Genomic DNA, 72,089 nt, shown 5'->3' on the forward strand with positions numbered 1-72,089 from the left:
CTATAGTTACAAAGAATTCTTGACAGAGCCGTTGACAGTTCTACTCCGGGCATTCTCTTCAACCCATCCTTAAGGGTTCGCACGGCGCGTTCTGCGAGCCCATTGCTTTGAGGGTGGTAAGGAGGGGTACGAATGTGCTCGATTCCATTTTTCTGCACAAATTGAGCAAATTCTGCCCCTGTAAAAGGCGTACCGTTGTCGGTAACTATGGTGCGCGGTAATCCAAAACGGCTGAACAAGGTTCGCATAGAATCCACCGTTGCATTAGCGGTTGCTCGCGATACTGGAATGGCTTCTATCCAATTGCTGTGTGCATCCACGATTACCAACAGCATTTTGTTGGAAATAGGTCCTGCGTAATCTGCGTGCAACCGCGACCACCTCTCACGCGAAATTGGCCAACTGACGCGGTTCCGTTCCGGGGGCATAGGCAAAGCTTGCACACAATTTTTGCAGTCTGAAGCGGCCCTCTGGATGTCTTGATCCAGACCGGGCCACCAAAAGCTAACCCTTGCCCTTGTCTTCATGGTGGACGCTCCCTGATGCGATTCGTGCAACAATTTCAATAGCTTCTCACGCGCCGTTCTTGGTATCACTACCCGATGGCCCCAGAATAACATGCCCTTCTCGACAGACAACTCATGTCGCCTTTTCCAGTATTCGACCATTTCTCTGCTGTCACCCGCGACGGAAGGCCATCCTTCAGTCACGTACCTACATACTTCTTGTAAAACGGCGTCCGCTTCTGTGAGTGCTTGAAGTTCTTTGTGCGAAACCGCGGGCTCGTCCAGCTGGTCAATGAGAAGCACCATTTCCGTGAGGTTTTCCGTTTCTGCTTCCGGCTCCTGCAAGGATTGTGGTAAGCGGCTTAGGGCATCAGAGATTAACATCTGACTGAAGTTCACACTTGCTTTGTTTGTTATTTAGAATAAAGTATGATCACACTGATATCACTGAGAACGGGATTAACAGCAACATACCAATGAAATAAATATCCGAAAACTCAAATATAGGCTTTATATTTACCTTTTCCTTCAGCGTACTCCTACCAGCATTTAAACAAACCTGCTTTGTTAGACTTCAAGTTCAGACTCTAAAAGAAAGAAAGCATGGCGTACTTATCTTTTTCTTTATCAAGTTCAACTTGTCGATAACGATTATTAGGCATGAATGACAGCATGAAAAAAAGCAAATAAAAAAACTGCAAGGTCAGCGCCATAATGTTATTAAAGCACTTGGGCCGACAGGTAAACGCTGACAGAGTAAGTCATCAAAGAAACGCATGGTGGTAGCAACCAACATCATTCTTATCATTCATATTCGCACAAATTCTACAACGCACTATGCCAACCTAACATTTATCCCTGTGTTATTCCTATATGTTATTACCAACTATACCAACTTTTTAGTTAAAAGTGTACATATTAGGTAATAAAATAAATACATTTGTATTGTTTGTTAGCGGAACTGATGTTCTTTTCATTATTTAGGTAGGTAAAGTCCTCTCAACCAATTATTTTCTTACGCCCAATGCGTTCTTTATACCTTGCATCAAACATCGCTGTTACCATTTTGCATTCTTTGAAACTGTGATTTTGAAAGCTTTCTATTCATTTGGCTGCCCCGATGAAGGCGGAAATGTTGTAAGCCCGAGTGCTCAGATTTGGGTGCACGTTAAAGATCCCCAGGTGGTCGAAATTTCCGGAGCCCTCCACTACGGCGTCTCTCATAATCATATGGTGGTTTTGGGACCCTAGACCCCACATATCAATCATTGCAGTAAGTTATTACTTCTAGACAATTTATCAATCAGATAGAAAGACAATATAAGGAAAATGGTAGTGAGGTTAACCTCTGGATGATGTATAGCTCAAGTTTGAATTTTGCTCAAGCGGCTGAGGCTGGCTGCTTCGAAGCCCAAGTGTTAGACAAATGGTTTTTAAATTACACCCTTCGTACTACCCGCCAAGAAGATTTATCTTTCATCTTATGACGGTGAGACAACAAGTTAACGACTTACATCTCTTTAGTTGCATCAAAATAGGTATCGCAGACAAAATCCCTGCGTAAAATAGTTCAAATGAGAATCAGCAGCGGAAATACACGGAATGCTAATGCCGAAGCTGCATCGCAAAACAGCTTGGCTAATATTTATTTCTCGGGAAGAGCAACACTAAATTATTAATATACTGTAGGTGAGTAAGTTACTGTAAGCTTATTGCACTTATACTTTGAATGATTGGTTTGTGAATATTGGTCCAAATAACAACTAATCTCAAAGGTCAGCTGCTTGTAAACTCAAGTGAGGAGTGTAAATACTGGTGTCTCAACACTAGCGTGACACCTAGCGACCGCAAAGAAAACATGGCGTAGGAAGTTCAGAGGAAAAGCCACAGGTGTCGCGTAAAGTCATCTTTTTTCATTCGAACAGATGTTTTAGCATTCGCTCAGGGATAATTTGATGTGAGTTACTTCCATACAGCAAAAAAAGCACAAAAGCTGTATATGGAGGTCCCGCTTGTGGTTCGTAACCAAGAGACCTCCTCCTGCATATGTACCTGCAATGTATTCCATGTTTAAAGGCCTTGATAAAGATTGATTGATTGAGATATCAGGTAATGTTTTTTTTTTCTCGCATAGTTCAGTCAGATTAACGCACCGAATGAAATGCATATTTTTTTTTTGTCTAGTTCCAAAACGCGAGCTTTTTGCAGCAATATGTCCTCACGAAAAAACTTATTGTTGCGGGGTTGCGCCTTCCTGCAGCTATTTCTACGCAGGGTGGTGCGAAGAAGAGGACGACGACGTGTTTGGTGTTTGAAAAATACACAACGGCCGCCATTTTGACTGCTGGTCTATTTTTCTACTCTAAAGTAGTAAATACATTCGCAACAGAATTAACCATAGAAAGGGGTAATGATTAGTGTCTTGAAAATAGACAAGGTAATAAACTTTCAAAAATTAGATTGACCACTATGCACTATGACGTTGCGCTTGCAGTTCGAATACAGTGTAAAATTTCAGACTTGGGCAAGTCGGTCGGGTTACTAAAAAGTCACAGAGAGAGAGAGAGAGAGAGAGAGAGAGAGAGAGAGAGAGAGATAAAGATGCAAGGAAAGGCAGGGAGGTTAACCAGACGCACATCCGGTTTGCTACACTGCACTGGGGAAGGGATGAACAGAAGAAAAGAGGTTGCAGAGAGATAAGAAGGTACACACAATCGCGAGCACACTCGGGGGAGCACACACAGTCTACAGGCGGTCACTCAGGTTTGTTGACTTTAAGTAAAGTAGGAGTGCTTTAGTCGCTTTCTGCGCAACTAAGGCAGATGCCCAAGGTCCCAGAATCTTCTGCACACAGAATGGTCTAGAGTCAAGTTGATTAAAAACCACACGGAGCTGGCATCGCTGTGTGTCGTAGCAAGCGAAGCTGCACAGGACGTGTTCAAAGGTCAATTCAGCTCCGCAGTAGTCGCATGTAGAGGTGTCTGCCATAGCAATGCGAAAGGAGTACACCTTTGTGAATGCAACACCCAACCAAAGGCGGCATAACAGTGTCGCATCGGAGCGGGAAGTTGTGATGGTAGCTGTATCTTGAGCGAAGGATCCAGTTCATATAAGTGACACCTTTGGAAGCTTGTAGACGACCGGAACGTGCGTGCAAGATCTCGAGCCAGCAGGTGAAGTCGTCTTGCTGCATCATTCCTTGATAGAGGAATTGGGACCACACGGGTTCCTTCATAGGCTGAGCGGGCTGCTTCATCGGCTAATTGATTTCCGGTAATACCGATATGTCCAGGCAGCCATTGATATATAATATCATGCCCTCGTGCTAGAGCTTCATGATGGCGATGTCTTATTTCATGTACCAATTGTTCATGATTCCTCCTACGCATGGCAAACTGCAAACTATGAAGTGCTGCCTTCGAATCACAGAATATGACGCATTTTCCTGGATGCTCTTGAACTAGATATTGTAAAGCAGCCCTTATAACAGCAAGTTCTGATGCCGTAGATGTAGTCATATGCGACAACTTAAATTTGATTGTCATTGCTGCAGGCGGAATAACAGTGGCACATGATGAGCTGCTGGACGAGACGGACCCATCATTGTATATCTGAGTTCAGTCCAAGTACAACTCATGTATTAATAGCAGTGTTGCTTGCTTCAATGCTACTGTGGAGTGATTGCTTTTCTTTTTGATACCCGGAATTTCTAGACGTACTTGCGGCTGGTCGAGGCACCACAAAGGACTTGCGATCCTCGTAGCTGGCGTATATCCTGATGGAATGCTGTTTAGGTGCTTGGCTATGACGTCTGAAAACGTAGCACGTGGTCTTTCGGAGGGTAGAAGGGCCAAGTGGTGGTCGGGGACACGGCTAGCATGTCGAATGTGCGCTCTGAGGCAATCGACAACTATATGTCCTGACCGGATGGTCTTTGGCAAGCACAATTGTGGTATAAGTAGAACCGCATTGGGGCAGTCCTAGGCAGATATGCAGCGCCTGACCCTGCAAACTCCCCAATGAATGAGTATTGGATTTGCAAGTGTTAGTCAGTACCGGCAAGCTGTAGTGCAATAGACCCAGAAAGAGGGCCGTGTACAGCTGTAGCATGGAGGCCACAAAAGTTTCCCGTGCTTTCCCGCACATGAATTTCATTATATGCACAATAGATAGCAGTCTCTTCTTCAAGTACGCCCAATGCGGGCTCCATGAAAGACTTCTGTCGATTATTATGCCCAGTAAACGATGCGTCCGTGCATATTTGACACTTTTCCCATTTATGTAAACAGGGTATGGCGTCATTGGCTTGCGTGTAAACGCCATCAACGCGCACTTCACAGTTGATATAGTCAGGCCGCGTTTTTGAAGGTAGGCTTATGTGAGGGTTGCTGCCCGCTGTATTCGTACACGCACCTGAGGGCAAGTAGCTGCAGCACTCCAGAGGCAAATATCATCAGCGTATATGGATAGGCTCACCGACTTTGGCAGAAACTCCGCCAGACCAATGAGGGTAACATTGAACAAGGTGGGGCTTAAAACACCTCCCTGAGGTACTGCGCAGTAGGTGCAATGTTCAGTAGTTTTACCCTCATCTGTTTGCACGAAAAAACCCCTGCCAGTTATATAATCTTTTATCCATTGAAACATTCGTCAACAATGCCCATTGTTGCGAGAAAAGTGAGGATGGCATCGTGAGCTACATTATCATATGCACCCTTCACGTCAAGAAAGAGTGCCGCCGATATAAGCTTGCGACTTTTTTCTTGCTGAACAAATGTCGGTAAGTCAAGGACACAGTCGATGGAGGAGAAGCCCCAACGGAAGCGTGCCATGCAGGAAGGGTAGTTGGTTTTTCGTTACAAGTAACACTCGAGACGAAATAGAACCATTCTTTCCATCACTTTTCCGAGGCAGCTTGCGAGGGCAATAGGGCGATACGCTGTCAAGTCAAATGGTGATTTTCCCGATTTCAGAAGTGGTACTAATTGACTTATTTTCCATTCTCGGGGAAGACTGCCGCTGAGCCAGGAGTTGTTGAAGCATGTTATTAGTTCTCTTCTGGCTTTTTGTTCAAGGTTTCCCAAGGCACTATAAGTAATACCATCAGGACCGGGCGATGACGTACGCTTAGACGCGACTAACGCACCTTCCAGTTCTTTCATGGTGAATGGAATGTCCATTTCTGTTAATCGCGTCTCAGAAACGATCACGGTTTCGAATCTCTCGTTCATAATATTCCCGGCAACACTCGTGCAAAATTCATCAGCCACCTTGAGTTCTGTTTTTCCATGATGGAGTGTCGAAGATTTAAAAAGGTGCCGTTGTTGCGGAAAGGAGCAAAGACCACGAACTGTTCTCCAGATATACGACAGCGGTTTATGAAGGTCTAGAGATTCACAGAATGCTTTTCAGCGTTCACTCTCCAGCTTGTGAATGCGTCGTTGAATCTTTTTCTGGAGCCGTCTTGCTTCCCTCAGGTCGTAAATTGATCTTGTGCGTCTGATTCGTCGTTCAGCACGCCTTCGTATAGCTCGTAATCTTTCCAGTTCGATGTCGAACTGTGTTATTTTAGACGAGAATAATAATTTACATTTGGACGCTTGTATAGCTTCCGCCATGGTATTTTCCAGGCTGCAGGCAAGGCCTTCTTGGCAAGCGTCCTCAACACGCGATGTAAACATCGACCAGTCAGTGTCAATTACATACCGGAAGAGAAATTTTTTATGATACCATCGATCTTCACGTAGGTGGGTATGTGATCGCTCCCATGAGTCTCAATATCACAAAACCATTTAATTTTGTGAGAGAAGCACCGCGACACCAATGTCAGGTCAAGGCAACTGCCATACGTGAGACCCCGCAGATTTGTTGGGGTACCATCGTTCATAATAAAAAGGTCGTAATCGGAAGCGAATGTAACAATGTTCTGGCCCCGGGAATTCATCCAGGTGCTCCCCCAAAGCATGTGATGGGCGTTGAAGTCACCGGTGATGATCCAAGGCCTATCGGTCCCCATTAGGATGTCTTTTAATCTGTCGCAGTAAAATCGCGATGACGGAGATATATATCCACCAATAAGTGTGAACGAAACAGCATTATTCTTTACACGAAGACACGCGTACTGATTGTCGTCATTTGAACTTATTGGGTGCGAAAGGTAAGTCAAGTCCGTGCGGATGTAAACAATTACTTTGCTTCGTTCTTCGCAAGCGGCTGAACAAAAAGCTTCACAACCGGACAATCTATAAGGCGTTGATACGTTTGGTTCACATATGACAAGTATAAAGAATTGATTGGCCCGAACAAATTGACAAAAGTCCGAGATACGGGACTTCATGCCTCTAGCATTCCATTGAAAAATTGACGCACTTTTAACTTCAGTGCGGAAGATGAGATTTTGTTGAGCCATTGTGCTTATACGAAGTTAGCAAGAACTGGATTCAGTGCATCCAGTATTTGCAGTGCACTCTTAGCAGACGGAGATTGTATGCTGCTCAGTAGCGTGCGAATCGTAGCAATTAATGATTGCACGATTGCAGTCACTTGCCTGTCTTGGTTGGAAAGATTTCGAACCGGGATCGCGGGCTGGCCGTCATGAAACTCCTTCGGTTCGCTTGGTGCTGCTTCCCTTTGAAGTGCAGGCCACACTGTCGCAGTTGGGGTATGCTCATTGGCTTTGTACTTTACAGCCTTTCCCACAGCATGTTTTCTTGGAGGTAAAGGAGGTGGTAATGATGAGGGATCTGGCAAACGCATCGAGGAGGTAGCGGGCGTCCTTGAAGACCGACGTCGACGTGAACGACGCCTTCTGACTTTAGCTGCGGCTTCTCGATGAGATGAGTGATCGCGCACCATCTCCTTCAAGATGGCAATTTCCTTCTGAATACGCGGGCAGTCCTTCGATGTGGCTTCATTGGATCCATTGCAATTAGAGCATTTCTTGACAGTAGCGACGCACTTATCCGCTGCATGGGGCTCGGCGCAGCGGTGGCATACCACCGAATTCTCGCAGACGCTGCTCACATGTCCAAGTTTCATGCATTTACGGCACTGGAAAGGCTTTGAAATGAAAGGCCACACAGCATGTTTGAAGTACCCCACCTTCACATAAGAGGGGAGGGATGTGCTCTTAAACGCAATCTTCACACAGCGAGACTTGCCTAGCCGGGTGACATCAACAATTGGAGTATCAGTTGTTGACTTGACAAGAAATTGTAAGTCATTATTAGAAATAGCCACATCTTTGTCGTAGATCACGCCGGTTACTACATAACATCCCAAGGGAACATGAGAGCGCACCTGATTGCCGTCCAAGTCAGTTACACTGCGCAGAACGCCCAACGCACTTGCGTGCAAAACGTCAACAGCCAGTATATTCTTTTTGGCGTTCACTTTTATGTCCGTGATCTCATTTGGCACGAGCGCTTCCAGAGACCTCGACACAGACTGTCTGTTAGAGCGTTTCATGCTGACGGTAGGAAGTGCAGGCAGAAAAAGGATGGAACAAGTGTTCGACTTTGGCGCTTCACATACAGTTTGAATACTTGAGGATGAGGATGTCCTCATATTCCTCCACTTCGCTTTGCGGCTCAGCACAGGTTGGAAACCATCATCTGAAAAGTCATCACTGCTGAGATAGTAGGCATGGGTATCTTCATTGTCACTGTCACTCGCTTGTCCAATCCGCTTCTTGGAGGCGGCCGCCGCTGACGCCGCTGGTGCCGGCAGGCGCCCGGGGTGGTCTTCATCCATCCCCTCCAAGGGAGCAGCGAAATCCGATCAATAGACTTAAATTGCCACTGAAATACGCCGGAGTTAGCAGGAGTAGCTCCTATTCAACGCCCCCCCCCCACCCCCCCCTTGGTGTTAGCTCACGAGACAACCGCACGTGCAGACGACCGCGGCCGGAAAGGCGATGTTCGCTCTGCAGAAAGAGAATGCTAGCGCTTTCTTCCCCGTAAATCTATGCATACCTAAACGTGAATGGCGGTGGTGGCGGCGACAGCAAAAAACCAGCTGAGACTGTCGATATAATTGCTATCGCAATACAATTTGTGGCGACTGAAAAACCAAACATTACCCCGCCGCGGTCGTCTCGTGGCTAAGGTACTCGGCTGCTGACCCGCAGGTCACGGAATCGAATCCCGGCTTCGGCGGCTGCATTTCCGATGGAGGCGGAAATGTTGTAGGCCCGTGTTCTCATATTTGGGTGCACGTTAAAGAACACCAGGTGGTCGAAGTTTCCAGAGTCCTATACTGCGGCTTCTCTCATAATCATATGGTGGTTTTGGGAAGTTAAACCCCACAAATCAATAAAAACCAAACATGTTTCTAAGCTTGACAAGAAACAGCCACTAAATATGCATCGTCTATAAGCCATCACGCAGTGATAGTAAAGCAAGAACAGTAACAAGAGATATATGAGCTGTGGCCTTCGATTGCAACGTTGTTGTCTATCGCAGAGGTCAGCAACATATTTAAGGTGGAGGACCAAGTTTCATGACGCCGACTAAGCGGAGGGGCCGGAGCGCAAATCTTCAGGCAGGAGGCTTTGTGCACAAAATTGAAATTTGGTCCAATTGACAATATTTCAGAAAAGTGGATTATAAATTACGTTTATTTTCAACGTGCATGTTCCAAAGCTGTGATCAAATTAAGGTTTTCAGTGAAAATACCTTTTGTTGTTGAAAGCTGCCTTGTAGGCTTTCGCACAGGAAGTGATCAGCAAGGGGGGCAGAGATTTGACTCGTGCTAGGGGCCGCGTAATACTGCAAGTTTGCCGATGCCTGCAAGTCTAAGCACTGTAATTAATACTGAGGCTTACCTCGTACACACGACATTGTTACGTGAAATGAAACGAGCAGTATGATTATGAAATGTCATGGTGGAGGGCTCCGAAAATTTTGACGTCCTGGGCATGTTGAACGCGCACATAAGTCTAAGCACGTGGGCCTCCAACATTCTGTCTTCGTGACCTCCAGATTGGCAGTTGAGCACCATAACCACTAAACAACAGCAGCGGGAGATGATTGATTGATTGATTGATTGAGTGATTGATATGAGGGGGTTTAACGTGCCAAAACCGCCATATGATTATGAGAGACGCCGTAGTGGAGGGCTCCGGAAATTTCGACCACCTGAGGTTCTTTAACGTGCAATCAAATCTGAGCGCACGGACCTACAGCATTTTCGCCTCTGTCGAAAATGCAGCCACACCAGCCTGGATTCGATCCCGCAACTTGAGGGTCAGCAGCCGAGTGCCTTAGCCACTAGACCAGCTCGGTGAGGCAGCAGCGGGTGAAACGACCACACATTTCGTTGACGACAGAAGACGTGTTTGCAGTTTAATGCGTGAGCTTGAAAAATGTGTTTTCGTGTGGGTGACCTGCGAGTAACAGCAGCCAGAATTTGCAGGCTGTGACGTAACTACGGCGAGGGCTTTCATCGTATTGTTCGACGGGTTCAATTTGTTGCTTTGGCACCGAAGCATGTCAGCAGTATTTAATAACGGTGACTCAGCGCAGTAGCTGTCTGACGCTAGCGCATATTTGCTGGGGAGAGCTGATTGGATATGGAAAGCTTGATGAGCCACCGAGATGGCTGCAGTTCCGGCTTCAGACAACTTGACGCCAGGGTTTCTCCGATTTCGTTTCTTTCTTCCGTAAGCGATCAACAAATGGTGTAAAACTTCTGGCAATATGGTACACATTTCTGGAAAAGAAAAACCACGACCAACACCAACACAACGTACATCATTATTTGCCTTAATCAGAGAGAAGTTCAACGTTAGAAAAGTTTCGTTTTCTAAAGCAATCTGCATAATGTCTTGGCCCCGTTTGTGATTTTTCCTTCCTCAGGGTGCCCAGCCAATGTTTTTGTACATAAGCTAATATCGGATACAAGAACACACTCCATATAAAGACCTTCTCATTTAACTAGGCCAAGCTCGGCCTCATTTCCTTCCCCTGAGCAGTGACCACAGTAGCGCCATCTGCGAGGTGCCGTTACAAAACGCTATCGATTTGTTTTTTACTAGACGCCGCATTGTAAAAGAGATGGCGCAACTACCCCGAATGGCTAGCATAGAGTTTCCTAAAATTAACTAGAGGGGACTATGGCGCTGCGATCGTTCAGCGATCATGGGAATGATTGGTAGTACACACATTTGCCTAGTCTTCGTACTTGCGGGCGGCGAATCGTACTTGCGGCTTCGTTTACTGCTGTGTTTCGGTTTTATTTTGAAATAAATATTGAACTCTTTTGAGCTTCGTGACCCAATTTGGAAAGGTAAGTCTAGAAGAATAAGATGGTGAAGCGCAACTGCTGAACATTTGCTGATATTTGTTTCGTGAGGAAACAGCTCTAAGCCACACGAATACACATGGAGCCAAAAGGGGGCCAGAAGTACGAAGAAATGTGTGTACTACCCATCATTCCCATGCTCGCTGAAGCGCCGTGCGTTGCAGCTCCCATAGACAGTAGCGCCAGAGTTCCTTCTGGTGTATATTAGGAAACTATGTTGGCTAGGGCTTGGTTGCCACGCCTACTCGGTAAAGCCTGCCCATGTTTTAGACATGGTACTGCATTGTAATCTCCGTATTTAGTCTCGATTGTCGTTTTCTAGAAGTAACAGAGATTGCATATTTAAGAATGATTTTAAGTGCAGTGCGCCTTCCTGCCGAAATTCCAAAATCACTGAACTTGAAACATGTGGTAAGAAAATGAGATTCCGAGATATCGTACTCCGCAGCGCATCCAAATGTTGAAGGCAAGCCAGTCGTTCTATTGATTCAAGAATCGGGCATGAGCTGGAGTCACTCCCAACGCAGTCCTGCGTTTACTCCGTAGCCCTGTGCCAAACGTACGCTGCCTTGTCACATGATTGAACATCGATATATAGCTCATTAAAACAAATTGTTCATCTAATCAGTTGCGTCATGCTGCTTCGCCTACAACTCTACACGTAGTTTTATGTACGATCTTTTCACTTTTGATTTTTTTCTAATAACTCATTTACTCGTACAATATTCTACTGTGACGAGTCATCGATATTCAGGTGGAGCTCCACAAATGAGTTACAGCACTGAATGGTCACGTGATTTCAGATTACATACCCTGCTTTTCTATACGTACACGAAAAAGGAAACTCATAGTTCTCATAGGTGGTTCGATAAGCGTTCACAAAAATATGCGTGACATTGAGAGTGATTGAACCGTGACGTGGGAATAAAACACCCAGAAAGTGTTGCAGAGATTTTTTGCGGTATTAGCCATTTTGTGCTTGAGAGCTTTGTAAGAACGCTCGTGCTGTGCGTTTGCGAATCTAACTACGACTTCGCGCTAATTTTCCGAAACAGATTAAGAAATAAAGAGAGAGAAGAGAAAGGCAAGAGAGGTTAACTAGATGGTTATATGCAGTATGACATCTTGCATTGGTGCTGGTAAATGGGGTATTGGAAAGAGAAGGATAAAAATAAAATTGGCCGATCCCACGTAACGTACAGTGGGAATCGATGATGTGTGAAGCACGAATGGGGAAGGTTGATATGTCATTTTATCATCAGCACATAAGGTTACGAGGCGTTGGTAAATTATGACGTACATGACACCCATTACATGATTACCAAGTTTGCACGTGTCATTCACCTTCATCGTTCATTCACGTCCCGTAATACCAAATTTGGTATATGTGAAGCTAGCGAAGCAGTGGCGAGCGCACCGTGAAGGGCCCAATATACTCCGACGTAACGTTGACGCGCGCGTACCCTGGGCGCAGCGACGCTTCGCTAGCAATACGCGAGCACTCTTTAGTGTCGCCAGGCACGACCGGCGCGACCAGCTTCCGTTGGTGTGGCCCGGCGGCAACCGGTGCGAAATCCGTCATGCTACATTTAGCGCCGACGACGTTACCCGCACAGCACTACGTTTGCCTCTTTTCGTGACGGAGGGACGCCGGCCGCGCTCAAACGCGCATTCGTCAAAGCAATGCAGCGCGGCGCGTGCCTGGCGTGGCAGCACTGGCGTGACGCGACAAAACGAACGCCGGTACGCCTGGTCACGTCGAAGTGTAATGGCTCTTTGACTGGGACATGTATTCATGTTTTTACATGACGAGCATCTCATGGTTATCATGTTCGAAGCAGTCACACACCTTCGTCGGCCATTCACGTGACGTAACACCAAATTAAGCATATGTGAAGCTAGCGAAACGGCCGCGAGCACATCATTCGCGTCGCATGTAGTCGTGTTACATGACACGCATGTCTTGATTGTCATGTTAGGGTCTGTCGCTTGTGTTCACCATGCAGTCGTGTGACCTTACCTTACCAGTTTTGCAACATGTCATGTGAATAAAACCACCGCGAGAGAAGCAAAACCATAAAATGTAAATCATGACATTCATGACATACATGTCATGATTATCATGTGATGCCTAGTCAGTTATGCTTGCCATACAGTCATGTTATACCATACCAATTTTGGTATCGATACCATTATGGAAACGACCAGGGTAGCTAAAAGTCGTAAGCGGCTAGATAGATAGATAGCTAACTAGCTAAGCTAGCTAGATAGATAGCTAGCTAAGCTAGCTAACTAGCTAAGCTAGCTAGATAGATAGCTAGCTAGCTAAGCTAGCTAGGCTAGCTAGCTAGGCTAGCTAGCTAAGCTAGCTAACTAGCTAGATAGATAGCTAGCTAAGCTAGCTAGCTAAGCTAGCTAAGCTAGCTAGCTAAGCTAGCTAAGCTAGCTAAGCTAGCTAGCTAGCTAAGCTAGCTAAGCTAGCTAGGCTAGCTAGCTAAGCTAGCTAACTAGCTAGGCTAGCTAGATAGATAGATAGAGGGATAGCTAACCAGACAGACAGACAGATACATACATAGATACATACATAGATACACAGACAGACAGACAGACAGACAGACAGACAGACAGACAGACAGACAGACAGACAGACAGACAGACAGATAGACAGATAGACAGATAGATAGATAGATAGATAGATAGATAGATAGATAGATAGATAGATAGATAGATAGATAGATAGATAGATAGATAGATAGATAGATAGATAGATAGATAGATAGATAGATAGATGGATAGATGGACGGACGGACGGACGGACGGACGGACATGCGAACGGGTGAATGAACAGACGGACACACGGACAGACGGACGCATGGACGGACTGGCGGCCGCTTCGCCCCACTCATCATTCACTCCGTGGATATGCTGGGACAACGTTATTGTTGACATGCAATGCCAATTTTTGACCTTGAAAACTGGCTACTACGACGATGACACGGGACGTGCGACCCACGGTGTAAGGAGCATCGTGCCTAAAAAACATATAGCCTGCGGAAACAATTTAAAATAACATGGTAATTTAGAATTCGCTAGCTGGAGTTCACATGACCATAAAGCGTCCACGCACACACTTTTCCATCTCGCCGTGGTGCATAGACTGAAATATCATTTTTTAAACTTCTTAGCGCAAAAATTTCAGACAATGAATATAGAAGACGAGGACGAGCGCTGCTAGTCTCTTGTGTTCGTTGTCTGAAATTTTGGCACTGAGAAGTTTAATGATAGATTACCGACTAGCCCGATCCCACAATTCACTGAAATATCATTCCGTGCCTAACAAAACACTGCTGTTCATCACCAGTGCTTTTGTAGTTGAGTGTCCAGCAAAAAGTATTCCAGGAAGACGTTCGCCTTTTCCCGAAGATGTGTTTCAGGCCGCAGTCAGTCAGTCAAGAACTTTGTTGGAGGTGCTGAGGATTTCAGGTCACAATCTAAGTAATTTCTGTATTGTGAGGGGGTGCCTGTTTGAATTTGCAAGTTTTTTCACGAATTTTTTCCGTGCATTTTACACAATCTAATAAAATACACCCCACGTGCTCATCCTCGTTGCCACAGGAACGCTACGGGGAGCGTCATATGTTTGTCTTTTGCAGGAAGCTGTTTTAGATGCGGAGCATCTAATACTCGAGGCTTGTAGTGCGGCGCCGTCCGCAAGCTTCCTCCTCCTTCTTCCACCATCTGTGCATCCCTTCCTCCTCTACACACCGCGCACGCTTCACTCCTCCACCATCTGTGCACCCTTCCTCCTCTACACACCGCGTGCGCTTCTCCTCTTCACGAACATTCGCTAGCTGTATAATGTAGCGCGCATGCGCCGTCACGCTTCGAGAACATCGGCAGCTGGCGCGAGCGCATGCGCCGTTGCGCTTCTCCCCCTTCTCGAACATTCGACAGCTGACAGTGCATGCGCCGTCGCTCTGTATATATACTCAAGGTCGGCGCTCGCTCGCTCAGTTGCCGCTCGTCGGTTGGTTTGTACGGCGCGTCGACGTCCAAGGTCGCGGTGAAATGAATTCCAACGAATCCACAAACACAATGATCAACGTCCCTTCGACCAGCGCCGCCCTTTCGCATACGTGTGTACGTGTTCACTCATTTAACACCCCCTCCTACAACCACGTTAACCAATTTAGCCATCGACCCAAGTAAGTCGCAATTTAACACCCCATTTCACAACGACGTTAACCAATTTAGCCATCGACCCAAGTAAGTCGCACTTTAACACCCCGTTAACCAATTATATGCTCCGCATCCTCCTGAGTGTTCCCCCGAGGGAAGCTGCGGGCAATTTTTTGCACACTACTTCCAGTCAAATCTCTCAAGTAACGTCTTTGTGTTTTATGAGAGATCTGCCGCTACTAAATATTTTTTTGTGTGTGTGGATCCCGATATCTCTTTCTGGAGTTGAAACGCTCCGGGTTATTAGTTCAAGTAGAATCAACATGATACTTCTAATCTTTGGTACAGCTTTACTGGATCCGTAGACTTTTCAGAGCAAGCCCTTGAAGAAGCCTGGTTTGCCTCAAAGTATTCATTCGGTGCCGCAGCTCTGAAACTCCTTAAAGCAAGCCTATGTCTAAACACTATTACAAAAAAAGAGAAACCACGAGGCAACGCGCAGCACACTCACAGCGAAAGCTGACAGAGCAGCCTTTCAGAGCCTTTCCTATCACTCTTTGGGTAAACGCTACAAGCACACTTGCTGGGTAGCCACTATGCCTTAAATAATCATGATTTTTGTGTAGGAAGCCGGAGTTAACCATGCTATCCTTCGTCATTCTTCGGAGAAGCGTGGTATTCACTGCACACTTGCAATAATGCTGTGCAAATTTTTTAGGCAGTGCTGACGACGATGAAGAAATACGCCTGAAGTGGGTATGCGCCACAGTTAATTAGTGAACAAGAACAAGCTTTTGTAATGAGCGGGAGTATTGGACGGCCCACTCGTTACACAATTCGCATTGTGTGGCGCCTGGTTCTTTTTTTTTGCTTTTCTAAAACACTTTAATAATCCTACTAACATGATTCATTTCCCGACATCAAACCTACCTAAGGCAAAATTGTAACAGCGTTTTACAGACCGGCGTGGTACAGCGGTAGAATACTGGGCTGGCACGCCGGGGACCCAGGTTCTAATGTCGCTGTGTTCATGGTGTTCCTACTTACGAAGCTGCGATATTAGTTACGGACACAGGTGCCGGCGGACAACTACGGCACCGCAGGCGACCCTTTTTGCGATCTAATAGCGGCTTTCGCTGTAATTCGCTGTAAATATTTCTACGTAGAGAAGACATGAATCGGGGTTTCTATGTTAAATTGCTAATACAACGAAGTTTGAAGCTAAGAATTGTTGAAAGATATATGTCTACTTCGTCAAGAAAAAACGTCGGCAATACATTGACGCCAAAAAGCGAATGCTGCGTATGCGAACGGGACAAAACATTAAAAAAAACTTTCTTTGGCTTCAAAATACAAAGATGGTGATCATGTTTAAGCTGTAACGAAAGAAAAACATATCGCTTCAGTCAAAGCAGCCTAATTTCCCGGCGCCGGATTTTGTGGCAATGTCATTTCCCGGCACCTGACGCAAATATAGGCTAATAAGTAGCGTCGTATTTGCAGCTAAATAGCATTTCACGCAGTTCGATTGGCAACGTAAAAGGACACATCGTGAAAAACAAGAAAGAGTCGACAAAGCAAAAAACTGTCGGTAATTGGTAGGTGAGCGTAACGCAAACACACCACGACAATCTTATTCGGAAGACTGGCGAATGTCCTCTTGTTCTCCAGTTTGTCTGCCAGGAATGTTCGTTTCGTTTATGGCACGACTATATCACGCATTCCGGAAGCGCTGATGAAACTTTCCCATATAGAGAATTGAGTTGGCCGTGGTGAATGTCTTCATGCTTTGCAGCTGCCATGTACGGTTGACAATAATACTGACAAATTTGTGACAAAATAAGCTACGTATAGGCGCAGACATGTACTCCTGCAGAAAACCATAGGACAATTACGATATATCTTCTGGGACGTTTTTTTCTGTCTTTTTTAATTTAGCACTCAGAACAACTTGCTGTTATTTCTGAATGATGTTTGGTTTGTGTTTTATTGCAAAGAAAAAGGTTAACCCATAATTCAGTTCATGTCGCATGTTCAGTTTTCACTAGTAATGGAGGGACATTAACCGGGGCTAGTTGAGATAACTTTTCCTTGCTGCTGTGAATTATGCGTGAAACAACTAGTACGCCTGCTGTAAATGTAGTTTTTTTCACTCCTTTCGAATAAATCATGAACTTTCGAAGCAAGTGCACTATTAAACAATGTTTTCAATCCCCATCGTCATTTACGGCGCACTCACGCACAACTTTGTGAATAGTTTGGCCCATTGTACTAAAAGGTTTTACTGCAGTTTGACAAATCGCGAACAGCTTTCGACTTCGCACATTAGGAATTTTTTTAACAGACTTGCACTGCACACGCCAGCGCACGTGTAGCAATGTGTACGTGCTGTATCCATCAAATCGTTCTTGCAGAAGCTTTTGGAGAGTTTTTTGCATTGCCAAGTAGCATTCAGTGAATCCTACACTCTTTTTAAAACCTCAAATTACGCGGGATATACCTCCAAATATAGTCGATGCTATTTAAATTTTTCGTAACATTTTTCGCAAGGCAACTGATAGACAAGAAAGATGGTATATACCTCCCTAAAACATTCAAAATAAAATCTGGACACACCAAATTCAATGTTATGAGTGTAGTTTATGGTGCCACAGCTTCCGAGGCTTCCGAAGTCATAAATCAGCACCTGCACAGAGGCCCTCGCACTAAGCGTACATGTGGCATGCGGACGACAAAGTAACTGTCGTTAGCATACAACCAGCTTAAAATAAAATTTTAACAAGCTCCAACCACTGCACGTCTGAGCTGAACACACTGTATCAACATGAAGCAAAATATTCATCAAGAGAGCAGATTGTTTGCTAAAATGGTTCAACAATCATCCAGGCAGTGACCACAGAACAAGAGCACGAAGAAAATGAATGACTGGAGAGAACGACGAAAGTGGCGTTGAAAGGCGGCAGTGAAAAATAGCCATCTTTGGTTTGGATATCCCGCGTACACAAACTGAGAAAACGAGCACGTCATCCAGTGGACCAAAACAGAAAGGCTTCAATAATATGTGCGGAGTGTTTTGTGAAAAAATATCAAGTGTTAAAAAAAGGCTGGCTTCAGCAACTCCACGAAACGAGAGACTCACCGTTTCCTATCATGTCGCACTCATTAGACGATTTTATATATTGATTTTAATTTTTTAACTGAGATCACCTGTGTTAAATTTGAAGTACTTAGGGTCAATTTTTTTCCCGCGTTGAATTTAGCCTTCCAAAACGAGAGATCCCATATTTTGCGGCAACGTACTATCGGCGCAAAATGAAACGCGAACAGCGGCAAACCTCCATAATGGTAATTTCTTGCCATTCAGTCATCGTCGTTGAAAATCGAGCACATCCAGTTGACACATTGCGCGAATTTGCGCCATCTATGGTGATGACGAGACGGCATGGACTAGACAATCGTGAATGCTTATCGCTGTTTGGGTTTTATTTGACATCAATAGCACATGCTGCCTGATGACATTTTCCTTCGTCAAAAAAAAAAACAATGGAAATACGATGTAAAACCACCCGACAGCGCTCCTGCGCAACGATATCGCAGCGGTTTAAACCCTGCTTCCGGCGAAACGAGACATCCGAGCACGTGGACTGGCGGTGCTTTTTTGGCGCGTGTCATCGTCAAAGATGTGTGAAACCGATGTTATAACTGCGGCCGCCTCGTCCACCATGGTCATTCCACACGAAAAGTAGCGTAGTCAACACTTCCGTCTAGAACGAAGGACCATCACCGTCACACTTCGAACAGCACGAACGACATCTACACATCAGAGAGGGCCACACTTCAGCTTTCATCGTGCCATCAATGTGCCTGCCTCGCAGTTTGTCTTTGTTTATTGCCGCATCAATGGTGACAATTTTGGCTGTCAGAACTGCTGTCAACTGTGCATCGCCAAAACCACAGAAAACACCTGCTATGGATTGGGGAAAATCTGCTGTTGGGATAATGAGACCGCGAACAGGGCATACGGCCATATGTCACAGCTCGCATCAGGTGCCAAAAACAGTTTCATTGGTTGATTTTTGCTTGTTTAATATCTATTTTGTTTTGCTTATGTGCTAAATCATTAGAAGAGCTTTTGATAGCCATAGCGGTTGTGGCATCTCCAGTGACAAACGAGGATGAAAAAAATGCCACCAAAGCACTCTGTACAGAAGGTTAACCTGGGATGCTCAAAGTTGCTGCCACAGGTTGTTGCAGACGTCCCAGCCGAGCCGCCGAGGAATTCCTGCCGAAAGCGGGCTGTGTCCCCAATGAACGCGTTTCCGTCTTTGCCTCGTTAACACTGTTCAGCCTATAACGCCACCCCTCGGCCCGCCGTTTTCCCTTATAATAAGGCCGGAATCCTCTGGTTTCCTGAGTGCACTGTTGCTGCTTGCGCTTCGTCACTCAGGCCTGTTCGTGTGCCTAGATAGTCGCATCGACTTCGTGAACGTGAATTTCTCACGGACCAGCTGTCACTGCCCTTCACGGAAAGTTGCCTGCTGTTAGGACGGTCGTACGGTTCATGTCCTTCCCATGTGGAAGTTTTAAGTTTACACTTTCCTGATTTATATTGGGGGGGGGGGGGGTTTAACGTCCCAAATTCACCATATGTTTATGAGAGACGCCGTAGTGGATGGCTCCAGATATTTGGACGACCTCCATGTAATTCTTTAACGTGCACCTAAATCTGCGCACAAGGCCTACAGCTTTTTCGCCTCCATCGAAAATGCTGCCCCCGCAGCCGGGATTAGACCACGCGAGCTGCGGCTCAGCAGCCGAGTACCTTAGCCCACCGCGGCGCAACACTTCCTGCGACGACGAACTGTTTTTGCGCCCGTGAACGGGAGTTTTCTTTACATTTCTCCTTTGCCTTTCAATCTGCTCAACGGCTTTTCTAGGCTGAGAGTTGGCGCATGTGTTAGCAACAGCTGAGCCATCAATAGTGTTGCTTAGTAATGTGGGTAGTCTAAAAGGGAGAATGTTCCATTAAGCGCATTAAATGCAAAATGCAGATTTTGTGTCGTACTCGGAAACTTATTCATGTAACCTGTGAAGAAATTCATTGTTCATAAACACTTTGGTGTCCACGTACCACTGTGTTAGCTGCTCATTACATAGAGAACCATTTCTTATGCAAAACGGGTGCTTAATTTTTGCTCAACAAGGTTACTGTGAGTCGAGATGCTGGATTCGGGAGAAAAGTGCCACCACTGTTAAACCCACTTGTAGAATGTAAATGAGATCGCTCAACGACACAATCTTGTTAACCCTGTCCGTGTTCACCACTCCTCGTGTAGGTGCAGTTGGCGAGTAAGAAAACTGATCCCTCGGACAGGCACGTTACAGCAATGCGATTGGGAGACTGAGCTGAAAACGAGATTATCCTGCACACGTGATTTCCTCGCACAGGCGGCGTTTAAGCTTAAGCTGTGATTGTGTGTCGATATGTCAACTACCGGAGATGGGAGATAAATTTTGGTGATTCGGCGTCGACTTCTCGTTGTTCATCTGAAAGGAAGAGTAACGCAAACTATTTCGGCGCTGATGCATCCACTCCTATAACCACTCTGTGTGCCTTTTGTAGCGGCTGACTGGTTTCAAGCTATGAAGTCATTATGATAATGTCATGTTCTGATGCAAGATGGCAATGCACGTTTGTACACCGCAATATTACGGCAATAATTCATATTGTATTGTGAAGCATGTATACAGGACGCGTGTGTTTCTGAAGTATGAAAGTTACATCTCGCTGTATTTCAAAGCAAATGAAGTTATTTTCACTGCATTCACAAGCAGAGACACGGCTGTGTGGTAGAACATCCGCTTTCCAAGTAAACAATACGGGCTTGATCCCCACTCATGCACAGATTTTTAAAATTTTATTTGCACTGCCGCCTGTGGTTAGGAGTATCTTTTATAAAGGCGTAATCCTTTCGCATAGGAATGGCGGATGGCTCCCGATGTGAATCGTGCGACACTGACGAGACAATAGAACATCTACTGTGTTCATGTGAACGTTTTGCGAGCGAACGCAACTTGCCACGCGAAACGTTAGAGACACTAGAGAGTAGACCTTTCTCCGAAGAGAAGATCCTTGGCTCATGGCTGTACGCGTCGCAGGCCAGCAAAGCGACCCGAGCACTGCTAAGTTTTCTAAAGACGACCGGACTACGCGACCGCTTATAAGCGTGCAATGGACAAGGTCACATCTACACACACGTTGCCATCCACTTCTCTCTCTCTTCTCCTTTAATCCCCTCACCCCTTCCCCCAGTGCAGGGTAGCAAACCGGACGTGCGTCTGGTTGACCTCCCTGCCTTTCATTTCTTCCCTTCCTCCTCCTCCTCCTCCTTATTTGCACTCTTCACGGCTGTGTGGTAGAACGTCCGCTTTCCAAGTAAACGATACGGGCTCGATCCCCATTCATGCATAGATTTTTTTAATTTTATTTGCACTCTTCTCAATTTTTCGGTCATGCAAAAATGATGATCCTTCACCCACGATCAACAATGCAAATGTTGACACCAACGCCAGAATTTCTGCGAAACGAGCTCTTTAACTCTATCGCGTAAACATAGGCGGGACCTTTTACAGCGATTCAATACAGAGAACTGACGTGTTTATTGTGCTCGTATCACGGCCCAAACACGAACACAAAGCAGAAACGAAATTGTATTAATAAAACGAATGCACCAAATAGCGGCCTATTCAAATCCACTACACCGGAACGGCGGTAAGGATAACACCTAACTTATGAAAGGAACATTCCGCCATATTTTTCATTTGCTAGTGACCCTCCCGATGAAGTGGTATGTTCTGGAAATCAATGACTCTCCGTTTTTCTGCAGCATGCACGCAGGCCAGAGGAGCGCAGCATAGCCTTGTATGGGATAGTATAGAGTTGTGACGAGATGGGGAAGTGGGGATGAGGATGATGCAATGTTGTAAGGGAGAACGAGTGCAGAAAAACGGAGAGAAAACAAAAAAGCTGCATGAAGAAAGAGAAATAATTCACTACGGTGTCTCTCATAGTCATGTAGTAGTTTTGGGACGTTAAACCTCATATATCAACCAATCATCAACAGAAGTGGATATTTCTATTTGAGTATTTGAAGCACAGCGCAGCGAGTGTGACTTTGAAGTCTTAAGTCCAATGTCGCACATCTGTTAGACGTGAAATAGACGAGCACAAAAGTTGCAGTGTGGTCCGCGTTATTTAAAACAAAAATTGTCTAGGTGTGTTTATTTAGATTTCCTTTACGTAGGGACCGCCTGCGGGCGGCAATATTAAACTTTTCATAATATACGTATCTCATGTGAGCGTCATACTGATCACTTTCTTTCACCTCAGGATTATCCAACACCACATATTTTATAAAGTCAACTGGAACAATAATTCAATGACACGTTACAATTTTCAAAGTGCAATTGTGACAAGTTCCTCTCGCATTTAATAAATTTGTAACGGGAACCCGTTCGAAAATTGGGAAGGAATGAGGAACGAGCTTCCGTTACAGTTTTAGAGGAACTTGTACAACACTGGTTGGCACCGCAGGGGATGCTCCCCTGCACGTGAGAGTAATCTTCAAGAAGAGCAGTTTCTGCGCTGGTTCTCAACCTGGATGCACAGACGTGCTCCAAAATATGTTAAGTTTAGTTTGTATGCCGACAATTCCTCATATCAGACACTTAGGTGTCCTTTAATGGCGCCGAAACTACGCTCAGAGTGATCCTAATGTCTACAGCGTATACAAACTGTTTCTGCGTATATACTCTTCGTGGTTGTTTCGCAATGCGTTCTTTGGAAATACTTGACTTTGAAAATGTATGTTTCAGCTGCCATTGTGAGGTCAATTTCATTTTGTCACAACGTTGCTTATGAGGAGTATAAGAACAAGAAGCAAAGGAAAGGAAAGGTAGGCATGTTAACCAGTCTATAGATGGACTCGTACGCTCGCGCAAGTATTTATAGGCACAAAATCATCCAACGCCTAAAAGCAAGATTCCTAAATAACTGTGATCCATATTAGTGAGATATACATAGTGGGGAGCTTTCAGTTTTATGCTCAAGCACACGAGAGTATTCGATAGTATTTCCGCGAGCTCTTGAATAAAATGGGAGGAATATCACGATGGAAATTTTTTAGTTCTTTGCTGACACATAATGGCTTCGATTCCGTAGGCATTACAATTTACGTTTTCTAACTTCCGTCATCAGGCTAGTTTCAAACCTTCAGCCCGCAGAAAAATACCACGGGTTTACAACAACTAAATCAAGTGTCATCTTTTGTACAGTTAAGTTGTGTTTCTAGTGTACTGCTTTCTGCGTGTTGTGCAATTTTGATCGCCATTACTTGTATAAGCTATCAGCATCAAGTGCGAATACCCCAATAAGAGTCTTTTCTTTTTTACGAATAAACAAGCAGTCACTTTAACTCACTACACTACAATGAAATCATTGCACCCAAACTACCAGAAAATCGTAAATATATATAGGGGAGCAAATATAAATGATTTCATTGAAAATGAACCAGCAGCCGAACATGCCGCCGGGAGCTGCGATGATTGAAAACGATGTAGCCTTTTTTCACGTTCTTTACTTTATACAATGACGAAGCTTCTATTTCAATCGCATATCTGCAACATTAACGCTTTCAAAAACACGCAACAACTAGTCATTCTTTTTTGTTTATCCCATGTCGTCTCCGTTTCCCGTTTTATATTTAGCACATGTCTTCTGGTGCTTTTTATACAATGAAATACACATTAAAACGAGAATGTATAGGATAATTAATATTATCAAACGAGTGCCCAATCTATGTGATAGCGTTAAAGCCAAGTCTCAATGCGTGCAAGCCATGGCGTGCTACCAGTTTTCCAGACATCTCTACCGCCTCTTTGATACAGTGGGGTGCATTAAGGTGATTAAAGCTGTCACGCTGTAGGTTCGTGAAAGGTCATGCTAAAGGGCTGTTATATAGCAAGAAACGAGATACACGCATGTGTGCATACGTTTTCAGACGTGCTCTCACCTCACGCATTGGTCGTCACGATTTACAACATGTTGGTATAATATAAGCGAATTTTTCTTGTAACTTTTTTCATGTAACTTCTAACAGCTCTTTGTGACATGAAGAAACAACCCTGAACATGAGACGTATGCGCGCAAACCCGCTGCGTTACGTTTTGACCAGCTCAGGGTTTGCTATTGCCACATTGAATTATGACGCCTTTACTTAACAGTTCTTAAGATGCGTCATAGAACGCAAAAACTGGTAGTCGGTGGCCTCGGCGTCAATACGAGTGATCATGACGTTACGCATCACCAATACCCATTACGGCATCTGTCTGTCACATTATAACATCATCAATCGACATGGCCACTTGATTAAAGGTTGGCCGATCGAAGAGGCACTCGAAAAGCACGTTTGGTGCAGAAATAGTTTGTACAGGGTGGCGATCGCTGTAGGATTAGTGCCTCCACTGAGTCTTTCACTTTTGACTCATTGATTTATAGGTGGTCTTTAACGTCTCAAAACCACCATGCCAAGGCGATTATGACAGATGCCGTAGTGGAGGGCTCCGGAAATCCTGGCCACCTGGGGTTCTTTAACGTGCACCCAAATCTGAGCACACAGGCCCACAGCATTCTCGCGTCCATCGAAAATGCAGCCGCCACAGCCGGGATTCGAACCCGTGACCTGCGGGTCAGCAGCCGAGAACTTTAGCCATTAGATCACCACAGCGGGGCTCTTTCACTTTCGAGTCGCCCAATAGGCGAATGCATAAGGAACCGTGCCAGTTTCAATGCTTCATCTCATAAAATATAGACTTCATAGGGTAATACAAATCGTTATTCAAAATCACATAAACACGTTTAAATATTTATGACCACTTTTTTCTCATAAGTTATTTCATCGTAAGTTAGTTAGTTCCATTCTTGTCATGCATAGATCAGCCTTTTATTTTTTAAATCGGTATTGTATAACTTAGCACCAAATTTTTGGTAATATCTGACGTATATTTAGCGCCCACATATTTTCACATTTTAGAACAGTTTCTAATCTCACTGCATTAGAGGAAGCAGGCTATTTTTTATTTATTTATGACGAACACCTCTCACAAGAATTGTTCACCGAAGCTGCGTATCTGCCTTCTTAGTCATTCTGAATGCCATTAACTTCAATGTCCCCGCCATCACCGCAGATACGTAAAGGCAAAGGCAAGGTATTCAGCTGTGGACCACCGCGTTAATGCGGTGGCTGTTTAGTCTGGACATCGTGCTTTGTAAATTACTTGCTTCGGGAGAAAATGGCACAAAGAGCCACTCAATCACGTCTGGTATCTGGAGTGAGTCTCCTAGGACGGCCTTTGTGCTCCTGAGCAGCTCGACGAAAGAAAAGGAAAGTTTCTTGAAAAACCGAATGAGGAAAAAATGTAGTGCCGGTGCCGGGCTTTTATTAGCAAGGATGGAGGTAATCAGCTCGTGAGCTAAAAAACAAATGCTCATAAAATCTTGCTCGGAAAGCTTCAGGGTATAACACTTTCGAAGACCGAAGACAAACGCGATGAGATAGGCATCTATCTCGAGTGTAGGAACCGCGGTAAAAAGTGCTTGTGTGGCAGTTTTAGTTTTGTTTTATTTATTTTCTGCGGTAAGTTTGGGGAGGAATTTTAGCCGTTGAACGGAATCGCTCCCGCATGCAGCATTGCTTTGACGGCACTCATTTGAAGTGTTCGACTGGATCAGCCCTGACCGCCCAGACGCTGCGGTGCCCGCACGGTACTCCTTGAAGTGCTGCGGCGCCTGATACTACCGAGCGCTTCTGGTTCTTGTTATTCCAGCACAAAGAAACCACCCCCGCATGGGCAACAAAGTGGTAGGCATTGGAAACGTCGTTGTGATGACCCCCTGACTGCCTCACGGCACTTTCGGCGCGCGCTTGGATGGGCCTTTCCGGCACCCTGCGTCGCAGTGAGACCCCTAGCATCGGCTCGGCTTACGGCCCGACCGCTTGCTGTTCGCGCGCCTACAAGGCGCCGCCAAGACAAGGCGGCATGCGCTGCAGCACCATGGGATCTCAGGCAACTTGCCATCGCTCTCCGGCATGCTACAGCTCTCGGAAGCGGGTGAGCTTGCGAAACGCGAAAGCATGGCCTAAGTCACGGTAAAAGGGCACCTGGTCGGCACCTTTGATAAATGCTGTCGCACTGGCATGCCTTCGGCTATTTCCGTGCTAATTCTCTCAAACGAGCTCGTAAGTGGAAGCACGTGCGGTGAGCGAGTGGCACACGAGACAGGCGGATTACTGTCGCGTCGGCAAGAAGTTGATGTGTTAGCAGGGATGTCTTTCTTGTGAACGTGAATCCCAGAAAGCGTATACCTTCAAGTTTAGATAGCTGTGCGCCCACTGAGCTTCCCCTTGCCACTACAACATTGGTTTAATTGTGTTTCATTTGTATTCTGTTTTGTTACTTTAGGCGAGGAGCATGAGCCCTCACACGCGCACGAAAGTGGAATCCTTAGGATAGGATCTTTATTTGAGAAGTGCACTGTCTTATTGAAGGACAAACAGGCAATGATTCACCGACAGTTATGTAAAGGTGGGCCAACAAGGAAATAAGAAGCGGTCCCGACGTTCTGCCAAGCGATCTGTACTTGACTTAGCCTTTCGGCCCTGGTATCCTCAATTGACAATATCACACAAAATTTGTCCTAGAACCTTGCAAACATAATCAAATGCGCTAATTGTTGGATAAGTATTTCAACTAACCCCACTGCCACAGACAACATTGTTGTTTCATTTTTTCGGAGAATTGAGCCATAGAGAAGAAGAATCTGGACTGAGGACGTTGGTGACGATTACGCGGGCAAGCAGAGGCAGGAAGGCGGCACTTTCGTGTTGAAGTCTTGAAGTTGTTTTAGCAGCTCCGACTCTTTCAAGTACTATGTTTGTTGATATCTTGTTCACTCTAGGGCATCGGAGCAATAAATTTGTAAATTTTGTCAATTCACGAGAACAGCGCCATGATGGTCTAAGTTGATGTCATCTCTGTAAATCCACAACTACTTACACTACTGACTAAATTTTAGGGGCGAAGTTCCTTAAGGTGTGGTCGTGCGTCTCCTGTATGTAGTAGCCACCTTTCATTTTAGTCCTTGAAATGACTGCTGGGTGGTGGTACCTGTATATGTTGAATGAATGATGGAAATCTGCGAGATGGTGGTAATTCGATTGTTCACTGTATGAACGGACGGATGGACAGATATACAGACAGACGACAGACAGGCGGACGAACGAACGTGGCCAGCGGATGATTCACGGTTTGCCGATTGAACCCTTCGAAGCTTCGCCCCACTCATCATCATTCACTCCGTGGTGATTTTTCTTTTAATGCGAAGCATTTCTTACCGAACTTCGGCGACTTTAAGCGTATCTATCTATCTATCTATCTATCTATCTATCTATCTATCTATCTATCTATCTATCTATCTATCTATCTATCTATCTATCTATCTATCTATCTATCTATCTATCTATCTATCTATCTATCTATCTATCTAGCCGCCTACGACTTTTAGCTCTCCTGGCCGTTTCGATAATGATATCGGTACCCAACTTGGTATGGCATAACATGACTGTATGAAGAACATATTTGAGTAGTCATAACATGAAATGCATGACATGTCATGAATGCCATGATTTACATTTCATGGTCTTGCAGCTCTTGTCGGGGTTTCGTTCACATGGGATGCTGCAAAACTAGTATGGTATGATATGATTGCATGGCAAACACAAGTGACAAACCCTAACATGAAAATTAAGACATGTATGTCATGTAACAACATGACTACATGCCACGCTCATCATGTGCTCGCGGCCGTTTCGCTAGCTTCACTTATACCAAATTTGGTATTACGGGACGTGAATGAATGACGAAGGTATGATACTGGTGCAAACATGATAAACATGAGATTCATATCATGTAACAACATGACTACATGCTACGCTCACGATGCGCTCGCGGCTGTTTCTCTAGCTTCACATGTACCAAACTCGGTATTACGTGACGTGAACGGACGACATAGGTGAATGACACATCCAAACATGATAATCACGACATGGGCGTCATGAAACAACATGACTACATGCCACACTCATGATGCGCTCGTGTGCGTTTCGGCAGCTTCACATATGCCAAATTTGGTATTACGTGACGCCAATGAATGACGAAGACATGTGACTGCTGCAAACATGATAATCATGAGATGCGTGTCATATGAGAACATCACTACATGCCACAGTCAAGGCGCCAGTACATTTTGAAGTGACGTGGTGCGCGTGCTCGCCGGCGTTCATTTCGTAGCGTCACGCCGGCGTTTCCACGCTAGGCACCGGTCCTGCAATTTACTGGCAGACGCGTGCTGCGCTGCGTTGCTTTGACGCATGCGCGTTTCAGTGCGTCCGGCGTCCCTCCGTCACGAAAAGAGAGAGACGCAGTGTTGTCTGGGTAAAGCATCGGCACGAAATGCAGCAATTTCCATTTCGCTCCAGTTGTGGTCTGGCCGCGGCGACGGACGCCGGTCGCGCCAGTCGCGCCTGGCGTGAGTTCTCGCGTTTTGCTAACGTAGCGTCGCTGTGCCTAGCGTGCGCGCGCGTCAACGCTACATCGGAGTATATTGGGCCCTTCATTATGCGCTCACGGCCATTTCGCTATACTCGGCGACAGCTTTCCTTCACAGCACTGTGGAAGCTATAGAGCCGAACCGCCTGCACGCGCGCGCGCCAGGAAATAGTACCTATTTTATTTTCTGATTCTAATAGCTACTTGGCCCGAATAAATAAAACTTTCTTCATTATAAGGATAGAACAAGTATGGGACGCTGTTCATGAAAAAGAAGTTATCGTGCGCCCTAGTTTTTTTTCTTTTTTATTTCTTGGACGGCACCACGTTTTCCGCACGCCGGCTGCGTCTGCTGCTTGCTCTTGCAGTAAACATGGCGTCCCCGGTGCCGGCGGTATCGTGTGCGGCCGCGAACGTTGGGACGCGCCGTCTTTTATACATCACGCATCGAACTTTCCAGCCTTATCACTGGTGGCCACGCAAGCTCTGAAATAAGCTTCACTGTTCGCGTCTTGCGCGCAATCTTAACAACGATCTGCAACAATTGTGAGGCTTCTCGAACACTGAGGTGCAGTCTGCGCCGATCATTGCTGACAGCCTTTGAGGGCGTAAACCGAATACAGCAAAACTGAAACAAGACAGGCCCGTGGCCGGATCGTGCCGCAACCGGCCTTCCATTTCGCCTGTACCAGGGCTCAATACCGTAAACGTTAACATTCGATCACGTGTGGGGCGTACCCGTATATACTGGGCTGAACACGGAACCTAAACCTCACTGTTATAAAGGCTGAATAATGCTGGGAAAACGTTCTGAACAACGGAAAATTTTATATGTACCAGTATATAAACAGCACAGTAACTAGCTGCATGTATGCACTCTCATCAAAGTTTAACTCTGACGTTCCCATTTTGCATGCATACATTTTGCTAAACACACTAGCGCAGCGAGCAAGCGAAAACCGAAACTGGAACCGAAATCGGCTGCAAGCTGCCGGACTACTTGCGTAGTAACACAAATGTGCGGAGGCCCCGCCTCCGTAGCCTTCGCTCCAATGTCAAGAAAAGCTGTCGCCGAGTATAGCTCCACGTATACCAAATGTGGTGTTACGTGACGTCAATAGATGACGAACTGTATGACTGGTGCGAACAATAATCCTGACACACGTGTTATGTAAGAACATGACAACATACCACGCTCATTGCGTCCTCGCGAGTGTTTCACTAGCTTCACGTAAAATAAATTTGGTATCACGTGACGTGAATAGATGACGAAGGTGAACGAAACATCTAAACATGATAATCATGACACGGAAGTCATATACGGAATCATTTACCTCCACCTCGTAATGTGCCGATTTTAAAGTGACATATCAACGTTTCTCATTCGTGCTTTGCATATAATTTATTCCCACTGTACGTGGGATCTGCCACTTTTTTTTTCGTTTTGGTCTTCTCTTAACTATTAGTAAAATACGTAGTAAGAGTGTGGCTGATATAAACGAGAATTCTAAGGCTGAAAGGGTTAATTGAGGTGTTGGGCACCATCGGCTCCGCCGAATCCCGTAGGGTCACCCAACAGACGGTTCATTTCCTAAGTGCTGTTTTTTTTTTTAAAGTTTATTGAAAGTTTATTGATTGGTTACAAATGGTGGTTACAATGGGGTTTACTACTGATACAGAGAGAGGTCCCAAAGTCAAGAGACTGTACAGGGGACCTCCCATAAGAGCTGAGTAAACAAAAGTACTTTAACAACTGCAACTTTTATGTCCGTAACTATGATATTCTGTACAGGCAGTAAATATAAGTTTTCCTAATCTTACTAAAACTTGTACCGCGTTTACTTCCTCTTCAGGCGACCAGCCGCTATTTGCATAGCGGTAGTACGTTACTTCCTTCCACTTTGCTATACCACCTCGGCTTGCGCGTTTCAGGTGCGCCGAGTGGGAAGTGTTGTTTTCACAACATCCAAAGAATCTAAATTTTACTGTGACCATAGTGGCAATCTCACAAACGGTGTGGCTCTCTTTTACAAATCCACGGCACTTTAATGATGGTGACTTGGAAAATAAGGGTAGGGGAGAGGTAGTACTTCCTGCTTTGACAATGAAAACTTCGTGAACGTAAGTATGGAGCAGCTGCCTGCGGGGGAATTGAAACTGCTGCCCAGCTAAGTATATTCTTCGTAAGGCGTCGTGACATTGGAGAGGCGTGCTCCGATTCTCACTAGTGTGGTGGAAGACCCCTAGGGGCCAGAGCTATAAAATGCTTTCTCTCTTGGCACTCATCTTCTTTCTCTGGCACTCTGCGCGCTTCGAATATGAACGAAGAAAACAAGGCAGTGCAGTGGAGGGCTCGCAAAGCGACTGCACCGTGCTCACCACCAAAACCTAGTATTTGCAATATTTCTACTAAAACCCATCCATGAACCACTCGTCTTTAATTATTTCGCCCACCATAAAGCCGCTATAATGAACGGGCAACAATAATCACAGCTCACGATCATTTAAAATGTAAAACCACAGCTCCACGACCATTTACAAACAATAAAACATTTCATTCATATAGCCTGCTCTCAGATTCACGTTTTACCAATGTACCTTCAAAGCTTCGCCCACTCTTCATCATTCACGCCATGGATTTGCGGTGATCTTTTTTTCCTCTCTCTCATTGCATTCTGCAATCAACGAAATTTGCTGGAGCGCTAAGTTTTCAAGAGCTCCCGCTCGACAGCAGGGTACGTATACACAAACTATTTATAAATAACACCATTTCTGAACCTTATACGGGCATTGTATTTTACAATCTTTAGTTGAAACTGACTAATAAGATTGCGTGGTTATCATTCAATGCATGCATGATACAACCGGCTATTCCTGCGCTTGTACTGGTCGGTAATTATTACGCAAAAGTTTCCATAGAGAAAACTAGTGAAATATAGTAAAATATAGTGATTATTGTGGCGGTAATAAGTTCTCACAATTCTCTCCAGAAAATTTATTGTGTATGGCTGGTATCATCACAGTAAATGAGGATTGGGCAGCACATATTTTATGCCGACGTTTTATTTGGTTTGAACGGGCCGGACCAGGTACGGGCCATATTTATGGACACCGGGCCATGCTCAGGCGGACCCATGCAGTGCTCTATCACTCATCCTGATTCTATACGGCAGTCATGAAGCTCGTCACAAACTTTCTGTGACATTTATTTCGAAATAAGAATGCACAAGCAAAGCTGCAGTGACGCAGTTGGTTGTTTAAAAGCTATCAATTATGCTAACTACTAATCATAAAATATGACTTATAGTATAATTCTTTAAGGATGAAAGGGGAGACCTCTTGCACGCCTTCGTCACTTCCTGTCACCGGACTGTCAAATAAAGGATTTCGTGTGCACGAACAGACCCCGTGGGCTTTTCACAGGTTGATAACAGCCGACAACAAGCGTGACACTGTTCAAACAGATAGCTAATAGTGTATAACGCTGAGTTTTACTCGATTGCACCTTTCTTGAGTTTATTTGTCTTCCTTGTAGTGCGATTGTTTTGTGTTTATTATAGGAGCCTTGCGAGATACTTTTCAACACTTTTCCCATTTCCCCACAGAGCCACGCCTGTGAGCTGTCATGTTACGCGTTCTTGTTTTCTAGCTTTTTCCGAGGCTGCTATAACACGGTTCTCTTGAACAAATGTGAAACATCCCCACAAACTTGGAACCATTGACGTGTGGAACAAGTAATATAGAGTTAAAAAATATGTCATGCACGAACACCGGAAAACATGCTCATGTGACGTTGTCTCAGAAACACCATGCTGCAAAATGCCACGCTTCCACGACAAACAGACAACGAATCTCGCTGAGGTGGCCAGATTTGCCGCTTGTGCTAAGCATGTTAGTACGAAGCATTGTAGTTACATGTACGTAAACACAAATATAGTGTACGTATATACATATCGCACAGGTTATGTTAAGAAATGATCTCCGTACTGCTTCCTCAGAATCAATTCCTTGGTTAGCACAACATAGATAAGACTAAGCTGCTGAGGATCAACTCTGAACCCGAAAGAAGATGAGAGCTAGCATCCAAAATGAATGGGTTGCACGCCGACTTCGACCGTATATTTCCATTCTGCCGGCTCAATGCACCTCTGGAGTCGTCACCTACTGGTTGTTCGGGATGAAGCAAACAGCTGGAATTGATACTCTATAAATTTATGTAGTTCAACGAGTGTGAAATATCATTGAATATATCGCTGTTGAGTCAAAGAAACGACCGCCGCTGCGATAGGCATAATCGGATAAGTTCTACCAACAGGATTGCGCTCCTGTGTCGTCTCTTGGTTTGTTCAGAGGTTATATTCACATGTTTCTTAGCGCGTATCACAAGTTCAGGACAAAAGTAGAGGGACCTCTTCGCTTCGCCTTTGGTAGTTCAACAACATAGCAATATTCTGTTCCCAGTGGGTACTTCAACTACTTTGTGCATACCTTTTATTGTGCAATGTTATTCCAGAAGTTTAAATTGTGGATCACTACAACGTAACTGTAAATTTGAGATTGACTTTTGCCAGTAAATTTTTCGCATATGGCTGCATTCATAGGCGCACATTTACGAGGAATCGTCCCCATGAAATGTTTTCGAACTTTCTACTCATACACTACGCGTTCTTGAGAAAATACGCACATTAACGTGTGTAACTTTTGCAATGCACGGCCAGATTTAAACCTCGAAATCATAAAAGTAATCATAATTTCCCCTCACCCCTTTCCCCGCAGCTCAGGGTAGCCAGCCGGTCTAAGAACTTAACCTACGTGTTCGTCCGCTTTTTCTCTCCTTCTAATACTGCGCTATATTACTGCAACATTGAATGTTCTGTTGTGAAGCCTGCATACATGACGCGTGTGTTTGTGAAGCATGAAAGTTATTTTCACATTCTTTCGAAGCAGATGAAGGTATCTTTTATAGTATTTACAAGCAGGTGCATGGATGTGTTGTAGAACAGCTGCTTGCAACGCAAATAGGCGAGGTCTGATCGTCACTCCGACCCTCAAATTCCTATAATATATTTTATTATTTTCATCTTATTTTTTCGCCCATGAACTATATGCTTTTCACCTCACAACCAACAACCCTTCCGCTGACACTGACGCTGTAATTTCTGCAAAACGAGGCTTAAAAAGTGCAATAAGATTAAAGCCCTGTAAATAAACGTCACTGCAACATTGTATATCACAGAAGAATGTCTTTACGAAACAGTTTTCACACTCATTACTTGCGAGTGTAACCATGATGAGAGAACTGTGTGTGCAGAAATGAACGGTATGCAGTAAAAGCTCGGCCATCCGCATTCTAAGAGACCGGGAAAAATTATGAAGCTAACCAAATGCCGAACGATCGCTAGTGTCACAAAACCAATAAAAAAATGTATCATACATTATAGATGTACATATTATTTGGTTTTCAACGCCCCAAAACCACGATACTATTAAGAGATACGCCGTATAGGGCTCCAGAAATTTCAACCACTTTAGATTCTTTAACGAGCACCTAAATCAAAGCACACGCGCCTCAAAAAGTTTCGCCTTCAGCTCTTTTACACCATTACATTCATTTTCGTAATTAACACGCGATTCATATAGTTGTTTTGCGTAAAAGCAGTGCAAAAAGTCGCATTTTTCGTCACCTTCTGACTTGGTATTCATAGCTATGACGACGCCAGATTCTTGCTTGGGATTAGCTCGAAACATGCTCTTCGGCCCTTTCTTATCACGTACTGCTACCACCACCACGAGCACGTGACGATAGGTATTTCACAGGTAAAATGGGCCGGAAGTGATAACTCGTACACCGCGATGTAGGTAATGAGTTTTATAGCAGCATACCGAACGCAGGAGAAAGCCCATATTCAAAAGCGTCCCCTATATTTGCGTTTTGGGACATCGCACGCAAATTGCATGAAGTTAAAGCGAACCTCCTCTCTGCTGTATCCCCATGTGGACAAAACCGAGGTCACAAAACTGAAGAAGGTGGTGTTTCCATTGGCACCACATAATTTTTGCTGGCCGCGAATTGCGTAATCGCTTTTTCGCGTCCCATATTTGAGGCACTTCATACGCCGCACGCTTCGATAATTGTGCGGGTTCGAGGTAAATGTGACCGAATGTATGAAACTGATGTTATTAAACAATGTACATGCTGTGAGACGAGATAAATTATCCAACATATTTCTTTTTCTGGATAAAGAAGGAAAATGAAATATGTTGATAAAGAAGGTTCTAATACGAGCTTTTCCTATATGTGCAAATAAACTCGCATGCTGTTGATCTTACGGCGTATTCCAAGAAGTATTCATTTCGGTGACAGGCCATCCCGAAATAGAAATCGCAGATAAACTCAGACTTCCTCTGTCCTGGTGACTTGCTTATACCTGGGAATAATAAGGCATTTAGTTTATGATCTTATTGCGTGACGTCATCATGTAGAAGACACCGGGCCAACTACAAGCTCGCTAGTGTACTGAAAATTCACGAAACCACAGCCCTTGGTTGCTATGCAAGCGGGGACTCAAACGCTACTGACAGCAAAACGGAAACGGGCGCTTTGTGGATACAGAAATGGCTCCGTGCCGAGAAAAAATTTGCTGTTTACTATAGTAGGAACCAGTATTCGTATGGTGCTAAGTGCATTGTTTAACATAAACATACTTGAATAATAACTGTATACGCTAACAGGGGTGTGGAAAGTCCTTGCTTTTTTGTTTACACACGCGCGTCTGTTTCTGTTAAGTGTCTTTCTCGCACTTTTACAATAATTCTGCATGCTTTCATGCTGTTCTTGGTGCCAAAAACACCAAAATGTAATCAACACTTCGTTAATCACCATCACGGACAGTCGACATAGCCTTACTGCTTCTTGCCCTCAATTTCTCCTCATTACGCCCACTGTTCCGTTAAGCCTTCATGAATACTGGGTATTTTCACTGTGCGCTTCCGGGAACCATGCCAGAAACACGGCCCAGCACGCTAATACCTAATCCCGGCTCCGATTTTGTACGCGCCTGCCTTTGATGATCTGGCAGCTTTGGAGTTGTTTGGGTGCAGCGTCGCGCTCCGCGACAACTAAAATGTGACGCGCAGTACAAATATCCGGGCTGTAAACCCTTTAATGCAAATAAAACTGGGTATCTCAGTTCGAAAGCGCCATTACACCTGTAAGTGAGGGCACGATAAGCTAGAAGTTCTTGAGCGAGTTTATATAGACGGGATTGTTTGAGAGTTACGTTAATCTCATTTGATCCAAATGCGCACAGCTTCTTCGGTGGAGTATTCATAACATACAAGACTAGACCTCTGGGAGTTGATAACTTAGTAAGCCACACAGAAGCGTTTCAGGCAAATTCGCCAAGACACTTGAAATACAACCACCGACTACTGCACTTTAAAGGGGAAAAAAGACACCTTTGGCGCTTTTTTAGCAGGTCTTGCTTGCCACGCATATGGGTATTTCACGAAATAAGTCAACTTGCTGTGAAGATTATTCTACTTTCTTCGGAAGGTCATGTGACCTGCAAGAGAGTTAGTGCGTCTCTTTATATAGAGAGTCCTATATGTGAAAAGCCAGCCCTGATTTGAAACAGTAACGTGTACTGATCGCTTTTTTCTTTAGAGTGCGGTAAAACAAATATTACTGCTGTGGTGAAGAGGAATGCCAGGTGCCGCAGCCACACCGACACGCTGGCGCGAAGCACGAGCTGGAGCAGCCTGGCTGGCTGCTGCTGCAACGCTTTCCGTATACTAACATGCCCACATAATTATATACGTATAAAATCAGATTATTGCTTTATTGTAAGAATAAATTCGTTTATGTAAATATTTGTATGCATTACATTAAGCACCACACTTTCCTAGGCTATCGGTAATATTTTTCTTATACCTCCATCATTCCAAATCGGAACAGTAATTTTTAAAACCACTTGATTCTTGGCCAATCCCCCATAGTGGGTATGCGTCACTAACAATAGGTGAACAACAACAACAACAACAACAACAACAATATTAGTTCAGCTCTTGCTGTCCCGACGCCGCTACCACTCTTCGCCCAGCGTTTACAATATACTGCCTAGAGGATGATCCAACGCCATTCCCTCTAACAAGGGAGGGATGTCAAAGCCTAGGGAAAAGAAACTTTTAGATGCGAAGCATGTCTTGCTAGAGCTTATGTCCCGCGGCGCAGGCATCCATACTCACAATATACATTCGCAACTTCTTTCCTTTCCTACGCTACCCCCTCTTGCCTCGCAACGAAGCAAGAAAAAAAAAGAATCAGTTCATTACTCTAGAAAAACAAGACTAAAACAAAAATTTTGAATCTGTTACCTCATTCCTTTGTCACATGCACCCTAGTCATTGGTTATTTACCATGCATTTGGCATATATTAGTCAACATTCGTGAAGCTCCTAGTTGATCAACACGCCTTCACCTCGCCACAGTAAAACATACGGCGAACGTTAGCACCTGTTTCGTTGCGTGGCAGAAACTTTGAGTCATAAATAAAAATAGTTGAAAGCTTCTCTTTTCGACAACGCAACACAAAGCGTAAAAAATAGTAGTATTACTCGAACAAGCGTTGTTTCAGTTTTCAAGCTACATAGTTCTCTCCTCTTAGTTCGTTTTTTTTTTTTGTTATATGAAGCGACATCGTGTTGAATGGTGCTCAAGAAAGAAACAAGTATTTCTTATCCGTAACGGAAATTTGCTTCTTTTCTCATTTCTCCCCTACTCCAAGCATTTCCGCACCACTAACGACGATCACTTCCTTTACATTTATTTGGCTTATTTTTTTTTCAGTTTCGGGGCTCTACCTTCGGTGTTCACCTTTTCGCGCTGCAAACGACTGTCGCAGAATCCCCCAGAGGGACAAAAGCAAAATATTCTTTTGCCTAGGTTCTTCATGGCTGCCAATGATGCAATAAAAGTCACTCTGTCGGAAGAAAATGGGACATGAGGGAAATCGACTTTTCTTTCAGCCTTCTTTGTTGCCGCCCGCCTGGCATAACCTAAACTCGTTTCTTTTACGAAAGCCCCATAATGTTGAATGCACGGGTGAACAACACAAAACAAAAACCTATATGTAGCACTTATGTTGTATGAGGGAAGAAGAAAACAAATCTAGCGAAAAGGCCTTGGTACTTTCGAAGTAGCGTCTACGTGTTTGTCCACTGAGCTTCCAGCTATGGCCTAACTCCCAAAGGCTGGCAAAGGCGCGAGTTCCTTTTGGTTGAGGGCCGCCTTTTAGGCGCTGTCGTCAGACTCGTGCTCTTATCCACTTCACTGCCTACAGCCGGACTCCCGAGCACTTGTTCAGGCTTTCTTGCTCCACGGATGTTCTCTTTCTTGCACGGCCATTTGCAGCCCATTTCATGCTTAAGATTGTTTTTTTTACTTTTCGTGTTTGTTTCTTTCTCTGTCGTTTTGTTATCTCGGTGATTGTTTTGAATTTTTCATTTTTGCGTGGTCTTTATATAGCAAAACCGCGTCTGCCGTTGCTGTCTGCTTTACGTAGTTATGCATCAACATTATGCAGTGCATTCAAAGATGCATATATGTTAGTTATGAGACCGTGAAATATACATAACTTTGTTTTTTTTATTCCTCCCGGCCTATTTTGAGCGTGGAAAAATGCACTATGTAGCACTGATTTCCTGTTGCAGAAGACTGCGGACTATTTTCTCGTTCTCCTTTTTTTTCCTCAATTTTTCTCGCTTCTGTTAAAGTGATTGTTAACTGTTACGGCTCAGGTTTCAATTCTGTTTTGCGCTGCGGAATCTAGACAATGTCTCTTTCTTTGTGTGTTTGTGTGGTGTGTGTGTGTTTGTGTGGTGTGTTTAAGTGTTTGTGTGGTGTGTGTGTGCATGTGCGTGCGTGTGTGGAGAAGGTAATGCCACGCTCAAGTGACTGTAGAGGCCGAGAAAAAAGTTTGTGGCTGTTGTGACTAAAAGTAAACAGCCGTTCAGTTCGCGTTAACGCCTTCGTCGTTTCCCCCCACGACAATGTGAAGAAATGTGGGTTACCCCACAGATGCTGCGAAGACATTTTGTTTCCTGCAGGTGTGCGCATGATTCACAAAGAAGTCGCCATCATATGTTTATGCTTCGACAGACATATTATTGTAAGGTGAGTCATACTACTTTCCAAAAGTCACTCAGTCACAGCGATTGCGGGCCACGCCTGCCGATATAACACCACCTGTGACAATGTCACTATCACCACTTTCACTGCTTACCCTCTGGTAAATAGAGTGCTGTGATTCCGCTTTCCTTGAGAGAGTACCTCTCATTGTAAAGGGGAGCGTCTCCGTCAAGTATTTTGCAGCCACTAATAGATTTTTTTTTTGCTTCCCTGTTATTTTGTTCTTTGAATACCTTTGCAAGTCTCACGTGAGTTTAGCGGATTCCGTCTATCAAAATCCGTGTCAGCGTCTTGCCTTTACGCGGATGTAGAAGCACGGAAATTGCGGTGCTTATAACCCACGCGGGCCAGAATATGTCTTGCGGAGGAAAGCCAGAAATAGCTTCTCTCGAGTCTTGTTTCGTGAGAAGGGGGGGGGGGGATCTCTGTATTTTAGAAATGCGCCTTTGTCCACTGCTGCCCCGCATTTGCTTTGTCCATGTTCCCGTCGAGCTTTGTCCCCACAACATAGCCTTCGTCAGAATCTGCACGCAGTAGGAAGCGCAAGTGCCGAGGTTGCTTCGTCGTCGTTCTTTCGGAGTCCGCCGCTCGGGACGCATGCAAATTCTTGCTACGGTGCCGTCGGCCTTCTAGCGTGCGCTTCAAGTGTACACTGTTCAAGAAGCGCATCGTGTTCTTAAATTATTTACAGCGGCCCTGCAACACTTTTTGAGCATGGTCAGAAAACGCTGCCGATCAGTAGTAGAGGCTCCCTGGATCACAATATATTATCAAAGTCAGCTAAAAATTGCTTTCTCTTCTCTCGAAAAATCACGCAACAGGCCCAAAAACCACGCGTAGTAAGCCCATCTATCAACCATTGGCCGATTTGAATATGGCGTGCTCGCTTGTTACAGAAATCGACGGGGGTGGTCGCACTTGTCCGCGCATGCGCACGCGATCACACTGAAAAAGCTGCGCATTTGAAGGAAAAAGAAAGAGAAAACGTGCTCAATGTCACGAAGCATGGATGACGTGTTTTGTTTGCTCCTCCCCTCTCCCCTGCTCAGCTTCCAGCGCTTTCGTCGGGACGAGAGAATATAATTGCAGCATGCGACGAACCTTTCTATCACCACTCGCGCTTTACGGATTCTTAAAACTTTTGAGGCGTTGAGTTCATGAGGCAAAAAAGCTATTCCAGTAAATTCAATCCATGGTTATTAGAAAATAAGTCTTTCAGGGCCCATTTAACACAGTTTGTTATGAGTAACACATGAAGATTCTGATAAAAACTTATCCGTCTGTTTAGCGTCAAACCTTTATTGACAAATGTTGGGGCTCAATAAGTATATAGTCTTGTAACGACTATTCAAGCTTTGAGAACTCGCAAAGTTGTTTTGAAATTCTCATAATAAACCTAATTTCAAGTATTTAAAGTGGCCACTGACAGCCCACACATTTCAATGTCATTATGGTGGAGTGCTGCTACTATATAAAATAGTCATTGCCAATGGCGGGATTTGATGCGCAAATTATTTCGAAAGTACAAGAATGCAACACTGCAAAAAGGCACAAATACCTATATTTGCATGCTTCCGAAAGAAATCTAATTCGACACTTAAAGGGGCCCTGCAACATTTTTTGAGCATGGTAAGAAAACGCTGCTGATCAGTAGTAGAGGCTTCCGCGGACACGCGAGCCTAATGTCGTAGCGCAGCACGCAGCCTGGAATTCACCATAAATTATCAAAGTCAGCTCAAAATTGTATTCTCTTCCCTCCACAAGTGATGGAAGACACTCAAAAATCACACGTATATTGCACATCTATCAGCCATTGGCTGATTTGAACAACGCGCTCAGTTGTTACAGAGATCGTGGCGAGAGGCCGTCACTTGTCCACGCGTGCACGCACGATCGCACTGAAAAAGCCGCCAATTCAAAGAAGAAAAAAACGTGCTCAAGGTCGCGAGGTGTGCGTGACGTTGTTTTTTTTTTTTGCCCTTGCCATCTTTTCCTGCTTAGCTTCCAGCGCTTTTGTCGGGGCGAAAAAAAAAAAGAATGCTATTGCAGCGTGTGACAAGTCTTGGTAACTCGCTCGTACTGGACGGATTCTTAAATTTTTGCGGCGTTGAATTTGTGAGGCAATACGCTTTTCTAGTGAAATAGTTTCATGGTTACTCAAGTGTTTCAGGGCCCCTTTAATGTGAAACCAAAAGCAGGACTGACAAGATATGTTGTCAAAAGCGCATGAATTATCGGCACAGAGCATAAAGCATTGGTATTCTTCATTTTGTCTCCAATTAGCTCATGAATTCTTTTATTAGGCGGAATCTCTCTTCACTGTGAATGTTCGGCGAAGCGTTAATGAGTACGGCACGTTAGCCTATTTGAAAGCACCGACAAATTGCATTATGGACATGTGAAACTAATTGTCTGTTCTAATCGCAGCATTGATGAAAGCAAAAAGCACCCGATTGTTTCTGTGTTTTCCTTCTGCTACCAAAGAGCAGAAGAGTTTTGCGACTTAGACTAAAAGAAAGCGCACCTTGTGTCTCGTATATCGATTACGGCAAAAACCACCCGGCGACATTGGTATGGAACACGCTGTGTGGCTGATGATGTTTCGTGTTGGTAAATAGTGCGACCTCACTTAAGGGTATTCTAGTTGCTCGCCTACAACCTTCACTCTTAATGCAAGCTGTCAGTTCAGAATTCCAAAACCTACTTTTATGACGAAGATTCACAAATATCCCTTTCGGACAAGCAATCTACCACACACTTGCATATCACAGACATATCATGAAAACAGCTATATCTTGCAATAGGTCATTTACGTATATCAAGCAAGTAAAAAAACATAACTGCGAAAGTAAACATATTAATAGTAAAGAAAGAAAGAGGGTAGGAAGAAAGACAAGAAGCAAACGCAAGAACAGGGAGGCTATAGTCCTTGGCTAGGGAAAGGGGCATGGAGCATAAAAGATCTGAGAAAACAAATGTTACAAGAAAGATGAAGAAGAATGCGACACGTACGTATCAGAAGTTTTATCGCGTCATGCAATAAGATCACATATATGTGAAAAAAAAAAACTTGATACTTGCCGGTTTTCCAGAAGCGAGAAACAAATTGTCCGAGATGAAAGAACCGTTCTTTCATCTCGGACAATAGGCTACACCGCTGGCTATTTGAGGAAAACTTAGAGTAGAAAAAAAAGTCACAGCTTTGCCGAAGTGGTGAAGCAATTATTGCAATAGCAGCGTATAGAATGTCATGCGAAGAATGGAAAGCAGATTGAAACGTGCCCCGGTTGCTCACGCACAAATGGCGCACGAAACGTACTCACACGTACAGATTAACGCAAATAAGTGTCTCAGTTGTTACTTGGCTGTGTCTGAAAAGCGCACCCTTTTCGCAGTCTGAGACTGTGCAGTGAGTGCAGTGATGTTTGTACGCGCGGTAACTACAACAGAATCGTTCCAGTGAAAGCCCAAGGCGTAAGATTCTCCCACGCACGAGATAAGCGCACACACGCATGAGCGTCTACCCCCGCTATCTCTCCGCTGGGCAAAGTACGCGTGGGAGATGAGCGAGAGCATTCAAGTCGTGACGATCTGGCGATGCGTGCTCATTACGTCATGTCACTCGTAATGCTGAAAACACAATATTTTCCCCGAGATGGGTATTTACTGCGGTAAGTGGTAAATATAAATAGCTTTACCTTTCAACGTTGTAGAAGATGCTCGTTTGTAGCTCAGTGGCTACCGCCACGCGCTCACAAGCAAAAAGTCGGACCTTCAATTCACCGCGCTGGAATCTTTTTCTGATATATTTTTCTTTGTTGTGTTTTCATATATATAGATACATACGCGCGCAGACAAAAAAATGTCTGCAACTATTATTTCAAACTCTAAATGGCCAAATAAATATTAGCAAGGAAGTACACTTACTGCCACCAGGTAAAAAGAGCTCAAGAAGCAACCACAACAGGCCGGGCCATTCAAACGTACAGGACCCGTACGAATAGATTCAAATACTGCTTTTTTCCTAATAAAATTAAAATGTGTAATAAATTGCCGGTGAGTGTTGTTAACCAGAACGACTTGTCGAAATTCAAACAGACAGATTCAAACAGCGTTTGATCTTGATCCATCCTGTATTTGTGTATTTGCTAATAATGTTCTTTTTGCTACAATGTTTTGTTATGTTACCCTCTCTGTAAGGACTCTCGCATGAGAGTTGACAATATTGCTAAATAAATAAATAAATAAATAAATAAATAAATAAATAAATAAATAAATAAATAAATAAATAAATAAATAAATAAATAAAAAACATATACATATACGGTAAATGACGGCGGTCACCGACGTCTGCGCCAAAATTCAACCGAGTGCGTAAATGATTGCTGTCGCAATAAAAAAAAATAAACATTCGCGCTCACGTTTCAGCGCCGCAGTATATTATTGATTCCTTACGCATCAGTGAAACTTGTGCGGCCGTTACTGAAATTATGATGATATTCGCGATACGCTTGTAAAATTACGTGCGCGTGAGCAATATTACTCCGACACATAGCAAGATGCACCAATCTTTGCATTTTTTTCTCCTGAACGATCATGAAAAAAAATCGATGACTCGTACATAGTGTAAGCTGCATCAATCTTCGTATTTTTTTTCCTCCTGATCGATCATGAAAAAAAAATCGATGGTTAGTACATAGCGTAAGCGGTGCTCTTTTGGCATCATATTGCGGGCGGAACGAAAACTTTATTTGTGAGGAACGTGCTTTAGAGTTGTTAGGTTTCTATGCAACACACTCAGACGTTGCTTTTTTCACGCATTTTAGGTGTTTGCTACGGTAATGCACGAAACATCCAACACTTGCAGCAAGCCACACAAGACGACACATACCACGTCGAAAAAAAAGTGTGCTGCGCACTTCCAAACCTAAAAGGAGAACCCTGCCAACTCAAAATGAAGTTTCTGCATAGCCATTTTGGGGTTACTTGGAAGCGGTGTGATTGACTTGGGGCTTGGAGTGCTGCGTCACCTCTGTTACGTTTGCGACCAGGCTCTCTGGTCATGCAGCTTCACAGAGTGGAATTTAGAAAGAATAGGTCAGCAAAGCTTGTGGAGCTCACCCAGGCTCATTCATGAAAAATATTTTATGCTTTGGGCTCGCTCGAACTCTGACACATAACAATTTTTCGGAGCCGTACTCGCTCAAACTCACACTCAAAAAATTTCTTCAGCCGGGTTCAGTCGGACTTAAACTCACCAAAACATTTCTCACTCGGACTCACTCAGGCTCAGACTCACGGCTTGACTCTGACTCGTAGTGAGTTCAAGTGAGTAGACTCACGAGTAAGCCTGCCTACGGATGTCAAGGAGTGAAACTTTTTTAGCCCTATAACGCTGCAAAATGTGCAAGACATTTCAATGTATAATCATAATAGTATACATAGTGTGAATTTCTGTAAATGCATGAACAAACTGGTAAGAAAATTGACGCTCTGAAAATTTACATTTAACGGCGTCTAGGGTGCTAGTTACATGCTTCGGTCATTTCTGGTTCAAAATACATCAGTAGGAAACTTGTTGAGAAATAGTGTGTAACATTGCGCTTGTTTTTTACTTTAAATTCACCTGTCAGGTGATTTACAGCTGAAGAAGCAATTACACATTCGTCTGGTGCGCAAGTTTTTCTTCTAATATTAGCAAGGGACAGAATTCAGTATGTGAATGATGGTATTTAGATGTCTTTAGAATTGGCCCTGTGTAAGAGGACTATACTCTCATCTCCATACCTTGGTACCATCATTCATCCTCTTTTCCTCCGATGTCCCCACTCCCTAGTGTAGGGCTGTAGGCCAGGGCAAACTGTAGCCCAGGTAGACTTCTCTGCCTTTCTCTTAATAAATTTTGTGTCTTGACTATATGACAAACCAAACTAACATCAAATCTTGAGTCCTAATTGTTCCAAAATTTTCCCGAAAACCCGGGAAAAACGTGATCTAAAAAGAAAGGTTAAGCCGACCTAACCCATTAGCCAAAATTGACAGACATATCACTGCACAATAAATAAACTCATACGATAGGAAAAGAGATTGATGGATAGCTGAAGTTTAACGTTCCAAAACCATCATATGATCATGAGAGACGCTGTAGTGGAGGGTTCCGGAAATTTGAACCACCTGACCCATCATTCAAATCTGAGCACACAGCCCTACAGCAGTTTTGCCTCCATCGAAAATGCTGCCGACGATGCGGGGATTCGATCTCACAACCTGCGCGCCAGCATCCGAGTACCTTAGTCACTAGGCGACCACGGTGGTTTTTATATATGAAGCGAGATCTCTATATCTCCTGTTGAGAATTGGTTAAGCCCAAGTAAACATTTTTAAGTAACGGTTCTTGTATGTGTTTCGTTTAAAACTTTTGAAAAACCTAACGACACCGTGTCACAATATTGATGGCATGTATATGTTCCTTCAGCAATGCCATGTAGGATATTGATTACACGTAGCTGTTTGCTCGGGTGGCCGAAATCGTGCACACGTCTCAGCCGGTAGGTAACGTGGGTCGCTAAAGTGCTCTACTTTCCCGCAGCGATAAATTCCCGCCATGTATATTGTTCTCGCTAGCGAAAAAGCTCTTCTTTCGGGCGGCGTGTCCAAGTATACCGGTATTAAAGCGTCCTGGCACGTATATTTCACTCCTCGGCAACTCATTTCTTATTCTGGCGCCTGCGTTGTGAGTAGATTGCTTCTTCTTGCATCCTTGTGAAAATTCATGGTCGCCGTGTAAATGTAGTATTATCCTACTCGCTAAACTTGTACGTCAATTGCATGGAAGTCCTGAATACATTGTCATAAGTTGCGAAACATTCGTATTCGATACCTTCTAAGGTTCGCCATAAAACAGCGAATGCTTCTCCAATATTTAACTGCAAAGTGATTTATCGGGCCTGTTTTATCTCCTAGGCATTTAAATCGGGCTTCCTTTGTAGTCTGAAATTAAAGCGCAAGACTTCCCCTATAATGTCGAAGTAACGCCGCAAAATGGTTTCCCGCCAGCAACTCACGTTTGTCGAATGAATTGACTCATTGGAATTGAGAATTAAAGTGTTGCAACCTTAAAAAACAGGAAATTTTGTTACTTTGAATTGACCAAAAGTACATATATATAGGAACAAGTGAGGCCTTAGCTTACATACTGAGACCAAGAGTTGATGATTTGATTGCTTGATATGTGGGGTTTAACGTCCCAAAACCACCATATGATTATGAGAGACGCCGTAGTGGAGGGCTCCGGAAATTTCGACCGCCTGGAGTTCTTTAACGTGCACCCAAATCTGAGCACACGGGCCTACAACATTTCCGCCTCCATCGGAAATGCAGCCGCCGCAGCCGGGATTCGAATCCGCGACCTGCGGGTCAGCAGCCGAGTGTCTTAGCCACTAGACCACCGCGGCGGGGCGAGACCAAGAGTTGAAGGAGGGAACATCATAAAAGGTCACTTCCCAAAATGCGCATAATTGCTTTCCTGAATATCGAAGCAGCAACGACGCATCGAAAGGCGGGAATCTAATTGCAATGTACGTCCGGCTAGTGGTGCCTGGTGGTGATGAGAGCTGAATGGTATAGGGAAAAAGTTTTCTGAAAGATATAAGCGCGACAGGTAATGGAAAAATATCCACGGTAACGAGCAGCGTCACCACTTACTGAACCAGCAACAGACTCCTGTAAATAATGGCATACAATAAGTGTAGGTGTTATGATTGCTTCGAAAATGACCATGCATAATTAATCCCGAAAACTTGGCATCAAGACTATATTTCTTCCTTCAGTCAAAATTTGTCAATACCATGGTTTGCAATAAACTTTATTATTCAAGACTGCAATTTCTCAGCAATGCTTGTAACTATACGCAGTTTCCATTATCTATCTTTGTCTTGTATGTGCTTGAATTCTTATACATTTTTAGTTGACTTCTGTTGCCTTCCTGATTTGCGCATCTGATACTTGTTTCTTTATTTTGTCTTTTTTTCTTGTGTGTTATATATGTTGTACCCACCCCCTCTGTAATGCCCTACGGGCCCTGAGGGTATTCTAATAAATAAATAAATAAATAAACTCGACTACTACCGAGATCAATACATGTCATCAATATATTTAGTTTTGGGGAGCAATTAAGGGTTGTTTGCAAGAAGGATGAGGTAAAGAAAAAAAATGGAACCACAGAGAGGTTAGCTAGTTCTCAAACCGGCTGGCTACCCTGTGCCGGTGAAGATGGGAGAGGAAAAAATGTCACAACTTTGCCACAAAGGCGAAACAACGAAAGTGATGGCAATAGATTGAAAAATCACACGCAGAATGGCAAGCAGATCGAAACGTGCCCCGCGTTTCTCGCGCACAAATGACGCACGAAACAAATTCACAGGTACAGATGAACGCGAATAAGCGTTTCAGTTGTTACTTCGCTGTGTTTGAAAAATGCGTCCTTTTCGCAAACGGAGACTGTGCAACGATGACAGTTACTTTTTTGCGCCTGGTAACTACAGCAGAATCGTTCCGGTGAAATCCCAATGCCCTCCAAGACGTACGATTCTCCCCACCGCGAGATGAAGGTGCGCGAGCGAGCGTTCACCCCCTCCTCTCTGCGGGGCAAAGTTTACGTGAGAAATGAGAGAGCACGCCGCCGCGTCATGACGATGTGGCGATGCACGCTTATTGTACCATTTTGCTGGTAATGCTGAAAACACATCAGTTCCCCCCGAGATACCCGTGAACAGCGGTAAGTGGTAGATATGAATAGTTTGCAGTTTGAACGTTGAAGGACGTGCCTCTCCGCGGCTCAGTGGTTAATGCCTCACACTCATGTCTCAGAGGTCTGACGTTCGATTCCGCGTGCCGGAGTCTTTTCCCGGAATATTTTTCTCTCTTGCTTTTTCATATATATAGATACGTATACATACATGATGAGTAACGGCGCCGCCGACGCCAGCGGCAAAATCCAGCCGAGAGTGTCATATAATTACTATCGCAATAAAACTCAATATAAAAGGGAGGCTACAACAAATAGGAAGAGGGAAAAATACAGAGCAATACACTAGACCAGCGACTCCGGGGCTTTTTTTTTAAAAAAAATGTGTATTGTACACGTGCGAAACTAAAACTGCTCCTTGCGACTGGAGGCTCCAATCGAATTGTGGCGAGCAGAACGTAAAAATAAGCAGAGATTGAAAAATATAAGCAGCAAGGAACGGTAATATTTTGCACAATAATGCTCGAACAGACCACCGCACCGTATAAGAATTAAATTTTCAGTGAGCATTTATATTTGGAGCCTTTTTATATTTTGTTTGAAAAATCTTACGAGGTCAATACAAGCGCCCTAAACCTTCAAAATCGACAAAGAAATCGAGTGAAAGAAGTGAGACAAAACTAAAAACTGGAAGAAAATTAAAAAAGCGCTCCTGAAGTTTTGGCATGGGTGGTAAGGAAGTTTTTGAATGAGTGCAGGCGAGTAAAGATTGCAGAGAGTTGGGAATGCAGGGTATACAGCGCAAAATGAGCGAGGATATTGAAGAAGGGGGCTGCTGCCTATGGACGGGCAGAGAACCCAATATTAAAGACCGCATTTTTGGACCAACGGCAGCCACAGGTGCCCCTTCCCCCTTGGCATCGCTCAATTTTGGAGCGTTTGCACTTGTGCCTAGCATGAAGGAAAATGCTTGTTTTCTTTTTTTTTTCAACACTGTTCAGTCATTCCTAAGACTTGAGCGGAATGGCCGTGTTCCCAAGCGCTCAATGCCATCTATGCCCCAATAGGGTTCCAAGGAGTTAGAGGAGCTGTAAAGTGAGTGATTGCAAATGCCTTTGGCAATAGGGAATGGCAAGAATTTTAGGGTTTGAAAACAGCATTACGGTTCAGGATATTAAACAACTGAATGAAAAAAAAAACATCGTATTCCGGCTTTGGCAGCATGAAATAATCAACTGCCAATAAGAAGTACCTCTGAAATGGGTTTTATCGGTGAAATCTGTTCATGCATCCGTATTCATGTTATTTCGTCGAGAGTACTGCATGGCACACAAACATGCATTAGAAGCCATGGCCATAAGTTACAATGTTAGTATATTTACACAAAGCACAGTTTTACATAAACCAAGTGCTCTGTGTAATTACAAGCTAGTGCCGAAAATTCATCGGTTGAAGTTTTATTATTGAACATTTCGTCCTGGTTTTTTTTCCCCTCTCGACGAAAAAAGTTATCTGTTTGCCTTGTTCTGCTTTACATTTACATAATTGCCCAAAGACGTCCATATAAAAATGCAATGTTGATTGGTCTCAATAAAATACAGGTATAGCGTATATATGCTATGTCACTGCTCCCGATCAGACAAGCTTTTATTTGCACAGAAACCCGCGCACAGCTGTCAACTGATAATTAGTTTTCAGATTTTCTCATTGATATACTACTGTCAGCCCACGTTGTAGCATGCTAGAGTTCGTAAGGTAAGTGTGCCACGTTCTATGGAAACACTGACGCAGTGGGAGTCAACAGATAGAAAAAAAACCATGACTGGAACGCTCAAAGCTCAAACTTAGGGATGGACGAGTATGACACGAAAAAGCTTTGCCCGCATGTCGATGATATCGAGGCACAGTGAGGTCGCGGCGCCATATCAATGTGGAAAAGCTATATTCGACCCTCCAACACAATGTTTTGAGGTACTATTAGATGTTATTGCTATAACATGTATCCTTAGAGCTTATGATGTCGTTGCTATGATCAATATCTTTCTGCGTATTGGATTCTTTTGTGGTGATTTCTCTCAGCTGAAGACAAATTCCTAACAAGCCTTTGTACTGACGTACAAAGTTAGGTGCACACAACAAATTTCATCGTAAATACGTCAAATCATTAGGTTAGAAGTATATACCACCTTGATACAGGTGCACAGATACACAAGTTGCATACTTAGTGTGAGCTTGCGTGTATGTGCGTGTGCGTGTGGTTACCCACGTGTATGCATGCATGGCAGGAGCTTTTTGCACTTGTCCAAACCCCCTGCGTTTCATGTTTTGTGGCTATTCAACGTATTCACAGACTTTTTTTTTTATGAAGTTCTACATCGCCTGTATCTCGGCATCCAAGATAACACATTCCCGGCACACTTGAGTTGCTGATAATTTGTTCATTTTCCAGACATAAACCTTCTGCGTTCCAAAGAAGTAATATGAGGATCGAACAGCTTTATAACGGTAATAAATTCTTAGAACTAAAAAGTAGTACCAGTAACAGCAACACTACGACTTGCAGCAGTATAAGTTGCGGCAGTCCCTGATCTACTAGACTATTAATCCACTTCTTTTCCCACTTACGTAAGGCTCTTTTTTCTTCCCTTTATTTTTTACTCTCTAGATCCCCGGCTCGACTTTCTTTTTATATATTTGTTGCTCTTTGTTTGAATCTCCTTCTGCTCTTCTATTTCTAAATTTATCTCTACTAGATCTCTTTCACACACGAGACACCACATCCCACGTTAGAAAAATCGGTGCGCTCGGGAGTGAAGCAGAAGAATAGGATGAAGAAGAGAATGAAGACATCTTGCCGGTTCACGATGACTACAATTTTCTGTATACTCTGTATGCATAACGAAACGCACCGCTGTAAAACTTTCTAATGTTGGGACACGTTAGGGATGACTGGACCAATCCAATGGCTTTCTACTGACTGCTTTTGTAATGATGTAATTATAGGCTTTGTCTTAAGGGCTAAATAAAAGGTTCTGAGTTATGAAGAATGCGGCATCATCCCGCTGGATCTAGGTTATGGTTAACCCTAGTCGTTACACCGGCCACAGTAAATGAGCATGTGCGTACTAGGCTCTGTTTATGCAGAACACTCACACGCCACGCGAATTATAGGGTAATTTTGAACACACAGCTCTTCATTCTGCTTTGGCACTCATAACCCGCAGTGCTTACTAAACCAAATTTGGAAGAAACTCCCGCCCTTAAGAGCAACTCTGCTCCTCGTAACGATAGTGTTATAGCCATTCAACTTATTTACGAATGCGTGCTGGACTTCAGAGCAAGCCCCCATAATGGAAACAGCGGTAGAAGAGTTAATCTGTGGTCGCTCCCCATTGTGCAGCTGGCCGCATATATTAGACCTTAATTCCCGAAACCTCCTGCCCTTTTCGGGGAAGCTAGGACTGAAACAACTACAGCACAAACGTATACCCTAGTAACGCAAAAGCAGATGGTGGACGAAAATTGCCCTACAAGAGTGACCTCAGTTCAACTGTGGCACGCCGAGCTCCTGTGCGCGTTTAAAAGAATGAGAAATCTTTGTCCCACCAGTTTTTCGTTGAACTGCCTTCGACTCATTCATAATAATAAGAAGTGAAAAGGCAGTACTCACTTTCTTGTTTCGCAAATGAGGAGTTCTTGCGAAAATTCATAGGACTTTTCATTGTTCTACGACTAGAACACAGTGCGTCTTTGACAGTAGAGGTATGCCCCAGAATTACCTGAAAATACAATGTAAGGTTTATTGCAGGAAAGTTCAATATAGTACAAAACACCAGAGAAGGAGACAAGTTTTATTTCGTCCTTTTACAGACGTTCCGAAACGAACAATTACTAACTGACCAAGTTTACCCCGTTTGTGACACCAATAGGCAAGGGGCTGCCTTTTCATGACCATTGTTTCAATTTCATCTATAAAGAACATGTGATTAGCTTCCGTAGTCATCTGTTTATTCCTAAATCATTCATTAATTCTCTGAGGTTTATATATGATGGTGCTTGCGGGCATTGATTATAATGCTCCCGCAGACTCCGCGAATAGACTCATTCGTTCACTCTACCCTTAAGGTCAAAACTTCACGTAAAGCAGCCGCAGCAGCTCGATTAAGGCAAAACCAATCTAAACAATAAAAATCGGAATAAATTATGTCACGTGAATCGAGAACAATGCTTTGAAAACTCTGCTTATTAGAGCATTGTCCTTCATAAATGTGTCTACGCTGCCAGTGAGTTCAATTACGCGTTAAATGTTCAAGACAAACTTTTGCGCAGACTGTGCTAAAACAATTTGCCTGGAGTCTTTGCCAGTTGGTTTGTAGGGCTCAATTTCCCAAACAGTCTCAGGCTCTGAGAGATGCGGTAGTAGATGGATTCGGATACTTTAAGTGGTCTGACATTTTTTAATACCCACTGAGATGAAGCAATACGGGGACCTTTAGCACTTTGCCTGCATCTAAATGCGACCACCTGCCGCAGATATCTAACCACGTCTTCAGAGTGAGCAAAGGAGAACCGTAAACACAGAGTCACAGAGGCGTCGTCTCATTGTTCATATAGCTTAGGACAACGTCTTCATTTACAACACCTAGGTCTTTCTCCTATATAGAGGGAGGAGGACGAGAATGGGGTACGCAAACACTAAATGGGAAAGGAAGCTGCGTATTTCGACGGTTGATATTAACCGTGCTAAGCAAATAAAAATGACCGGGGGAATTCAGGATATGGAACAACTGCTTCTTGCGACCGCGAAGGTGTTGCGGCCTGCTGTTTTAATTCTAGGTTTTCTTGTTCTGCTTAACAAACAGCCGAAAGAAATTCGGGGCATAGGCGTGGGCATGTGTATACCCTTCACTGTCGCCACTTATTTCGCAGCCTGAAAGCCTGTCACTTAACAAATGGGCTGAAGGGTACAAACGTGCATGTGTGACACCCTTGGAAAAGTTTTTATTGAGCCTAAACAGTTTCTTTCAAGGTGAAAGCTAACGTAACCTTGAGTTTCTTTACGAGTAGTTGCACCGATGAAAGGGTGCATACTTCCTGACAGGACTCGCGATTTATTTCCTCAGTCGGGCTTTTTTAAGATGTTGATAAAAAGTGCTTCTTTCATGAGACAATCTTAAAAAACGTTAAGAAGCAATGCTTTAAACTTAACTGGTTGTATGAAGATAGCCGGGAACTGAAATTCTTCATTTGTGGTTAAGTAGGAAGATTCTTTTTCATTTTTTTTATCGCAAAAGAACTATTAAGCTGTTTACACTAGGGAGCTTTTAAGATCAAACCAACAAATGCTTTATTCATTGTTCAAGCGTGCGTCCCTCCTTATTTAGCGCGGTAATGCGTAACGAGAAGCAGGTTTTGTTGTGTACTTACCATAGATTTATTTCAATTTTCAAGTCTTTGAAAACATAGTACCAGTTGAATTCTCTGCCACGAATAATCATTTAGTAATCAAAGAGAAGCGAAAAAGCAATGCATGTTGGACAATTCATGTCAGGTGAATTCTCATAAGCCTTGCTAAAAATTGTCAAGAATATACATGGAACAGATTGTAACTGCCAAAGATTAGGCAGAACTATATTAAATGTTTAGACTATAGAAAAGGAGATATGAAAATAATATAAATTGTAAGCACTTTTGTCTATTAGAAAATATTTAAATGAGTCTCTAGCCTGTGCTCGACATATGATGTTCTCAACTTAATCAGCTGGCGCTGAAAGCCACTGTCGCAAGACATCGAGAATTTCATACTTCGTTATTGAAATAATGCACTGCCTCTTATGTGGTTTTTGAACAAACGTGTTCAAGGACTGTCATGAGCATGACTTTACTTCGTTTACAGAGTTATGTGTATTTTGTTATTTCTTTTGATAATCAAAGGCGCACATGTGCGTACTTCTAACTGGTATGCTCTAATTATCTTCCCAACGAGCAGGAGGCTGAATCCATTCCCGAGCTTGGGACTGAAAGGAAGAAGCCACGTTATTATAGGATGTCAGCCTTTTCCAAAAGCTGGTGTAATTAGCGACGCGCGTGGCGACGAGAGATAACGTGAGCAAGCACATTACTTCTCCGTCAACGTTGAAAAAATAGCAAGGCAGCTCACAGCGTACGTTCAGTCCTTAAATGCGTTAAAATAATTGCAAAGTACCAAAGAAGTTATGTGGGAAATAGGTTAGTTCTTTAGCAGCAGGCATTTTGAAGCCTGACAAACCTCTATTACCTCCACAAGACAGCGCCATTATGAGTGGACCTTGTATGGCGTCGCCTGGCACAGCTCTCCCTCGTCCGTGCAATGCAATGACTTCGTAGTCCTCTGCTTTGCTCCCTCCCCGACCATGTGTGCATGCTTTACTGCGGCGCCAATACGTCCGGCATAGCACGCAGTCACTTCAGTGGGTAACAGAACGATAAATAAAAAAAGACAGGAAACGAGACAAAGAAACGCACACGAGAAGATGTAGAAAAACAGACAGAAAGAAGAAACAACGAAAACGAGAAAGAAAGAAAACGTGATTAAGAGAGAAGAATCAAGAATTAGTAAAGGAGAGAGAAAGACAAGAAGGAGAAACAAATATAGAGAGCCAGAGAAAGAGAAAATAAAAACAGACACAAAAAAGAAAAGTAAAGAGAAATAAAAAATAAAGACAAAAAGTCAGTCTTGCCGCAATGGTTATCAAATGAATGCATTAGCAACAAATTGATATGTCACGTAATGAACGGCAAGCAGCTCGAAACTTGCAGCGTGCTCCGCAAGCACAAAGTACGCACAAAAACAACACACAGGACCAGTGCGAAGTGACAATTGTCACAGCTTGAAACTTAAAGTTCGCTACTAAAACAGAAACAGGGATGCAAGAAACGAAAGCTGACGTATACGCGGGATGAGCTCGAACAACTATCACGGTTGTTCGTGTTTTCTAAGCAGCGCGCTCCTTTCGCGAATTCCGTTGCTAAAGCGAGCGAACTGACCGTCGTGCTCTCTGTAACGTCAACGAAAACTGTGCCGATATCTCAAGACATGCAGCCAACCCTCATCTCATGAGATAACCTTGCCCGCACAGGCTAACACGCCCTGTAGGGCAGAGTACTGGTAGTAGAGGTAGGAGGCACGCGTGCATTGCAACCAGCGCGGTGACAACCTTTAAAGCGTGCTCTTCACACAATATTGCAGGTGACAAAAAACACCCCGAAATACTCCCGAGATTTTTGTACCGCCGTTTGTTAATCGTGAGTATAAATACCTCGCCCTTTGTTGGCTGAATGACGTATACGCTCCATTTTCCCCAGAGGTATTGAACCAGCAATTTCTCATTCCACAGAGCGTGGCGTTAGACGACTAGGCCATGGTGATGGTGGTGGTATAAACATTTAATGCCGCACTCTAAAGTGGCAATAAATGTTTCTACCATCCCCACCGCCATTACCACCGTGGCCTAGTCGTCTAACACGGCGAACTGTGTAATGAGAAATTGCAGGTTCAAGACCTCTGGGGAAAATATTTTTTCGGAATTCGTCATTTATGTGTTCCTGTAGATAAGAACACTTCTCTCAGCACTGCAGTTGAAGCTCATTTATGTGTTCCTGTAGATAAGAACACTTCTCCCAGCACTGCAGTTGAAACTCCCCAGGCTACATGCACCTGACAAAGGACATCAGACTTAGGCAGTAAGAGACACTTCAGCTGCACTTGATAAACTAACGGACGCAGATGGACAAGTTGTCGGCATGGTCAGCACCTTAGTCAGTGACATTCATTACTGCAGTGCACAATGAAGATGCCGATAGCCCGGAGCGTGTTGCAACTGCTAGAGACCAAGACTCCTGCTCTCGCAAGCTTACAGTAGTATATTGATTGTGAACACCAGCACCATCACGACTGCGCAAAAAGTTGCATGAAGTAACGAATTCGCTGATCTGATTTCAGCCACGGGATTGACTCAACGTCTGTGATGTCAGGCGCAAAACTGCAATGGCATTGATGGCTAGAGTGCTGTTTTTTTTTCTTCTCTAACCTTCCTTCTCTCTTCTCCTTTCCCCAGTGCAGGGTAGCCTACCGGGTTCAGCCCTGCTTAACCTTCCTGTCTTTAAGTTATCATTATTATCTTGCTCCCTTTTTCTCTCACTCTAATATATATATATATATATATATATATATATATATTGTGGCGAAGCCTTCGAACAGTGGGTCGTCCTCTACAGCACCTTCTAGTGGGTCGCCCTTTTAGCAAAAAGAAGAGCAGCCCGTGCAGATAGTCGGTACCTGCATTGACTGTCGCTGTCAAGCATCATCGACAAGTGTCCGCCAATAAACGTCTCAATAATAATAATATATATATATATATATATATATATATATATATATATATATATATATATATGCGCGCGCGCGTGTGTGTGTGTGTGTGTATGTACACTTAATGGCTGCTTTTCTTAGTTGAACACAACAATTATGAGGTTTAACATACCATCTTTTCAAGAAAAGTACAGGGAACGGATTAGCAGGAAATTGTAATGTGAATGTGAAGAACGAAAATTGGATGAAAAGATGATTTGCCGTGAGCAGGGACCGAACCTGCGACCTTCGCCTGACACGTCCCATGCTCTACGAACTGAGTCACCACGGCGGCTGTCATTCCTTCCACTTTATTGGGTGCATATGTAAAACGTGGGAGCGTTAGACAGAGCCGTCTGCAGCCTATATAGCAAGTATAAAACACTTTTTCTGTGTTCCACGTCATGTCCCGCACACACACGCACGCACGCACACACACGCACACAAAGCGACGACAAAGCAATTGCTTCAATTCAGGACACATACAAACAAGAAAAGCAACGCGAGATTTTGTACAGTCTGGCTGAGAGTTCTCTACTGCACTGCCATGTTTTAAATGCGAAGCATTTCTTAGTGAACTTCGGCAACTTTGAGCGTATCTATCTATCTATCTATCTATCTATCTATCTATCTATCTATCTATCTATCTATCTATCTATCTATCTATCTATCTATCTATCTATCTATCTATCTATCTATCTATCTATCTATCTATCTATCTAGTCACTTAAGACTTTTAGCTCTCCTGTACGTTTCGATAACGATATCAATACGAAGCTTGGTATGGCATAACTGGACTGTATGACGAACATATTTGACTAGTCATAACATGAAATTCATGTTCATCTATCTATCTATCTATCTATCTATCTATCTATCTATCTATCTATCTATCTATCTATCTATCTATCTATCTATCTATCTATCTATCTATCTATCTATCTATCTATCTATCTAGCCATTTGCGTTTGTGTGTTCTCGTGGTCACTCCCTTAACTTGTCGCGAACTAAAATTCACATGGGAGGGCAAGATGGTTCGACGAATATGACGCGCTGGTCAAGACATGAATAATGCCACAATCATGTCGCGTACGTCGTCAAACACTTCCCACCAGGCAGTGGCACACACCCCTGGGCGTGTATGTGTCGCTGGTATACGGGTATGTGCCACAGGTGATTGACACTTAGTATCTACCCAGCAACGACGTGAACACACACGGGCAATTTTAACGCGCGAGCGTTAGGAAATACCCGACACCGTGGAGTCGGCCCGACGAATGCAAAGAATACATGTCAGAGTACCACCTGGATCAAACCCAAGCATTCTGCGTGACAATAAAGCATTTTACCACAGAGCTACGCCAGGTCTCGGAACTACTTATTAAGTAGACGCTAATCTTCGTGAAACGTCAATAGTGGTCGCAGCACTGCCCACCCAATTTTAAGAACATAACGTATGTACTCCTCTGATAGAGTCGTCACGTCGGGTCAATGTCAATTGTGGTTAGTTGCCTTGCGCTGAAGTTGATTTATGTAGCAGTGCAGGGCCAGCATGCTCGCCAGCATCAGCGCTTTATTACGGCTTCTGGTGTTGCTAATACGCATGTCCCAGTCAGCATCGTTGCGCAAGTGCAAAAAACTGGCTATATGAAAATCTGCAACTCTCGAACATATGTCTGTGCGTGCAGCATTGGTACATATATTTACCATCATTTCATGACGGGTTGCTCAATAAAAAAAATTGCAGCATGGTCACCTTCTCTCCACATGCTTCGAATAACGTCCATTCTCAGGCCCTTCTACCCTCCGGAAGACCACGTGCTACGTTTTCAGACGTCATAGCCAAGCACCTAAACAGCATTCCATCAGGTTATACGCCAGCTGCGAGAATGGCATGTCTTTTGTGGTGCCTCGACCAGCCGCAAGTACGTCTAGAAATTCTGGGAATCAAAAAGAAAAGCAATCACTCCAGATAGATAGATATGTGGAGTTTAACGTCCCAAAACCACTATATGATTATGAGAGACGCCGTAGTGGAGGGCTCCGGAAATTTAGACCACCTGGGGTTCTTTAACGTGCACCCAAATCTGAGCACACGGGCCTACAACATTTCCGCCTCCATCGGAAATGCAGCCGCCGCAGCCGGGATTCGAACCCGTGCCCTGCGGGTCAGCAGCCGAGTACCTTAGCCACTAGACCACCGCGGCGGGGCAGCAATCACTCCAGAGTAGCATTGAAGCAAGCAACACTGCTATTATTACATGAGTTGTATTTAGACCGAACGCAGATATACACTGATGGGTCCGTCTCGTCCAGCAGCTCATCAGGTGCCGCTGTAATTCCGGCTGCAGCAATGACAATCAAGTTTAAGTTGTCGCATATGACTACATCTACGGCATCAGAGCTTGCTGCTATAAGGGCTGCTTTACAATATCTCGTTCAAGAACGTCCAGGAAAATGGGTCATATTCTGTGATTCGAAGGCAGCGCTTCAGAGTTTGCAGTCTGCCATGTGTAGGAGGAGTCATGACAAATTGGTACAAGAAATAAGACATTGCCATCATGAAGCTCTAGCACGAGGGCATGATATTATATATCAATGGCTGCCTGGACATATCGGTATTACCGGAAATCAATTAGCCGATGATGCAGCCCGCTCAGCCCATCAAGGAACCCATGTGGTCCCGATTCCTCTATCAAGGAATGATGCAGCAAGACAACTCTACCTGCTGGCTCGCGATCTCACACGTACGTTCTGGTCGTCTACCAGCTTCCAAAAGTGTCAATTTGATGAACTGTATCCTTCGCTCAAGCTAAAGCTACCATCACAGCTTTCTCGCTCCGATGAGACACTGTTATGCCGCCTTTGGTTGGGTGTTGCATTTACAAAGGTGTACTCCTTTCGCATTGGTATGGCAGACACCTCTACATGCGACTTCTGTGGAGCTGAAGAGACCATCGAACACGTCCTGTGCAGCTGCGCTTGCTACGACACACAGCGACGCCAGCTCCGGATGGTTTTGAATAAACTTGACCCTGGACCATTTTGTGGGCAGAAGATACTAGGACCTTGGGCATCTGCCTCAGTTGCGCAGAAAGCAATTAAAGCACTGCTACTTTACCTAAAGTCAACAAACTTGAGCGACCGCCTGTAGACTGTGTGTGCTCCCCGAGTGTGCTCGTGATTGTGTGTACCTTCTCATCTCTCTGCAACCTCTTTTCTCCCCTTTATCTCTTCCCCAGTGCAGGGTAGCAAACCGGATGCGCGTCTGGTTAACCTCCCTGCTTTTCCTTGCATCTTTATCTCTCTCTCTCTCTCTCTCTCAGGTACGTGAGATCTGCCGAATTTTTTTTTCCCGCTGCGACAGCTAGGAAAGTAAAACTTCTTGGCGCAATGCGTGTCAACTTGTGTAATATATAGCAATCTTTTGTCATGGCATATCAATATTTGGGACTACTGTAGATTTGACAGTGCAACTAATCGACGTGACACGTTAAAGATACGCACGCAACAAAACGTTTTGTCATGTATTTCTTGTGTCCTGATGATTAGTTGCGCCCTCCAATATTCAATCATGCTTTAACTACCCGCCTAGTCTTCAACCTAAGCAATATGCGATTGGTGACTGAAATGTAGGGTATAACGCCCCAAAACCACCACATGATCATGAGAGACGCCGTACTGGAAACTTCGAAAATTTAAACCACCTCGGGTTCTTTAACATGCATCCAAATCTGAGCACACGGCCTGCAGCACTTTCGCCTTCATCAAAAATGCAGCCACCGCCACCGGAATTCAATCCCGCAACCTGCGGAAGATATTTGGGACGTTGCCTAAGACATAGAACCTCCGACATAGCGGTGGCGATCATAGTACTCTCTATGCACCATATATTTTCCCTATGTCACTGTTACTACTATCACAGCAAGTGTTGGTCTATTTCGAAGGTACTACTTTCGACTATCACAAGGTTGGGGCTTTGAAAAGGCACCATAGATTTTCTTCAATATCTACAAGAGCGCTTCCCTGCGCTGTACATTCACCCAGCCGATAGTTGCATATTTCGTCCTTGAATTGAAGGTCAGGCCCTCAAATCGTGTGCTGAGGCTTCACTGTTTGCATGATTGGATCAAGAGAGCTCAGTCGTTATTTTTTTTTTGTGTGTCATAGCGCAACCAAACTACGCTTGAGCCCGCTGTCTGCTGAAGTGGCCAGCTGTTTTTAGTAGGGCTAAGAAGAACGCAGAAAATCTGGCTTTAGAAATAGGAAAACGACAATCTTCATTGTTTTTCACTGGCGTGGGTCCGTTCATCCCTTGTATATATGCAAGTGACTGCCTATAGTTCCTCCTTTGCCAGCTACCCACTATTTCGTTCACTGACCATAAGCAAATATTGTTGTCACTGACCAAAAAGCAAATACTGTTGAGAAGCAGCCAATATTAAATGCAAGGTTGTCGTTTACTTGTATCCAGGTGAGTTTTAAAGAACCATATATTGTTTCACTGTGCTCGTCACTTGTTTGTACGTGACCGCCTATAGTTCCACCTTTGCAATTGCCCACTACTTCGTCCTTGCGATCATCCCACTACACCCCATCATCGATTCACCAGTTCACCGACAATGAGGCCGTTATAATGAAGGGAGAACGGAAGCAACGTATAGCTACCACTCACGAACAATAAAGTTTCCTGTGTAAATATGTACAATGTTTGTCACGTCCTTGATGATGTAGTGGGCGATATTCGAGGATGGTTCAGGCTTTAGCTATGAAACCCTCCAGCGCTTCGCCCCACTCATTGTCATTCACTCCGTGGATATGCTGCGATTTTTTTTGTGTGTGTGAATGCGTCACAACATTACTGATTCGTATTTTCTTGGCTCAACTGGAGCAGGTTGGGGTGGTGGTAGCGTTGGTGATGTCACCACAGGCGGGGTTCACCTGGAATACCTGGCCAGTAATAGATCCACCCGAGTGACTCAATGTAGTTCGACTCACCAACCATGACTTGGATAATTAGAAGATATGAAGTTGAATGCAATAAGGACAATTATTTTATTTACGAAAGCTCCGAAAACCACTGCTACTGAGAAGTGTTCGAGTGAAAAGATTAAGGAGATATTAGGCTGCATTATAAATTAAAGAAGGCTTGGATGTTTTCTTTTCGTGTTAGTGAATGTAAAAAAGAAATCCCACACTAGAAGACGAAGGAGCTAAATTGCCGAAAGCCATTTCTGAACGGTCATCCCTTAGGTGAAGTTTAGGCGATCAAGAGGACGATCAAGTATAAATCAATAGAACAAACATGTGATGTGGTAAAGCCCAACACAAACCATGCGTTTTAGTGCCCTTATGCGTTCTTGTTCGGAAATGAAAGGGCTCTTGTGGTGAGAGGCTATCGCCGATGACATAAAAAAAGGCAACAGCATACATGTAAGGAGTGAAATTCTGGGCGTGTAGTTAAGTGAATGCGGCTGAAGCGCGCACATTTATGGCTGATTTACGGGCTGTTTGTTGCCTAACATTTTATCGTCAACGTTACGCTCGTCCGTGTTGCTTACGTCTCGTACCTTACTTTTACGACCCCCGTCTGAAATGGAGACATAAAAAGAACGTACAAAATAAATTTCTTTTGCAATACAACTTCAGGCATTAAAAATTCCCACTCGTAACTTTAACTCGAACGAACAATTCAGCCCCTTTAATGCGAGATAGGTTTTGATCAAAACATAATGGAAAGCTGGAGACGCGCCCTCAGCTAAACTTTGGTTAAAAAAATTGCCCGCAGCTTCCCTCGGGGGAACACTGAGGAGGATGCGGAGCATATAATTGGTTAACGGGGTGTTAAAGTGCGACTTACTTGGGTCGATGGCTAAATTGGTTAACGTGGTTGTGAAATGGGGTGTTAAATTGCGACTTACTTGGGTCGATGGCTAAATTGGTTAACGTGGTTGTAGGAGGGGGTGTTAAATGAGTGAACACGTACACACGTATGCGAAAGGGCGGCGCTGGTCGAAGGGACGTCGATCATTGTGTTTGTGGATTCGTTGGAATTCATTTCACCGCGACCTTGTACGTCGACGCGCCGTACAAACCAACCGACGAGCGGCAACTGAGCGAGCGAGCGCCGACCTTGAGTATATATACAGCACGACGGCGCATGCACTGTCAGCTGTTGAATGTTCTCGAAGCGCGACGCCACATGCGCGTCCACTGGAGAATCAGGAGAATTGTAGATGTCGAACGCGGTGTGTAGAGGAGGAAGGGTGCACAGATGGTGGAGGAGTGAAGCGCGCGCGGTGTGTAGAGGAGGAAGGGATGCACAGATGGTGGAAGAGTGGGCGACGGCGCGACGGCGCATGCGCGCGCGTCAGCTGTCGAATGTTCGAGAAGCGGTGCGGACGGCGCGGACGGCGCACTACAAGGCGCGAGTATAAGATGCTTCCGCATCTAAAAAGCAGTTTGGTGCTTCTACGCAGTGAAGCCATAGTATGACACAGGGTACGGCGTAGGAGGAACTCCTAATAACTTCTTACGATCTGTCAACAAACGCATACGAAATGTGCTAATAAAAAAGGAAATCATTGCAGTGATACATACGCCCTTGCAACATGGTCGCGGCAAGATCAACCGGCTGTCCGCTGTCTCGAAGCCAAAAGACCGAATTTCTGGCATGTGTATAGGGTGATTTTCATTCTTGGTTTTGTGCGTGACTCGCGGTAGCAAAGTCGTGTCAACACGCCCAATCGTACAATTTTCGGGGGGCTCTCGTATTGCTAGTACTTTCGCAGCTTTCTTTTTAGAACTTACAAACTGCACACAACTATAAAAGGTAGACATGTTCCTTACAATATTTCATTTTCTTTGGTTTTCATTCTCCTGAATCGTCAGACACTGTTTATCACTGACATTAAGGCTAGCTTTGATATCACCATTCCTCCTCTATAATTCCCAAGCGTATATAGTGTAGGCAACCGGAAGCTTTTTTGGTTGACCTCCCTGCGTTCGGCCATTCTGTTTCCGTACTTTTTTCCGCTCGAGTACAAAAATTAGCAGTCGATGTCAGCCTATAAAAATACTGGTCACAGTGATAAAGAGCATGCGCTTACAACATAAAGCAATGGCTAAACAAAAAGCGCATACAATGTTTTGTTTCCCTTGACCCATTGTTGTTTCTCCTTCATGCACAGATGTAGCAGGATCCGTGTTCGCTCTTCGGTGGCGCAAATTGGCTTGCCTTGTTCTGAGGAACTATTTGTGTCCAGCGGCTCTTCTCTCGGTGGTGTTTTCTCTGTCCAACCTTTCCAGCAACATCCAAACTCATCAGCTTCCGAATTTCTTTCCTGTTCTTTCTTCTAGCGATGCATGTTGGCTTCAGGCAAGTGCAATATCTTATTCTCCCTTCATTTTCTTTGCTCTCACCTTAGGAGAAAGACTCCTGTTTGTATAACGCTTCGCCTATAGGGTAACCCAATCATCAAGACATGCACTGTGGAAGGATGCCCGAACACCGAAATTAAGAAAACGAACTTTCAGTGTTTTTTTTTTTCTACATGAACCGTTATTGTGTCGTCGGAAGAGAAAAGTTGCGGTCAAACACACAAGGTTCGGATTAAAAAGAAACCATCTGGAAAGCAAGTGCGAATGGAGGCCATGCGGGAGTACTTCCGAAGACGCTTCTCAAGGGGCGCTTTCCGCGGTATTGATGCTATGTTTTCGAGAAAAAAAATTCTCGCTATTGGCAATATGTACGTGTCGTGACTTTATATTACCAACTACAGCAATCTACTGCGTTGCTCGCTTCAGAAAACGTGAAAGTGTGTGCCTTTGCTTTTAATAACTATAGCTAAGACTGTGTTTTAAATCAATTCCAATTGATTGATTGATTGATTGATTGATTGATTGATTAATTGATTGATTGATTGAATAATTCATTGATATGTGGGATGTAACGTCCCAAAGCCACCCTATGATTTTGAGAGACGCCATAGTTTAGGGCTCCGAAAATTTTGACCACCTGGGTTCCTTTAACGTGCACCCAAATCTGAGCACACGGGCTTGCAACATTTCTGCATCCATCGGAAATGTAGCCGGCACAGCATGGATTCGATCCAGTGACCTTCGGGTGAGTAGCCGAGTACCTTAGCGCCTAGACCACTACGGTGGGGCTAAATCAATTCCGCTTCACACAAGAACGACAACTTGGGCAATTCCGATCAGAATAGCGAAATCACTTTTTCCCGTTAGCAGGCATGCTCACGGGAATATGTTTAACTGTACCCATTTTCAATGACCACGTCTGTCAGTCGAGCGCTATTCCCCCTTCGATGCCTCCAAGTCCAAGCAAAATACTCATTCGTAGTTTATGCTTTGAACTAAACCAGGAGCTCTTTGTGCAAACACGACGAAAAATAGGAGCTGGGTCAGATCGTATTCCTTATTTTTATTTATTTAGAAAATACTGCAGTCACTGAAGACCAGGCAGGTGTAACCATAGCCCGTACGATGTTTAAAAGCTTGCTCTAGAATTAACCATGATGTCGTAACATCGTTTTTTGGGGGTGAGCAGGCTCACAAATTTAAGAGACGAAACAATAGCGCAAAACGAACAAGGACGACACAGGAATAGCAGAGTCCTATGTGCTGTGTTATTGTCGTTCCTTCGGCGTTACGGTTCGTTTTTCTCAAATGCAAAAACAATAAAACAGTGTGACATGGCACATTTAATACACATTAAAACTAAAGTGCACTTAGGGAACTTAAAACTGGAAGACATGCACAAAAACATAAATATCAGACCCTAAATAAAACGTCATTCTGTTGAAAATGCAGTCATTTCTTAGTATAGTGCTGAACAGATTCATCTGGGGAAGCGAATATACGGAAAACAATCCACGTCTGCAGAACATTTAGCTTTCGCTTCTCGGACTGCACTACCACAACTTCAGAACAAACTTCGAACTTTAAAAGTAAAAAGTAAACTTTGTTGTATACCACTACTTCAGTTACATAGGGCATCTGCGAGTGCAAATTAGTTTACACTTCTGCGAGAAGGAGACCACTACACAACGAGAACACGGCATAACGCAATTTTCACCCTGCAGACACTTGTGCCTCGAGATCCTGGAAGGTTTAATGCCCTAGCAGACACCGCATCTCGCTTACGAAGTTAACTGCTCCATCCACAAAGGTCACTCGGTTCACCGCGGCTGACTGGACCACCCTAATCGGTTTATGTGGTCTGACCACGACGCGAGTACCGTGGCGTGTCTGGGAGGCGTTCGCACTGAGAGCCTGGTTCACTTCTGTAATGTGTGTATAAAACAGTCTGTACTCCTCTAGATAAAAGTTTCATGGAATGTGTCATGTGGCAGCTGATTAGATTCGCAAGAAAGGGAACAGAATATATAAGGTTAGCGTTCAGACAAAAGTGTGCGACGACTTCTCGTACGCAGTTGTGCAACTTGACAGAGGCTGGAAAGCGCAGAGATGATAGTTTCACAGTCTGCGCTGAACGTCTTCGAAATGAGTAGCATAAACGGTGGTAACAGCAAGAGAAAATAAAACAAAGCAGTGCTACAATGTTCTTAAGCACTGTCAGAATTTACTTATTGGCCAGCTGCCAGCCCTTAATAAGATCACGCGCTGCGTGACGCCAACAGGCACAACAAGCGTGTTCCACACTCGCCGGAGTGGCAAGAGGCGGAGCTGACATGAGGCTCCCACGTTTAGTTGTACATATGTACCCTATAAAGCAGACGAAGGGGTGACCGCCCTCATAGTTCAATGCTAGAGCATCGTATGCGTCATTCGAAGGTCGTAGGTTCGGTGCCTGCTGGTGGAAATTTTTCTTTTTGTTCACCATTGTTTCTTCTCATTTACACTAAAGTTACTTCTATCATCCAGAGTGCTTTCCATCACATCACTCTATGCTAGTTCTCATTAGTACTCTGTCCAACAAATTAAACGAGCCCTCAAATTTATGCTTCTTACCTTCATACGCAGGAAGAAGGGTAAGTGTACACGTCTTTGTTCCCTCTGGCATTGTGCAATATAATTCACAAGCAGACCACGAATGTTTCGTCAAACAAGGGAAGCAGCACACATATTACGTAGCGAAGATTATTTAAGGAATCATAACAGTGCAGATAGAACAGTACCCCAATAACAGAACTGGACCACACCAAAGGAGCTTAAACACAACCAACAACATCCAAATGGAAGATGTACTACGGCATCAAACTGTCAATTATATCACGGATCCAAAAATGCACGCAGGACCTAGCAGTACCGGAAAAGCGCAAAATCTTTATTCTTTCATTAGACATGCAAACAATGATCGCAAAAATACACACACTCAGAGAAGACACAGACAAGCGCTTACTAGCAACTGAAAATTTTATTTCGAAGCGAACACTAATAAATACATCCCACGCATGTACTTCATTCCCGACTTCCCCTGTCATCATCAACAACGTGATATAACAAAATATGCACGCGCCCACAACCGGAAACAAACACGTGTCAAGAACTAAGAAAAGAAAATGTAAAAAGAACAGAAAAATTAAAGGAACAAAAAAACAAAAACGTAACACAGGGAAAAACACTGGATTATGTGGCGTCCAAAAAAGCAAATTCCGCATCTGTTAGTAGAACTGACGCTTGGCTGACGCAACTGTCCCCTCCTTTCCTTATTCTATACGCTTCCATTATTTCTCTCGTCGTCCGCCTGTCAATTATTCGTGTGTCGGAAAATTTCGGTTGGCAGGTGCACTCCTTGCAGTGCATCGCTAAGTGTGAGTAAGGGGCCCCCTTTACTGAACTGTCATGTTCACGAAGGCGCACATTTATGCACCAATGACGACAAAGTTGTTGTTCTCAGCTTTCATCACCAATTCAAAAGGAAATTGCGTGAACAGTTTGATTTAACGTATGTAGTATCACGAACGCTCTTAGTCATGTTGCGAAAAGCGTACCGACACTCAGAAAAGGAAGGAACGACGACATGGCTGCATACTGTCGTCACTCATTCCTTACTTGAAGGTCGTCCTTCGTCTATTAGGAGTCATTTCTTTTGTTGTATGATACTGTTCATTTTCGCAATTAATACAGTGTTTCAATTTTTGTGTCACAAAAAGCACGCTTATGAAGCTGTACTGAAGCTGGTGTAGTTTATGTGCAGTGTCGTCGTTCACAGCTAATCGATACGAACGCCCGTACCGTTAGCATGTACTAATACTGCTTTTTTCCTCACTGGTTCACTCACACCAGCGCCCAGAACTACCACGAAAAAGGCCCAATGAGAAAGTGCCAACAGGCCAAATTCAACACTGACACTTGAGAGTCTCGGGAGCCCAAGTAATTTTCCGAAACACTTCTTTCTCCTCAGCGCAAGCAACAACAGCCAAAGAGAGGTGAAGTCGAGACATAGCGTAATTGAATTTTGTTGACAAACAGAAGAACTTAAGCAAACAAAACGACAACAACTGTGGCTCAGAAATGGGGAAGAGTGGAAGTTTTGTTGTCGTTGCAAAACACGGCGCGGTTGACACAAGGTGGCCAGTACAAACCCTGAATCAGCCCGCGCAGACACCGTGAAATTGGCGCCGCCTTTAACAAGGGCAAATGTTTAGCGCAGTCTCCATTGCACTCGAAACGAACAAGATAAGCAGGGATAGGATGACAAAAAAAAAGAAACTCGGTACCCCGAACTTTTTTGCAATGGCACACGTGGAGTTTCACGAAGAAACACACACACACACACACACACACACACACACACACACACACACACACTCACTCACACACACACACACACACAGCTCTTCAGTCGTGAAGACATAACGGCTAAAAACATAGCAAGAAGTATCCACGTTGTCGTGGAACAGAACCCTCCGCCGCTTTTGGCAATCAAGATGGCGGCACCCTCCCGAGAGCGTTACAAATTGCATGGATTCCTGGAGAACTACACTACACTTGTAAAACACAACAGGCTTCAAAACGCACAAAGGCAACTTGTGTCATTGCTTTGTTAAGATGTTCGGAGCTCCTTTCTAACGAAAAAATCTTCCACGAGCAGCTGAGTGGTTACGAACAAATTTTACCAACATTCTTCAATTTCGTCCACATTAAAAACTTTTCCGAAAGATAGGGATACTGAAAAAAACACCTTGGAAATGAGGATCACTGATACAAAAAGCCGCTCAAAGCAAACTCAGCCGAGGTGCTATAACAAAGACTTTTAGCTATTCTAGAACCTATTGTGGACAAGAAAAAGTGACTACAAACCCCTTGCAGCGAGGAAATGGGTGGTTGCCATAATTTAACACAGCGCGCAGCACCGGCATCCAAATAGGTGTCTTCTGCTACTTTACCCTGTCGAAGAGTGGCCAAAGCGCATCGCCAATTCAATCTCAACAGCTCGTCAATAAGTTCTCTGCTCTCCAGCTACATTTTTCTCACTTCTAGCTCCGTTTACTTTTCGAAACATAGGAAAGCCTATGAAAGAACTACTGGCTTTTATAGGTCGGAGAAAACTGCAACAAAAGATTTACACTTATCTCGTGTACAAGAAAAAAGGTTAGTTATCTCGGCCGCAATGGTAATCTGTAATGCAGTGTAACATGCCAATATTCAGAAGGAACACTGTTACGGCACAGGACACAATGTGCAAAAAACTTTTTTTTCCTTTGCAGTGAGAGGGACATTAGCTGTATTCTCGCTGTTTCTTTGTGGCCGGTGGCTAAACTGTGAGCTGAGCCGTTGAATAGCAGCAGCCGCTGCTGGCAGCACCGCTCGTCATGCCATTCTGCATGACGTCACTGGAAAGCGTAGCCAGAATTTGTTTAGGGAGGGGAGGGGGGCACCATTTTGATTTGGGGAAGGACACCCCCTTCAAATGACCATTTTTCGCGGTCTATGCCATGGCGAAAAACATTTTGAGGGGGGTGGCACTGTGCCCGGTGTGCCACCCCCTGGCTACGCCCCTGATTGGAGAAGCCGGTAAAATCGCATTTCATCAACAAAGGAGGATCCGGTGTTGCCTCGTATATATAGTAGGGGCGGCTCGGTGAGATTCATCGGCAAATAAGGAAAGACAGTAGTAGAGTTTGAAACAAGCCAGGCTTCAACGTTGCAACCACAGAACAAAACCAAAAAGAGGCAGTGAGCCGAGGCAACGTGGAAGACGTACGAAGCTAAATGATAAAGAGGTAATCGTACAGAGAACAAAGGCAAACAATACGATTACTATGCCACTCACTATGGCCACCCAGGCGTGACTGAGCTGCTACCAGGGGCCACTAAGGCACTACGCTTGACCTAAAGTAGCTGAAAGTTTTTTCCTTATCTTTTTTAATTCCTTTGTATTTGTCACTTTTAGTCGTTAAACTCTTGTTCTGCAAAACAACACTCGTGGAGTTATCATCCCGTATCCTTTCAAAGTGATGGGCTGTACGCAAAATTTGCAGTTTATCTCGACTGAGCAGTCACGTTTCTTTTTGCTTTTTGTTTCGCGCCATCGTCTCTCCTAACGCAATTTTTTTTTTATTCTGATGCCCTAAATTAGGACCCTTTCGGGTGCTGGCTTCAAAGCACTCACACACGGAAAAGTAACCCAATTTGCATTTTAAGCCACTCTGAACAAGGCTGTACTTTTCAGCCTCTCAAGGGCTTAAAGTGAAGCGCCAGAATACATTTAGGGTTTCTGTTTTTCTTTCACTAGGTGAAACCTATGAATATTAGGTAAGCAGCCTGACTTAATACGAGATCTTTCTGGCTTAAGCATTCTGCGGTGTATTAAACACTCTAAGGAAGTAGGATTACTGTTGAAAGTAGAGACTTTCTATATGAAGACGGGCAGAGTAGCTCGGGGAAAAACTATTTTAGTCCCCCATTTCTTTATTCTGGAATGACGAAGGGAGTAAATAAAAATTCAACTCGAAGATAATATGACGACATGTACAACGCGGGCTGTTTTAGTTAAGTATGAGAGATGGGGCGGGTACACCACCGCCAAGGATTTTAGCACCTATGAATTTCGGGCCTACTACGCGATTTTTTTCTCAACCGTGAATGCTCAGTCCCCTCAATATTTTATAGTACCGAAGTAAAACAAACAGGACACCGCCCCTCACACGCATGCCGCAAGATATACTTTAGTAGCGTAGCCATGACAACTGCCCTACATAGAACATAAAATGAGAGTACTTGAGTCAACCAAAAAGAGAGAAGACATTCCAGAGCAAGCCAACATTCAAGAAGATAACACTTGAACATATGCCCAAGATAACAAGCTGGTTCTGCTGCCTCCATCTGCCGCATTCACATCGTTGATTTCCTCAAACCTTGCGTAGTGTTTTCACGGCCATTTTTTTTCAAAAGCACTTGCTTCATTCGGTGATAAGTTTAGTTTTTACTAAAGCACAGCTGTTATGGTCGAGGTTCACCGTGTGTCTTGGAAAATTTTCATCACCATGAACGTGCACACGCTCATTCACCGCCCATGCAGTCGATATAGATGGCTAACAAGAGAAGCTGAGATGTGTGGCTCCTGATCGGTGTTTGCCTCCGCTGAGTGCCGTTCGCTTTGAAGGGGCCAGTGTGGTAGTAGAGGAAGTGTCCTGTACTTGTGTGGCGCGTATGTAGGCCGATTTGTCAGGCAACGAATGCCATAACTCTGATGAGCCACAAAACGAGTGTCGAGAGCGACAGGAAAACAAAGGAAGTAAGGATGTGGAGTTAGAGAAATTTTCGGTAAAGAAAATATTTTGGCTAGGTGCCAGCCTTCAGGAAGTCGGTTGAGCACGAAATGGGTGATAGCTTGAGCAGCCTGGTTATGCGTCTTTTAGATGCAGGTTATCATTTTGATGCTGTGGCCACTGTCACTGAACGTTTAAAGAAGTCCGTTATGTTAAGTCCAAGCATGGTTGCAAAAAGCGAGAGGAAGAAGCTTATGATAAGTATACCGCACGTTCATTGCGTATTTACGATTTAAAAAAGTAGGAAGTAGATACCGCGTTAATATACTTTTCACGGGTGCTAAAAAACTATGAAAAATTTGTGGCGCTGCGGAGAGCAAGAATAAGCAACTAAAAGACAAGCAGCGGACCAATATTTGTTTCGTAAAATACAAAAACAAATTCAGTCGTGGCCATAAAGCATAGTTTGAAGGTTCCTTTTAGCTGCGGCTGCTTCTACGTTAAACAGAGGGGACGTTGTATTAACCAGATATTTCTCGAACACAAGAGATCACTAATCAGAGGCTCACCATCTAATTATTCTTTACCTTGTCTTGAATGTGAGTACACGCTGAGGTTTCATGAATATGAGCAGTTTTGTACCTGCATAGGAATAAAGAAACGCGTCTGATGATTGAGGCATGGCACATTGATAATAGTGGCAGTGCATGCGTGAGCCAACAATCGATTAAATAGCATAACGGTGAAATCAAATACCTTAACAGTTATCTTTCGCGTAGAGCAACACGTGTGCCAGATGGATAATTTCGCATATTGCATGGACATGCACCCACAAGTTTTCGCGTCTTCTTTTTTTTCCCGCGTTGTGCGCTCCTTCTTATGTTGGTAGGCGTCTGTGGTGTCCCGGCTTTCTTGTGTCCATGTTTCAAAGACCTGTTTTTTAAGGACAAGTACGTAACAATTATGTCAGCTCTGTTATTTTAAGCACCAATGTATAGTTGCGAGAATAATTTTTAGGGCCGTTTTATTTGACAGCCTACTTTGCCGAGCTAGCTCACTTAACTGCGAACTTGTTGTATTCCCGACTCTAAAATGCGTACATTTACTGAGCACTCAAAAGATTCCTGACGGTGAACGTGGGCTAAGGTACCTCGGTGTAACTTATGCATGAGGAATAGGTGCGCGCAGCTCTTTTTGCGTGGCAAGGTATTACCCTGAAGGATAACTGTTAAACGTTTGCTTCCGCTATATATGGGGCCTTCAATTGCTTCAAATACCTCTCAGATTGGCACAGTATATCGCAAATTTTTAATTTTCATTGTTTCATGCAGGCAGAATCAAACGATAAGTAAAATGAAGCGCTCGTATCGTACATATGTGATGTGCAAAAAGGCCATCAACAATGAACATTCAC

Source organism: Rhipicephalus microplus, chromosome 4 (genome assembly GCF_043290135.1).
Source record: "Rhipicephalus microplus isolate Deutch F79 chromosome 4, USDA_Rmic, whole genome shotgun sequence".
NCBI lineage: Eukaryota > Metazoa > Arthropoda > Arachnida > Ixodida > Ixodidae > Rhipicephalus > Rhipicephalus microplus.